General features: G+C 52.5%; 1 protein-coding gene and 1 long non-coding RNA gene across 2 annotated transcripts; both read right to left on the bottom strand.

Annotated features, from left to right (window-relative positions):
- Positions 1–18,555: 18,555 nt before the first annotated feature.
- LOC133626293 (uncharacterized) lies at positions 18,556–26,583 on the bottom strand. Its single transcript, XR_009819390.1, has 3 exons — positions 26,529–26,583; positions 22,795–22,874; positions 18,556–18,846 (listed from the first exon to the last, which is right to left on the bottom strand). It is a non-coding gene; the product is annotated as an uncharacterized LOC133626293 (long non-coding RNA).
- A 17,102-nt stretch (positions 26,584–43,685) lies between these two features.
- Positions 43,686–61,586, bottom strand: LOC133626256 (fas-binding factor 1 homolog). The gene is made up of 26 exons (XM_062003890.1): positions 61,326–61,586; positions 60,486–60,592; positions 55,658–55,662; positions 54,943–55,273; positions 54,467–54,527; positions 53,919–53,969; positions 53,634–53,781; positions 53,293–53,395; positions 52,744–53,070; positions 52,078–52,152; positions 51,705–51,799; positions 50,985–51,043; positions 50,232–50,276; positions 50,006–50,140; positions 49,701–49,801; positions 49,058–49,264; positions 48,488–48,595; positions 48,078–48,205; positions 47,674–47,792; positions 47,435–47,557; positions 46,985–47,092; positions 45,436–45,591; positions 45,121–45,258; positions 44,887–45,019; positions 44,413–44,585; positions 43,686–43,909 (listed from the first exon to the last, which is right to left on the bottom strand). Exons 1-26 carry the CDS (start codon positions 61,584–61,586, stop codon positions 43,745–43,747), a joined length of 3,462 nt encoding a protein of 1,153 aa, XP_061859874.1. The 3' UTR covers positions 43,686–43,744.
- Positions 61,587–69,969: the final 8,383 nt, after the last annotated feature.

The following is a 69,969-nucleotide window of genomic DNA, read 5'->3' as shown; positions in this document are numbered from 1 at the left end:
GCTGCCCTCCTGGCCAACGGCCTCGGCATCAGCGCCGTAGCCTGTGACCATTCCCTCCACACCCCCAGCACAGAGGCTGGGTCAGAGCGGAGACTCTGTGGGCAGGTCCTGTGAGCTCTTGCAGAAGAAGGGAGCTGCAGGGTACTGTGGAGCTCATAAGCTGCATGTTTGACACCCTGGGCCAAGAGTCTGTCAATGTGTGAGAAACTGCCGGGCTTGGGGTGAACTTTGCTCATGAGAATCTCATTCTACTACCAAAACACAGCTCCATGCCAAAGCCACCCACCTCCCAGGTGCCACCAGCCCTCACTGAGCGTGTGCTCTGCATTCTCCTCACCCTACAGCTTGGTAAGCAAAGCCAGAGCATTTCCCAGCACTCCTGATGAAGGTCTGTGTGCCCAGAGTCACTCCAGCCCCACCTGGGAGGGAAAAGGACTCTGCAAAGGGCTTAAGAAAGGGGGCTGTTGGGGAAGACACCCTCGTGAATCAGTCAGGGAAGGTTCCAGCTCAGGCTGCCTCTGACTCGTGGGAGCAGCTGACGGCTGCACCTCTGTCCCCCCACACGGACGCCTCTGGCTCAGAGCTGGTTGTGCCAAGGGCTGGCTGGGGAAGCTCAGCCGGGGACAAAGAGCCAGGAGGCTGCTGGCTCACTGCTGGAGCCAGACACAAGGGAAAACACCCAAAAACTCCTGTAGGTTGCAGTCAGAACAGTTTAATGGAACAACAACAAGGAACAAGGGAAGGAGAAACAGTTCTAACAATGCACAAGGGGATGTACAATAGGGATGGTGAGTGACGCTGTTGCTCATCAGCTGGGACCCAACACAACTGCACACATGTGCTGCACCCCTTCCTACATCCTTCTAGAACATAACCTTTTGCCAGCAGAAACGAGCACAGTGTTTGTTGTCCAGACACAGGTGCTGGAACCTCCCGCCAATCAGGCTCAGCGCTCTGTTCACTTGATGGGAGAGGCCTGGAAGACAAAAATCCCACCCAAGGTCAGCAGCACAGGGAGGCTGAGGACACCTCCAGCCCTGCCATGGGAAGGAACCCAGCTGCCAGAAGCCTCCTGCGCTGCATCAACCAGTTCAGTTGGAGCAGATTGACCCTGATATCCAACCACCGTGAGCAGCTCAGAGCCCCAGGCCCCACTTGCAACGGCTTTGGCCTTCAGCAGGGACCCAATTGGCTGGCAGATACTTCTCAGCCCCAAATGATCCAACATCTTTCTAGTTTAGGATGCTGAAAAGCATCCCCTATCTGCTGCTTCAAGCCCAAAGGGATCTTGCAAAAGGGGCTGGTTCAGCTCCAGCAGCCAAAGCTGCTCAAATGCATTCCCAGCCCTACAACAGAGGCTGCACGTGCCCAGGCCCTGGCCACTTGCCACATCCCTCTGCTGGAACAGCCCTGAGCAGAACACTTGGCTAAAAGCCGTGGCCTTGCCAAGCCACTGAATCCATTTCTAGTCTAATTCAAGGCCCCCAGCCTACATCCTAGACCCTGAACAAAGAGGCATTCCTCTTACCTTTGATTTGACAGACTTGGTAGTCATCAATGTCAGGGAGCGCTGAGAGAGAAATTGTGGCCCCAGACTCTCTCCTCAAGCTGTTAATAACCTGTCCCTGTTTGCCAATCAATTGTGTGACTGTATCCTTGATGAGAGACAAGAAAGCAAGAGTCAAGGAGAGAAATGTAGATCAAACCCCACTGTGCCCTGGGGCTTCTTTTGCCCATCTTCCTGGTTCCTGCAGCTCATTTGCAGGGTGGGTTTGGACAGGCAGCGGGAACGTGACCCTCCTGCACAGGGGAAAGCACCACAACTCATCCCCTGCTCTCAGGGACTGTGAACCCTCAAAGCCTTCTGAAGGCTTTCAAAGCATCACCCTGACAGATCAAGGTGGAAAGTGATGGAGAAAAGGGACTCCAGCAACCATCCCAGGGTGTAGCCCTAACAGCTAAACGCTGAAACCCTCGTTGGCTGGCTCTGTATCTCCCTGGGGTGGCCCTGAGATGGAAGAAGCAGGAGATGGCTGTGTAGGGCAGGGCAGGAGGCACGAGCAGGACAGTGGCTGCTTACCTTGGGCACCTCTATTTCCCACACCAGGACATTGGACTGCCGGGACTTTTTCTTTCGGCGCCGGTTCTGGCGACTCACTGTCTGCCCCTCGAGACCGTCTGTGTCCTCCAAGTTCATGTTAGTTGCACTGAAACCTGCCAGAAAGGCACCATGTCAGCATTCAGACAGCCCACACAAAGCAGCTCCCACACACCAGCCCAGGAGAAGAGATCCTTTGGCAGAGAGATGCCACTGAGCACTTGCTCCGCATTCTGTTGGGATGCTCCTGCCTCAGGTTCCCCGGGATGTCAGAAAGGGTCAAGTCCCATCACACAGAGCCCACTGAAAGCTTCCCTTGATGCCTGGGGACCACCCAGCCCAGCTCTGGGAATGCCACCACAGGAGGCCCGAGTTGAGCAGCAGCCCTTCACACCCAGTGAGCCCTTCCCCAGCACACACCATCTAGGATCTAGGAGCCAAGAGCCAAAGAGCCCAAGGGGGCCGAGCAGCCCTTACCTGGCGCGTGCTCCACTTCGCTGCCCGCCGGCATCCAGCCGCCAGCAAACCTCCTGGCAGCCGTGTGCTGAGCGGCGGGGAAGGGGCTGCGTGTGCCACAGCCGGCAACGGCCCCGCTCGCAGCCCGGGGCTCTGCCTGCGGGGATGGCGGCAGCGCAGCAGCGCTCTGGGCACGGCTCGGCTCCGGCGGGGTCCCGCACACGCTGCTGGCGCTGCCGGCGCTGCTGCCGGCCGCGGGGCTGGGTTGGCAGCTCAGCCTCAGCCCTGCCTGGGACACTGCGCTCTCAGGAAGCGGGAGGGCACAACAGCCAGCAGGGACGGCGGCTGCTGCTTCGGGCCGGGATTCCTCCTCTAGCCCTCGTTCCTCCTGCGCTTCCTCAGCGCCTGTGGCCGCTTCCCCGGGAGCGCTCTGGGCACTGCTCGGCTCCTGCCCGGCTCCTGGCGCTGCCGGCGCTGCTGCCGGCTGCTGCTCTGCGTCGGCGCCTGAGCCTGAGCCCTGTGCGGGGCTGGCTGCAGCGCTGCCGGGACACTCTGTGCTCTGCACAGGGACAGAAACAGCAGAGGGGACGCCGCTGTCCTCTCCACATCCTCCTGTCTCTGCTCCTGCCGTGTCACCCTCAGCAGTGCTGGGCTCAGCAGTTGGTGCTGACACATCCTGAAGGTCGGTCTCTGGGCATTGCTCTGCTGATGACACAGGCAGCTCCTGAGGGACACAGGCTTCCCCTTGGGGCCAGGACTCTTCCTCTGTCCCTCCTCTCTGCTGCGCTTCCTCAGCAGCTGCTGCCGCTTCAGCACCAGCTCTGGCCTGCTCTCTGCGGTAGGAGTAGAGCCACCAGCAGCCCAGCAGTGCCAGCGCTCCAGGCACAACGTAGGGGATCACGCTGGCGAAGCGAAGAGCCATTGCACAGAGCTCAGCAGGATCTAGCAGGAGAAACAGACAGCATGGTCAAGTACTCCCAGGGAAGGGAACAGGCATTGCTTGAGCTATTGCTCTGTGCTCTACACCCTCATGTTTGGGCCCAAAGCATTGCTTTTAGCTTCCAAAGCCTCATTTTGGGGCAAACAGAGGAATTGGCAGACAGCAACACTACCCATAGCCTTGGCCAGGCTCTGGGGGTGGAAGAGCCCAGCATGGAAATGGACTGGCAGGTGCAGAGCAGCCTCTCCTGTCAGCCCTGTCTACATCCTCTTCTCTGTCCTGAGAGGTAAGGTCATCCTTACCTTTGGAAGAGGACGGGAGTTGAGGAGAAGTGGGCAGCAAATGAGAAATGTCTGGAAGAAAGCAGGAAGGCAAGTAGCCAAAGAAGGAGCTGAGTCCTCCCGAGGGCAGCTCAGCCCAACTGGCTCTGGCTGTCCCCTGGGAGGCTTTATAGTCCCTGGCCAGGTGAGGTCACAAACGCCGGCTGGGGTCTGGAACAGCCCCTGTGTGACATCAGCAGCGCACAATGTTCTCTGTCTCCCTTGGTGACGGCCACAGCGCTGCCCCTCCCCTGGGATGGCCTCTGGAATCATCAAAGTGTCAAGGATCAAACCTTTGCACACACACTCACACACTGGTTGTGGAACATTTCCCACAGACACACGCTGGCTGTCAAACAGTGCAGAGAGCAGAGGGGAGGGTGCTGCAGAGACCGGCTCTGCAGGCGCCTTCAGTCACATCTCTCTCAGTTGCTGCAGGTCCAGTTCTCTCCTGACATTTCCATGCACTCTTGACCATCTCTTTATGGTGGTTACAGGTTCAGTTTCTCCATTTCATTGGTAGAGGTTTTTCTGTGGGTTTCTGTTTGTCATTTGGGGGGGAGTTGTGTCAAGTTTTCCCCTCGCTCCTTTGACTGCTGGGCTGCCTTTTGACACATCACACGAGCACTGACTGTCACACCTCATTAGATTCTCCTGGATGGCTGCTCCACCGGGGGGCAACATCTTTTTGCCACAGAAGTTCCCCAAAATCCATTTCTCCACTCAAAACGCCACCCAAACCCCAACTTTCCCTTCAGAATTGCCCCCAACCTCATTTTTTCCCTCAGAACTCCCCCAAACCCTCAATTTTCCCCTCAAAACCCCAACAAAAACCCACCTTCTTCTACACCAACCGACGTGGAGGCTTTGACACCAAAACCAGCTTCAACAGCAATGTGGACAGTGACTCTGACTCAGAAAGAAGCTTCATCACCATCTCGAACCGTGACTCTCCACTTCTGGGGCTCACGGAACCAAACAGCCCCGCAGAACACGAGCCAGAGCTGACGGCACACGGGCACCACATCCACCAGCTCCAGGATGGCCAGGAGCAGCAGCAGCTCCTCACTGAAGCCAGCGTGAACAACCTGGACTTTGATGAAACCTTCATGGCCACTTCTTTCCTGCAACAGGAGTTGGACAAAGAGACAAACGACTGTCTCTACTACTGAGTCAACAGAGAGCATTTGTACGAAGACAAGGATGCCTCTGCCAGCAGCTGAGTGAGTGGAGCACTCTGACATCCCTCTTATCAAAGGCCTGTCACCGTGCAGAGGATGCTCCCCCATGTTGCTGGGACAAGATTTCCCCGAGACAGACACATCCCCAAGGATTTCACAGCTCAATTGTAAGATTAGTCATGGGAAAGATGGAGGGAGAAAAACCAGCCTCTGGTCTCGTGGTGATTGTTTTTGGCAAATTCTATGGCAAAAACATCCGCTCCAGGATGCTCAATGGGTCTCTCGCTCCTGAATCCCACTGCATCAAGAGTGCCATTCCATGCTGGTTTGGACTGATCACAGCAACGTTAACTGACAAGTCAGGATCATATCAGTGACTGTAGTTATTGACTGTCGTGTTTCCTGTTTCTATCGCTGGTATTTGCTGCCGGGAGAGTTCCCGCGCACTGTCAGCCTCTGCTGAGCCTTTAGCAAAGGCGTTAGTGGCGCAAGAGCCTCATTCATGACACCACATGTGGTTCGTGCCCATTGGATATCACCTGTCAGCTTCTGAACGTCTGTTCAATGAGCAATTTCTGGTTTAATTGCCACCTTGTAGGAAAGATCAGTGTTGTGTTCCCCAAAACATTTCCAGAGACCGACTGGTGGCCTGGCTCTGTTTGAGCAAAAGTGCAGCAGTTCTTTGGACCTGCTTAATGAGGCATTTTTGTCCCTTGGCCCTTCATTCTCTCAGCTGGTTATGAGATGGACCCACGTGGTGTGCCAAAGCAGGCTGCAGGGATGTGCCTCACCAAGTTCCCAGCTCCCAGCAGGCTCTCACAGCTGCTCTTCAGCTCCGGTTGGAGGACGAATGGGCCAGGGGAGGGAGAGTGGGCGTGTGTGGTGGTGCAAAGGGAGTCCTGGGCAGCTCGATGGTGTTATAGAATCAGCGCCGCTCTGCTCTGCTCTGGCGAGACCCCATCTGCAGTTCTGCATCCAGCTCTGGGGCCTCTGTCAGAAGAAGGACACGCAGCTGTTAAGAGCGAGCCAGAGGAGGGCATGAAGGTGATGAGAAGCTCCCGTGAAGACAGGCTGAGGCGATTTAGAGTAGATGCAAGGAAGAAATTTGTCTCTGGTCATTGACCCTCCACCCTTGTGCTGACTCCTCTAAACACCTGCTATTTTTCAGGGATGCAATTTGGGTTAGTCAAGGCAGATGATGTCAGCATCACCCTAAACAGGCTGTCATAAATGTCTGTGTGACTCCATGGCAATATTACCAGAGTCAAGTATTAGAAACATTTAGTATCCATTTAGCAACCATCACCACTTGTGGCCACATCATTTCCAGCATCTTCCATTCAAGCCTAAAGCATCTCCACACAACCCAAAGACCTGTTGCACAGTGCTCCAAGGAGACTCAACAAAACAAAGCTTTATTTAAATATTCTAACTGGATATAAATTAGGAACTATTTACAACTAATCTGTCAGGGTTTGGTACCCATGTATGGCAGCAGGCTGCTCCTTGCCGAAGGCCTACGCCCTGCTGTTGGATCCTCCTCAGGATCCAGTTCTCCCACGTGGTGCCTCTTCCTCCGCCACGTGTTCATCTCCTGCTTGCACAGCAGCCTGCTCAGATGGTGCAGTTCCACCAACGTCACCCACTTCATCAACTGCGGAGACATTTTCTGTGCCACTGGATCCTCTGGCTTGCTCGGCCGCTTCTATGTCCACCTTGGTGAAACAAGAGGAAACAGTTCAGTTGCAACTTCACAGGAGGCTGCATCTTCCCAGGAGAGCAATGCCTGCAAGGACTGCAGTGAGCTTTGACACAGAAATAAACAGAGGCTGAACAAAGCTCTGCTGTTAACCTCCAGCATCTCAGGGGGAAACTGTTGCTGCCTAATAGAGCGGGAAGTTCGGGTGCAGCTTCTGCTTTCCTGAGCCAGCTCTTCCCTCGTACTGCCCAGTACCAGGACAAGAGCTTCTTCCTTCCACTCAGGGCACATCTCTCTCTCCCCATGGCAAGCTCTGGCACATATTGAGCGGGCCCAGGCACTGGCAGCCCCCGGCAACAGCATCTTCCCCCAGCACTGGCCACAACACATCAGAAATTCCTCAGACACCCACACTAACACTTTCCCTTTTGAAGGACTGTGGGGCCTTAGGAACTGAAGAGAGGCTGGTGGCAGGGACAGAGGGAGCTGTCAAAGTCAGCCTGAAGCCTTGAGAAACACCCTCAGCTGCAGGCACAAGAGTGATGAGCACCTCTTCAGCCAGGCCTTACAATCAGTTGGGGCTGGGCTTCTGCCCAAGGCTTTGGATGGTCCCAGCTCAGAGCAGGGCAGCATCAGGCTTCGCTGAAGGGGACACGACAACCAGTCCTGCAGCCTCTCGCCGCTGACACGGCAACGCCCGTGCTTGGCTCCTGTGCTCTGCAGCCCAGCAGCAGGAAATAGCTCCAGCCGTGGCTGCCGCACCAGCCTCGCTCTGCAATGGCACCTGCACCAGGAAAGGTCCGGCCTCACCTCAACACGCAGCACGTTGACGATGTCCCATTTGCACAGCGGGCATGTCGCGTGCTCCAGGAGCCAGGGGTCAATGCAGTGCTGGTGGAAGAGGTGCCTGGGGGAGAAGGAACCACAGCTTAGGGCTCAGAGCAGGAAAGCTGTTGATGGAGCAGCTATGAAGGCCCACCTAGAAACAGAGTGTATTCCTTCTAGCATGGATTACCTAATTCCAGTTGAAATGTTTGGAGCTGGGTTATGCTTTTTAGGATCTCTATACAACGTGTGAGAAGCCAGCATTATCATCTTTGCTACACCAGCCTTAAGCTTTCTTATTTGTTAAATCTGTGTACAATCTGTTGCCAGCTGATCATTTGACTACTGCACATATTGACATCTCAGCCTTAGCTTTAAGGTTATCGTCTGCCTTGCAGATGCAGATGATTAAGTAGTACTTCTTTCTGTTAAAGCTGCATCGAAAGATCATCTCACAGAGTTAAGCCCTCAAGATAAACCCTATTGCCACACATTATCCTGTTTATTCCAAGTGGATACTTGGCAGGCTGTGGACTCAAGAAAGCAAATATCCTTCAGCCATTAGAGGTGCAAACATGGGCTTCAGTGAAGACATTTAGTGCCACAGTGGGTCTGAATTAGGGCACAGATTTAAGATGACTCCTTCAGGTCCTGTTGTCTACCAGTTCCCTCAGCCTGAACAGAAACAGCAAGGCAGACAGGCACTGCTCAATAGTAATCAGAACTGTGAGACAAGTACAGAGACCACCACAGCCAATGCTCCCATCCTGCACCCCAGGATGATGCCCAGACTGTCTAGTTCAGCCCACAGGAGCGGTATCTCCTTCCAGCTGCACCAGTTGAACGTCTGGAGTGCAACTTGACATTTCCTTGATGCAGGACTCGGGTTTTTTTAGCATAAAAGAAGTGCTTTCTGCTAAACTACCCAAGTCAGCATGGTTGAACAGGTTTTGCAGGAGCACAACCCTCTTAGTAACCTGTAAGCTGGCAAGAAATGGGCATCGATTGGCCAGTTACCTGCAGTTTACAGGTAACCTCCTGAGACACCTGCAAAGGAAGAAACCTTTCAAAAGCCCTGGCATCCCCAGGAGAGGCACTGCCAACCCCACTTGTCAGCCCCCTCACAGGGGAAGTTATGAACACGGGCCATCAAGGCACACTCCAAGGGTCTGTTTCTACCATTCCTCTTCTGCAAAACTCTCCTTGACAGAGATGCAGATTCTTACAGTGCTTGATTCAAATTCCCACAGCAGAAGGAACAAGCAGGAAGATGCTCACTTCCACACTTTGCGTTGAGGGACAGTTTGAAAGAAACTCACTTGCAGGTCAGGACACGCACGACTTCCTTCGGCTGGAAGGGCTCAAGACACACAATACAGATTTCTCCTTCAGGTCCCAGCTCCTGAAGGGGTGAAACGAATTCACAGCATTAACAGACTTGGAGAGCTTCCTCTGAGCTACGGTCACACATACTGCACGCAAAGGGGTCTGGCTACAGCCAGCTGAGCCTGCTCCTGTATCGAATGGCACAGAAACACACCGTGTGGATTACTCCGAGCCAAGCCCACACTTCAGCAGAGCCACTGAAGGTTTCATCCCATGGTGGGCAAGAACAGCTGCAAACCAGCACTGGGTTATTTGAGACACTTCTGGAGAGGTTTAGAAACTGCTGCCTCCAGCTTTTGTCACAAAAAGAAGCGCCAGGGAAGCTGATGAGACAGACTGGTTTGCCTCGAAGCATCCCTGCCGGCCGATGCCGACCCCTCACCTCAGCGAGCCCAAAGCAGCAGCTAAAAGCAACCGGATTGCTGAGGAGAACGTGCAACTTGGACAGTCCTGCACCCCAGGAAAGGGCCTGGGGTCTGACAGAGAAACCATCTCTGCAGCAGACAGGGACAGGCTCAGAGAGACTTGCACATCCTGCACCAGTGCTAAGGACAACGCTGGGGGTTCTGTGCAGAGTGGGCTGTAACGCCTGGGTGCTGATGGGCTCAGGCCTACCTTGTCCCCTTGCTTCATGGTGCGCAGCTCGAAATGTTCTATGGCCAACTTAGTCATGGCCCGCAGCTGTTGCTGTAATAGAAAGCAGTCCAGGTTAACACAGTCCTTCACCTCCCTAGGAGTGCTTAGGAATCCTTCCCAAGTGCCTGCTGCCAGCAGGGACCAAGTTTAGAACCCAGATGTTATCAAATGAGCAGAGTAAGCACGGCCATGTGAAACCGAGTTTTGGGACGTACTGGTGTGGTTCTTGACTCAGGATGACACATCAACAAGGCCACAGACAACATCACTGGCCATCTGGACTGTTAAGGAGGGTTAATACCCTGAGGAAGTGAACTTGACAGTTCTGTGCTGACTGGAAGGCAGTGAGCCACCTTCCACACCTGCCTTGTTTGTCCACCTTCTTGCACACAGGCCCCACCATGCAGTAAGAAGAAAATACACATTCAGAGAAGAACTAGCAGGTTGTCAACAGTTTAGCTAGCTGGCTCATGAGGAAAAAGCTTCTCTCTTTTAACTCAGAGCTAAGCAGATGTGCCACCAAACGTAGGCCTTCGCTGGGACTGCGAGACAGCTTGACTGGCTCTCAAGAGACGCTCAGCTTTTTAAAGAAACCCGTGGCATAGCTGTACATTCCTGACGTGTGCAATTCCTGCTCAAGCTCCTGCCTCCACCAGTATTTTGCCCTCAAGATACAAAGTCAGGGGTGTAACAAGGAAGGGCACACAAACTCACCTGACTGTCAGACAGGGCCGTTGCAATCCTGCGTCTCTGAAAGTAATAACGAATGTAGTTGTACAGGGCTGACACTTCTATTATGAGAAAAACCACAATGATGATGATGAGGGTGTATTGGAGCATCGAGAGATGATGTGTTTTCTCTGCTTTTATAGCCATGGTCACTCTCAGGCCGCTCTCGATGTGGTGTAAGATCTCTGTCCCTGTCAGGTTGCCAATCATAATGGCAACGATGTTTTCACCACCTGCAAAGGAGAAGAGGAATCTCTGCTCAGTTCCAAGGTGTTGTTTAAAAGCCCTTGTCTTATACATGTCCCAGTTCAAGTGCTACAGGACAGACTGGAAAGTCTCTAACGAGCATTTGCAGATTCAACTTGAGCTCATGGACTGTGTCATCTCCATGGGCTTGTGGAGCTCACAGCTCTGGCTGATTCCCTTGGAGGTGCAGATGGGAACCATGTTCAGAAGGTCTTCTCTCCAGAGCACTCCTCACTCCCTTAGAGGACACACGTGCTCATCATTTCAGACCCAGCACATGGACCATTTCCATTTTCGTGTGCCTTTGAACTGCATTAAAGTGATGATCAATCCTGTCCGGAGTGAGGTCAGTAGGGACTGTGGAATGTGCAGGATCTTAGGGGTGCCGGGCACGCAGCTGTTGGCTTAGGGACGCTTCCTGCACCAGCTCTGCCTCTCTCCCTGCTCTGCTGCTGCTCCTTAACGTTCAGTACTTCCCCAGACACTGAGCAACCAAAGCCAGAGATCATCCACAGACTCCTCCTTCCTCACAGCCTGCCAGGGCAGCCCTGGGCCGAACCTCAGAGCAAGGCTGAGGTCTGAGCACCCCACATAGCGATACTCACCGAGATGCTTCATGGGGAAGACGTCGTTGCCTTTGCCCTGCGCGTTGTAGATCACAACGGCCGCCGCTCCCCGTCTGGCTGCCACCCGGATTTTGTCAGCAAAGCTGCAGCTGCCGCTTGGGATCAGCGCGATCCAGGGCCGGTGGCTGGCGCTGAACTGGGTGTCTGGGGCGCAGGCTTGAAGGCTGCCGGAGGCAGGAATGGCCACGATCCCCAAGGCACTACGGCGAGGAGATCCTGAGCCATAGACGCCACAGTTGCACTGCTGGGTGACACTGGTCTTGCTGGTGCTGTTAAAATAGACCAGCTCTAGAGAGGCACTGAAGACAAATGCTTCTGTGGTCTCAAATAAAGTGCTGGCAACCAGCAGAAGGCAGAAGAAATGGAAGCTTGCTGCTTTCTCCATTGCTGGTTGCTATAAGCACAAATGTAGCGGCCTGGAAGTCTTTTTGTCTGGCAGTGGGTGGTTAGCCCACAACCTGCCGAGGAGTTTGGAACGGCAGTTCCAAGAGGCACTTGACCCTGTGCCACTGAGACCTCCAAGTGTCACTGAGTTGCTCTGGAGCCGGGCCTGGGATTCGAGTGACCTGCCCTCCCATTGTGACGCGTCAGCCTTTGGCCCCTTCACAACCTTCTGCTCCTTCTCCACAAAGCACAGTTCTGCCCCTCCTCTCTCCCGGTACTGCTCAAACTCCAGCTTGGATGATGCTCCACCAGACATGGCTCCAGCCTCCTCCAGCCCTGTTTCAACCTGAAGGTCACTCCAGAGGCCCAGGCCATCTTTCATTTGGCTGTGGAAGCTCGGGGTTCTCACTTCTCAAAGCCATCTGTGGTGCAAATGACCTTGTTCAAAAGGAGAAGAGTGAGGGGAGTAAGGAAGGAAATCTTCCAAAACTCCCCATGTTGCAGACTGACATAACCAAGTCATTCCCCACATTGCTCCTGACAGATTCTTTCAGTCATCCACGCTGTCCCTCACCCCCCTGGCAGCCCTGCACAGGCCGCTCTGTGTGTGTTCATCCCAAGGACTGCAGCTCCTGTCCCCTGTGTGTGCCTCTGGGCTTTCCAGCACAGCCTGTGCCGTGGCCCCTCCTCACACAGTCTCTGCCCGTGTAGGCACACTCACCTGGAGCTGCTGGTGGCTCTCAGTCCTGCCGTTGCCCTCCACGGGTTGCAGGGGCACAGCTGCGCTCTCACTGCGGGTTGCAGAGGGGTGTCTGGCCTGGTGCTTGTCGTCCCTCCGTCTCTGTCTGTGGGATCCATATGGTCGTCTCCATCTTGTCCCACTCCGACATCTCCTCTTTGGCTGAAGATTTTCCTTCTTCAACAGTGCTGGCAGAGGCGCCTGACTGGCCAGACTGGGCTGGAGGAGAGGCCCCCTCAGTGCCAGGACAGTTTCCAGAACTGTTTTAAGGGAGCAGCCCTGCAGCCGCCCGAAGCAATAAGTGGCTGCACAGAACCCCATCACAAGCGTGCATTTACATGGAGGCCCTGTCAGTCACAGAAGCTTTTTATTACAGTCACAGAATGGTCAGGGTTGCAAGGAACCTCTAGAGATCATTCAGTCCAACTCTCTGCTAAAGCAGGCTCACCTCAGTTGAGGTGCACAGAAACGTACCCAGGTGGGTTTGGAAACCTCCAGAGGAGACTCCACACCCTCCCTGGGCAGCTTGTGCTTACATGTGCCTCCCTCATGTTCCAGTGGCACTTCCTGTGTTCCAGCTTGTGCCCATTACCCCTTCTCCTGTCCCTGGGCACTGCAGAAAAATGACTGGCCCCATCCTCTCAACACCTGCCCTTTGGGTATTTATTTCTAAGTGTTGAGAAGATCTCCCCTCAGATTCTTGGAAAATGGAGATGGCTTTCAGAAGTGAAAAGATAATGGAGAGAAGTAATGCAAGACACTGACAGAGATTAATCCCGTTATTTATATTCCTCAGGTTGCAGTGTTACTCTGGTTTTACATCACATGAAATAAAAATGGTTCTTACCTCTCAGATCAATGACTTAAGTTTTATACACTCTGAAGTACCATTAGCTACACACAGTGTATCTTCCTCTTGTTTTCTTTGAAATGAGTGCTGGAACCACAAGAAATGTACCAATGTAAGCTCTGAGAGTTCAGTTCTTTGGTTGGGTATGAGTTGTACAGTTAGGGAATGTGCTCTGACGGTATTTCTTCCCTCAGCAGGGGCAATACACTGCAACAAGAAAGAGGATTCCTATGACATCTTGCAAGGTTCCGTTAACATGGCAAAATCAACATGTTTGGACAGACTCAGACACCAAAAATACTTTGGTTTCATACTGGTGTCAACAGACACCAAGTGATATAAACCAGTGAGTAGTTTCTTTGCAGATAGGATCTTTATCCTGTGCTGGGCTGGCAGGGAAGAGGGAGACAGGCATAGTGGTGCAGCCTGGGATGAACAGTGCAACACTTCAGCAACTGAAGTTGGCATATTAAGTTCAGCATAATTTACAGGGAGAGGGCAAGGGCCTCTATGAAATGACCCTGAGTGTTGGAATTCCAACTCTACCAGAAGAGCTGAATATTCTCTAGCTATACACAGTGCCCGTGCTTCTAACACTGGCACTTCATTCTGCAAGAGTAAAGAAATCTCTTTCCTTCCCGGCTTTTGCCATAAAAATGTCAAACAACACTTTTGTAAAATACCATTAAATACTTTAAAGCCTCAGGTGTGTATTACACATCTCTCACACCATTCTGGCATTTCTTTTAGAGTTAGGAAGCCCTAACGTGGAGGATGAAGTGATTAATGCTACGTGTTTAAAGTGTAGCATGCGGTGCAATGCAGCAACAGCCTTTGCGTGGGATGGATGGAGTGGCCAGAGCAACTGAGCAGAGCACCTCTGTGACAGCCACATCACTCCTGTCCTACAAAGAGGAGGACTTCAAAATTACTTCTGTAAAGAATGGTGTCCCTAAAATTAGACTTCGACCAGAAGTATATCTAAAGATAAACTACTCGCTGACACGGTCAGCACGGCTCAGTTTGGTACATGAAGTGCTGGTGCAAATCTCTCTCACTCCAGAACAATGGCCTCTAATCGTCACATAGCCATGAACAGCAAACTCAGAGCAGAACCATCTTCCAAGCAGCACTGTGCTTTTCTCAGGAGGGGACGTTTTCATTTCCCATCTGTGCAAGGCTACGAGAGGCTGAGGGCCACGGGCTGACATACATTGCTCTAGCACCAACTCTGTGTGGTCACACTAAAGAGGAACGTCCAGTACAGTCACATTTAATTCTCAGCCCCTGTGCACGTCAAGATCCACTTTTGCATTAACACATTTTAAAATTGTAAACCACACTAGAGAGACAGAATAATAGTATCAATGTCTTCAGAATGTTAAGGCTTTTACTTTTTATCTGAAGTTGCCTACAAACTTGTACTAAAATTAACATACTTATAGTTTCTCCTTCAATTACCTCAAGTTAGGGTACAGACTTTAAGTACCTGAAGACAAAGTCCACTGGCCTCAGAGCAGACAAGCGACTTACTAGCTGAAACAGACACTCGGTTACAAACAGGCTGCTAAAACGTGCCTCGTAGTTTTCCACAAAAGGAGAAATCTGTTCCTATGAATTAACTCTGTGGGCTTTGGTCAATAAAGCTACAACTGAATTGGCAAACTTCCATAATGCAATCTTTCCTTCTCAAAGAATTGACCTGAGAGCAGCTTCTTTCACAGACAAGCTGTCAAACAGCAACGCGTCTTAGCTCCCGCTTGAGAATAACTTCCTAAGGGTCCAGTTGCACAAATGATCTGAGGCTGTTCAACATGGGAGGAAAAAGTGGGACTTGGTAAAGAACTCAGAGGAACCAGCTGCTACTTAGCATACAGACAAGAAGTTGTCCAAATCGTAGTCTCTGGCTCCTGTGTAGCAGCAGCTTCCCACAGCTGCTGGGCTCCTTTGTGCGCTCAGAACGCAACTGTTACTGAAGAGGACAGAGGTGATCAACACAAAATCCCCTAGTTGTGTGTCAGACTGTGCATCCGGCCACGCTAAGCAGCAGAGTTTTTCTCTTGCAAAGCCAGAAGCAAGTTCCACTACCAAAGTTTCTTCTACAAAATATTTAATTAATAAATACATGAAGAACCTTTGGGTGCTACACTCACAAAAGCACACTTACAAAAGCACTGCAGTTGACCTTGCTCAGGTAAAAAGAACTGAAAGTGACTTCTTGGATCGCTAAGTCCAGCCCCTGGTACTAAAGGCACCATGGCATTAAATCCCTTTCACAAACATAGTAAGCTTTGAGTCAAAAGAGAGCTAGGCTGCCCCTAGTACCTCCCACCAGAAGGTCACTATGGAACATATCAGCTCTGAGACTCAAGGTTACTCTAATTTCCAGCCTACATTTATATTCCAGCCAGTGAATCCTTTTGCAAACGTTGCCTTTCATATTGGGAAAGCCTGTCTCTCTTCTCAGTTCTCACCCTGATACATCCGCTCCTGTGTGCGTACGTGCGCAGGCAGAGAAAGAGGGATGACAATCATACTCCTTGGTATCCTACCAAAAGACAAGCTTACTGTACTGCCTGTTTGTCCTTCCACACAAGTGACCATCATTGTCATCCATTTCACGACTGACAACAACTCAAGGCAACAATCGTCCTTTTCAGTTACCTGGGCGATCCTTACAACTGCTCTGAGAATCATAACCCGATGTTTGTGCCCGTCAGCTCTAGAACAGAGCAGTGCGTCGAGGGTGTACTCAAACTACAGACATTTCACCTCCCTCCCATCCTTCAACAGAAATTTGAAAAAATAAGTTATTAAATTACACTGGATCTGACACACCAGGTTCCACTGTCTGGTAGATTTTGCTCAGAAAGACTTCCACCGTATCATCACCCAAGTGACAGATGTCCAAGATGCACACAACATGTTTGCCGTCCAGATCCGTCACCGCTTTGACAAGTTCACCTACAAGTTAAGAAAAGGTGTTTTACTGTCCATACAGTGCAAAGGTATAATGACCTGACATTGTTTTCCGTGCAGTAACGTGTCTATGGCCAGCCTTCTTTCACTGAAAACCCTCACTCTAGCTACTAAATACTGGCCTGCTGGGATTTTATGGGGGTTTTTTGGTAGAATTTTCTTAGTAAATTCAATCACTAGAAACAACAGTGTCAGGACTTAGATCCAGAAAAGCTGAAATATGCATTACTTAATCACTACTGATCCTTCGATTTCATAGTGTTATTCAAGGAAAAGTAAAGATGTTACTTCAGTAAAATCAGGTTTGTCTATATAAACGCAATGCTCATACAGCACTTGGCAGGATGATGCACATGAACAGCATTCACCATATCTGGCATGAGGTGCTAGTAATTAGATGTGTAATCGGAAAGAAAATAGCTGAATAGCAGGTAAATACTTCAGTTTATAGGCATTGCAGTGTGCCTTCAGAGCGACGTCAGTGAAATGGATTGACTGACTGACAGTTGCTCAGTAGAGCTCTTTCAAAGCAGACCAAGCCAAGTGCTCAGGCAGTCATACCATCTGCTATGTCAGGAACATTTTGCATCAAGAACTGGTCACTTAGGAGTCTGTGGTTTGGATATTAAAATACTATCTTCAGAGTGTGAGAACAGCTCCGATAAAAACTGCCTCGAAAGTTCAGTATTGTATCTCTACTGAAAGTGGTCACACAGAATTCATGGGTCTTTCCTTGAAGAGGTGAACAATTTCTGACCTAAACCAGAGATTTCCACAGAGGATTAACTCTTGCATTGAAGGACAGAACATGAAATGATCAATAAGTAAGGCCAATGAAAGCCAGTCTCACTTGAAAGTGGAAAGGTGTGGCGAAGCCCTCCATGGCTGGTGGCCTGGTGCTGACAGGCAGAGATGCAACTCATGCAAGACAACAACGTATCATTTTGAATGTCTTCCAGTTGAAATAAGTGGGGATCTTCAGGGCAAAACAGTGGAAGAAACGCAACATCTATTGCTACGTCATGGTTTATACCTGTTGAAAACAATATTTAAGTTAGCACAAAACTTCAGCTTCAGCCCATTAGCAACTTCATCACAGAGTCACAGAATCTCAAGGGCTGGGCCTCGAAAGATCATCCAGTCCAACCCCCTGCCAGAGCAGGACCACCTAGTGTAGGTCACACAGGAACTCATCCAGATGGGTCTGAATGTCTCCAGAGAAGGAGAATCCACAGCCCATCTGAGCAGCCAGTTCCAGTGCTCCCTCACCTCAACAGTGCACCATTGAAAAAAGCCACCCAAAATATTGCAGACTCAACACTGACTTTTATTTACTTTCATTGTAACTGACATCTAAAACCACACTTCTTTCTATGTATATTATACATAAGCACATTCAAATTGATATGCTGTTGTAACACACTATGATTGAAAGCTAATGGTGCTGTTAGCTCAGAAAGTACTAAACCAACATTGGAAGCCATTTCACACTCCTTCTAAACCTTGTCACTACTACAAGGACAGAAGAATTCACTGTAGAACCAGTGTGTATGTAGTGCAATACCTGTGCTTCCTTCATCTTGTATATTTTCAGTGTCAGGATTCCAGTGACTGTAAATATTCAAAAACCTTCCCTGCAAATCTCCCTTAGCAAACAATGGAAACAACTAAGTTATGGGAGCTTAACATAAGGATCTGTAGCTGGGCAATTTCATTCTCCTTTTAGTAGGAAAACAAAATCAAACAGATTAAGATTCCACAGTAACACTAGTAAGCAGATACTTGTATATTTGTATCTTAACAAAGATCAATCAACAGCCCCTTTGTGCCACCCAGAAGCAGCAGAGAGCAGTTGATGAGCAGGGCTAAAGCACAGCCCTTAACTCTAGCATGGAAAAAAAGGCACTTTAGGAGCAACAGTGCTCAAAAAACACCTTGAGACTAAAGCTCCAAAGAAGCATTCATAGTTGTCCCTTTCCCTTTAAGAACACTAACTTGTTTCTGGTGAATACCCATCCAGCAGAAAAGTCAGCTGACAATCAAGTGCAACTGAATAATTCACCTGATTATGGCAGACTGGTTGAACTAGTGAACAGGACCTCCCTCTAACTGCAGTAACCAAAAGCTTAAGGGCTACACATATTCTTCAAATGATACACACAAAATTGTGCTGATATCACAAGTGATGGCAGAAACATTTCATTTGAAGGTATTTGTAATGAGAATTACAGCATTCTGGTAAAAAAACCCATCCTAAATCACAAGTCCAACAAAAATCTAGCATGCCAATCATTTTATTTAAGCTTCAAGAATTACTCAGAATCAACCGATCAGTTCAGAGAAACCCATTCAGTTTCTGATGAACCTTCAAGCTGCTCCCAAGCTAACACGGCAAAAGCTATGATTTTATACTGCTCTTGCTTAACCTTTTTCAGAAGCCCAGCTACCAAATACTTACCCAGAACTGTCACTTCATAAGACCCAAGGCCACTAGCACTTTTAAACTCAGTGATATTTTTCTCTGTTCTGGTTTCTTTTGGCTGGTGCACTGCTGCATGAAGGTTGTACTGTTGCATCAGTAAGTCCTTGTGCAGATAATCAAATTTACGTGGGATGCTTTCTGGGAAAATGTTGCTGTGATGCAAATATTTCATTAACTTGTCTTTCACTTGTGCCCACAGGCCACTCTGCCAGGAATCACAAGTTCCTCCAGTCTCCTCAGTTTCAGGTGTATCACTCATTCCTTCTCGGTCTGTTAGAAACACAGAAAAATATGCAGTTGCTTCTATGCTCACAGAATCACTCACTCCTCTGAGCCGTGAGAAATATTGCAATTAGAAGATTACAGCTATGAAGACGTGGCACAATATTCAAAACATACAACACAACGAATTCCAGCGAGGGCTGAAATGGGAGTGAACTGGTAATAGCAGAGAACAGACTTGTAGTAAAAAGACTTATTTCACCACATGAAGAGCATCATCGTGGCTCATGTTTGCAGAGCACGTGAAATGTCTAATGAGCAGCCAGAAACCATGAAAATGAGTTTAAGATGGCTGTAAGTGAAAGCCCGCTTTTGCATCCCTTGCACAAGAACTACATGCTTATGTTGAGGACTAGACTACATTTTACAGTGTTTTGCTATACAGTCAATGGCAGCTCCATTCTTTCCTGCTTCATAGAACTTGAGGACTTGGGAGAATGGTAGAAGCTTCACATTTTGAAGGTAAATGTTAAACATCATCTTTTTCAGCTTATTAGAAAGCTCACTTCAAAATATTCCCAGAGAAGCCTTGTGTCTCCTCCATTGCCTGTGAAAGAACTTCTCATCAGGTAGCCTTCTGAACTGGGCATATTCTCCACCCCAACATTTCTCTATGAACGCAGGCTAGTTTACTTCTTTTCAGTGCCCTAAGTGCTATGAATGAGTATCAGGATGTTGAAAAATGAAGAAACCAGAATGTACACGGACAAACTTGATACAACATATGCAACAATACTCAACAAGGGAAATAAAAGTCTTAATGCACTGAGTTAGACACGAAAGGACGGTCAATCCAAAGAAAGTTGACACCAATGTGGAAACTGAGCTCTGCATTACATAGAACAGTCTGCAGCGGTTTTTCTCACAGAACTGGAATTCCTCACTGGCATGTGAAAGCTGCTACACCAAGAAACATATTTTTTTCTCACTATTTTCCTTGGAGAATTACGGTATTGTGTGCAAGCCTGAGGACTTTATGTTGTTAGGCAAATATAGTACAAAACAATTCCGAATGGAAGCAGTGGGATTAAACCCCACCCTTTCTCTTTCTTAAACTTCAATTAAGACTTGATTTTTCTCCCTCAATATATAATTGGTGCAGTAATTTGTGTGTCCTGCTTGTACACTCATTATTAACTTAGCATAAACAGATGTGTAATTAGGACAACACAGCAGGAACAGCCCCCACTTGTTATTCCAACAGTAAGATGCTGAAATCTTTAACGATCGGGCCACGCTTTAGAAAAAAATACAGGAAATGTTTGACCTCCTCTAGCCTCCAGAGCCTTTGGCAGCAAAGACTTTCTTCTTGAAACCCATCAAATTCTAGAAATGGCTACGGTGCACATCTAAAGATCTGATTTCCCAAAAAAACAATTGAGATGAACCTTGTTTTGAGTGCAGTTAGCAGAAGGATTAAAAAAAAAATCTACTGTATCATCAGAGTCCAAAGCAAATGTTTCTTTCTTTGTTCATCGGGCCGTCAGTCTGCACTGTTACGGTAAAGCTTCTCTCTTCAAATACTTTCGGTAGTAAATCCAAGTCAGTGCACTTCTGCTTCACAGTTATGTTATCTGACAGCACTGACTGCAACCTTTTACTCCTCCTTTGACACTTCTTGCCAAGGCAGTAAATGGAATAAATGGAGTAAATGGAATTCCAGTGAGTGACCCTTATCCCAACCACGTTCCTCCCTGCACCACGATATTACAACATTTAAAAACTACAGTTTAATGATTTATTTTCCTTTAGATATTGTCTCTTTTTCTGCATCTATACAATGACTATGCAAGAAGTGTTACTTTGACGCAGGCTGCTATGACAGTGAGCTGCTAAGAGACAAAAGCGTCAGCACTGTTAATATACAGTTATAAAGAGAGGAGGGAAACAAAAAATCATGTTCCCATAAATATCTTGTGAAAGCAGGTAAGGGCAGTCTCCTTTGCTGGTATTTAAAATAAAAGAGCTCTACCTGGGTCCATGGTAACCACACTATGAGGCTTAGAGTAAAGCTTTTCCATTTGATGTGCTACCTATGACCTGCATATCAATAAATGGAAAGCCAAGCATATGATACACAATCACTGACACATAATCTCAGAATGCTGAACAAAAGGGTATTTTCAAAATCTCAGGGGTGTTCAAAAAGGAACACAGCTTAGAAAAGAGTTCACTTTGATGCACACATCAGAGTTGGTAGGCTTGTCAAGGCAAATATAAACATGCTGTTGTTACTTGGATAAAACTAGCATCAGCTCAACAGTATTTTATACAAGACTAATAATATTGCCAGGAGGACTGACACTATGTGAGAAAAATATGTGCATATGCTTAGTAGGAACATTTACACACATGCATGTAATTATTGCATAAGTCTATCACATGAAGGACTGATAGATTTATTTTGAGTATCAGCCAACTGAAGTTACACAGGGTTTCATACATACTGAGGAAACATCAGTGCAAATGATGTCTTAATTTAAGAAGAAAAGTATAGCAATATATCTGCTTTTTAGATATAAATATACAAAAAACATCAAAAGACAAGTATCTAATGCAGGATTTCTTTACTGTAGTTAAAAAAAAATGAGGCACTGTACATCTTCAGATCCTTATAAAACCCAGCCTTTTAAACTAGCTCCCTGAAACTGCACATGTGCATCCATTTTATCAGATTACATGATATCCCAAACATTCTAGAGAGAGAAACAGCACAGCACAATAAACACTACAGACACCAGAAATAACGTCAGCTGAGAACACTCAATCTGATTTGTTGTTTTTAAAAGCAACAACAAATTTCACTGAAGATTAACAACCAATGAAGTAATGAATTATCAGACTTGCTCACAGACATGTATTCTTACTGTTGAAGAATGGATCTCTACACAGTACCTGAGGCTGCTCTCTCTTTGGCATAAAATTTCACTTTAAACCATCACTTGTACTAATTCTTGTCCAATTTCAAAGTTTCCTCATCCTTTCAGTCTCTTAATATAGTAAAGATTTGGGAAAATACACTAATTTCTATTGCTTTAAAGCAGCACAATGAAGTAGATCATCAACTGGCTACATTTAGGTCATTCCTAAATAAAGCTGAACTGCTGTCTTGCAAAAATAAAAGGATGGACAACATCATACGCACTACAGCTATACAGAGATGGAAACTGGCAGGTATTAATGTTGGGACAGATTCTAGTAGTAAATGAACTTTTAGATAAAATGACGTGACTCAGAGTATATTCAGTCAGCTTTGAAAAGAGGCAAACATGTCAAAATATTTGCTTAAAATAAAAACCAGACCAAGCTGCATATACTGACAAATCAGACAGCCTTCCTCGTGCACAAACAGACATGAAGAAGCCAACTGCACGGAATGTGAGTTTATTTTTCAATTGCAGAGGGAAGAAAGAAAAAATAATACTAACTTAGAAAAATCCCTAAGCCAAATCTCACTCTTATTACTGGTTTGTATGTTTCATCCATTTCCTCCCCACATCTTATATTTGCCTTTTGAAGTAGGTATTCACATAGCTTTGGGACTACCTTCCCAGAGAGGGACAATTTCATCATACGTAGATCACTGTAGCAAGAAAACTGCCAACAGAAAATGTGAGGTCTTATACTACCAAGGGCTTCTGAGGTACAAAACTAACTTGTATAAAGCAACACTGAGAATTTATTCTCCATACTGGGAAACAGCCCAAGGCTGTCCTTCCCGACACCCTTTACAACACATCAGGGACACAACTGAGCAGAGTATGACATTAGCAAGAGCTTGGTACAGTGGCTCCCCAGAGGCTGATGGAGCCAGACATACAGAAGAGCTGTCTTGACAAAGAGGGGTTATAAAGGTATCTTTGTGGCCTGTTTGGGACCCAAAGAGAAGTAGGCTTAAACCTCCTAAGGTTAGTGTAACAACTATATGCAACATACCTGTGCAGGACTGTAAACTGTCTGGTACAGCCTGTCCAGTTTTATCTTGCCCAAAATCTTCATGTTGAAACTCAGTCAAGCTATAAAAAGAAAGTCACAGCATATATATATTTAAAATCTATTTAACCTCAAACACTATGCAGCAAAAATCCAACTCAGTAGATTTCTAGTGAGAAATGATCCCAGTGTCAGTGAGTGAGCACTACAGTACCTGGTTTCATATCCCGACACTTGTAATACAGCAGCTCGACATAACGAGATTTACTATGCTCAGTAAATCAGTTTCGAAGAGCTCAGGACAAGGACTGCTGTTTCTTTGCCTTGCGAAACAGATAAGAAAATGTCTTACACTCAAAAATCAGCGTGTGTTGCCCTCTACTGGGAACCTAACGGAAACAGCACGTGTAGCACTAAAGGCTGAACATCACAGATGGCCAACAGGTTTGAGAACTGTCTCTGAAACAGTCGCACAGCACGCTGCAGCACTCTCATGACAGCACGGCCAGCAGTCAAGACATGAATGGTTCAGCATGAATGGTGCTGCACCAACACTCCAGAATCCAAAGTGACAGAGAAATTTCAAATATTTGGACATACTGCCCCTGTTTTACCAATTAAGCAAATGAGGTTTGTGTGAAACAGACATTCTTAACCACAACATTTTGAACTCACAGTAAGCAAGTCTTCTCTAACAATCTCTAATGAATGACATTCTCTAATGAATTATGCAGGAGAAAAATCTAACACATTCTGCAGCCACAACATGGTACAGTAAGCTCTTAGGCCCGTTTATTCCTTTCTTCTTTGCTTCATTCCTCTTATTATCAACTCATCATGATGTCTGAACAAGACTGTCTTGCTTGTCTTGCAGCACAAACAACTGAGACACGGGCAAGGATGTCAAGGTACTATCAAAATTCCACAGGACTAAAGTAGTTACTAATGAAATACGGTAACTGCAAATACACAGGAACAACACACTGACAGTGAAAAAGGAATCAAAGACAAACGTGCTGCTTAGTGGGACATCCTGTATTCAGTCATAAGGATTTACAGGTTCAACATTTCCCATTTCATAATAAGACACAGCTTGAAAGCTTCATGTCAGTGATTCAGAACAGCTGGAAATATCTAAAACCTAGTGAAAAGATAAAAGGAAATACATTGTGGTTTTTCAGTATGAAAGTACATTTTATTGTATGCACTATCAGCATGGTGTGGGCTAAGTACTGGAGTGACCTTCTTGTGATCTCCAACTCCAGGCACAAAAGAATCCTCATTTAAGCTGCACAAACTGCAACTTAGCTTTTAGTTGCCTAATTTTGTAAATAAAAACCCCTGCCACATAGGGAACTTCCAAACAGCATGACCCTCCTTGCTTCCCACCACCCACCAAAGCTTCTGAGCAGAGTTGTGCTAAAAATGTTGGCAAATACAAATTTGTTTGTGTTTCTACGTGACTTTGCAAATGTTAAGGTTGAGGGCAACCTTGGAAAGATACATGCAAGGTGTCAGAGCTATGGTTATGCAGTGGCATTTTTACGTTTTCTGATGAAAGGCAGAAGGAAAGTTTCTCTTTCTGAAGTGATAATTCAGTAATTAATTTGTGCTTCCTATTTCTGGATAAAAGAATGTTTCCATGAGAATAGAATCGTAGGATGAGTTCGTTCCCTCTACAAGAACCATCATGGAAAGCAATTACTGTGTATGCATAACACCAAATTAAACATTTACATATCTGCTATATTAATACATTTTTGAGCCATTAGAAGTCAATTTCAAAAGTATTAACAAAAGAAGTTTAATTAAAAATGAATGCCCACAAAACCAATTGTCACTTTCGAGACCCAGATCTCAACACAAGCCGTGAAAATCCATCCCAGCGTTAGGAAAGGCTTGCTCAGAAAGCAGCAGGGCAGGTGAGACACACACCAGCTTCCCTCTTTGCTAGAGCAGAGGATTTAACCAAGTCATACTGCTGACAAGTTGGTATTATAGAAACAGTTTCTTTTCAATTGCCTGCTTGTGGAGGTGAATTGGCTTTGATTTAGTGCTAGTAGAGCCTCTGAAAAATGCAAAAATAACTTGTCACTATCTTCCCCCACTTCTTTCACAGATCTCTTGCTGGGATGGTATCGTCTATCTGCTTGACATTACTCCTCCTGGACTGCTCTGTGCTGGATGTGTGTGCAGTGTAACTTGAGCGAGGTTCGTATTTGTCTATACACACAGTTTTTATGCTTCTGTGCCAGCCAGCGTGCCTGCAAGCCACCTGATATAACCCAAATCCTTCCATTTACTGCAATATGCTGTGGCTGTTGTACACCATAACACACACATTCCTATTTTGCCCATGTCAGCTTTATGAGAACTTGTGCAATGCCAAATGTGCTATTCCCAGCCTGCACTCTGCTGACTCCCCTCTTTGACATAAAGAGCCTTTATTCACTATTTCCAGGTGCACTGGTATTCATTCACCTTTTCAGTCCTTTTACTTTAAAGTAAGTCAATAAAAACAACATTAATCAAAACCGATGGCAGAAGAATAGTTTAGAAATTGGAGAAATTAGCATGTGTCGTGTTTCACACCTACTTCCTAAGCACTGAGACTAAATGTGAAACATCAAATCAAGAAAGAAAACGGTCACAACTTGTAGCTATGGCCAAATGATGCAAGGACTCAGAACACCAAGACAAACACCCTCACCCACTGGTACAACTGGTAAAAGCCTTATTTTATAGGCTGGTTGTGGTATATGCATCTACTGCGGCAAGTAACAGAGAAACCAAACAGCCTTCTGCGATAATTTGACAAGTCTACACAAATTGATGGTTGGTATCTACCAATTCTCCCTGAAAAATTCTGATTCCCGTGAAAAAGGGGTCTGAAGGAAACGTCAGACTCTGGGAAACTTGAAGTCATGCAAATCTCGAGCTGAATTTCCCCATATTATTGGATCCTCATCCTTTAGCTCTGTTCAGAGGGGAGGGAAAAACGACAAAGGGGTGTCAGTAACATGTACTTTGAGAAGGGAAGCTGCAAGGATAGAAGCATACAAACAAGTTACTTTCAAGCAGTGCAGAGTGTGAGCACGACACGCACCAGCGACTCCAATGTAACTGCAGTGCTGAACTAAAAAAGATTAAAATGCTAAGCAAACTCCTGGGGAGTTTTTCACTTCCACATAAAAATATGCCTGTCTGAAATTCCTGATCTTTCCCCATTCACAATAAACGATCAATTAAACTACTTTGCAGTATATTAAATGCTTCTAAGTACATTTCTGTTGAATGTCTCCACTAGTAAGGATATAAATATCAACACTAGCATTACATTACCCAATTCCCTCCTACTTTATTCTTTCTGAAACCCTTAATAATCAGATAAATCAATAGCCTCAGAAATGCAGAAGCTGAGGCTGTCAATAAAAATCCTTACAGTAAGCTTTTACTGCTTAAAAAACTTAAAAATGCAGCCACATGCTGAGAAACTGCACACAGTACTTGACACGGAATAATCTAAGCTAGAACAGATACTTCAAAATACGTCTCTGCTGTTGTTACTTCATCAGTCTATCAATGTACTTAGTGAGAACTGACGTTCTGCTACTTCTAAGCAACACAACAGAAAACAGTGCAATTTTAAGCCATGTCAGGTTAATTTCCTAGTTTTCTTTTGCAGTTTGCAGAGTTCAGTACAACTTCATCGTTAATTACAGAAATACACAAGTTACCTTTTAATTATATAGAGTGAAACAGCTTTCCATAATCCAACACAGACTTTCTCCTCCTTTAGTTGGGGTTCTAGCACTAATGGCATAGAGTGGACAACCAGGTAGCACGGAGAGTAGCAGACTGAGAAAAGTAGAGAACAAAGTAAACATGCCTTAACTTTTTGCTTCACTTTTAAGAAATGGGGAGAAAACATTCTTGCCACCCTCCACCCCCAAGAAAAAACAGAACATTTCTCGGCAAGTGAAAGAAAACAGGATTCCTCCCGTTGTAAAATGTCTCCGGAGGAGGAGGAGGAGAAGGAGAAGGAGAAGGAGAAGGAGAAGGAGAAGGAGAAGGAGAAGGAGAAGGAGAAGCAGGAGAAGCAGGAGAAGGAGGAGAAGCAGGAGAAGGAAGAGGAGGAGGAGGATGGCTCCTGTGGCAAGAAGGGAGGTTTTTCATTCTTTTTTTGTAGCAAAAGCTGCCCTGGAGGAAGAGTGGGGTCCTCTCAGACTAGTAAAATCCTTTCTTGACAGCTAGAAATCCACGGCATGAATCCCACCTCTGCTCTGCCAGGGGGTCAGTGCAGAATGCAGGCTCATGAGAAGTTCAGTCTCCAAGTAATTGCATTTTAGAAAAGGAAGAAACAGCTGCTGCAGAAGGAGGCCTGTGACAGAAACCCACAAGGGCTCCCGTCCCTTTTTCACACAGCCACTCTTGTCAGCACACAGCAGTATCTCTGCAGATCAGAGCAACAGCACAACTTCAGCTTGTTTCACACCTGGGATCTGATCAAAGGCAGAGCGGGAGGAAATCTCCAGCCAACAGCCAGCGGTTACATTTGGCCAGAAGCCTTTGAAACATCAACCAGAGGCAAAAGGAGCTTTCCAAGAGAAGGACTCCCCAGTAAACAGCACTGAACTCTTTGGCAGAAATGCAGACTCCTGGCACACCACCAGATGAAGCAACTTCCAGGGCAGGAACGGCAGGAGAGCACCGTTTTCATATTCGAAAGGAGGGCAGATTGGAAGGGGAAGATCCAGTGACACTGCTGCCTCCCTCCCAAGGACAGATGCTGGCCAGCCTGGCTGCTCTGCCTCTCACACACGCACACACGGCTCCTCTCGCTCACTTTTGGGCCAGTGCAATCGATGCCACACTTACGCATTAGTGGCTGCGATGGCGTATTTCCCATCTCTTGTCAGCATCGCGCCCTCCGTGTTGGGATCACACAGCTCCACCATGAAACTCCTGTGAGCACTCTTGGGCACTCAAACCCCTTGCCTCTGCTGATGCATTATACCTAAAGACCTGTGCAACTAATCCACTTTCCCTCCAAGTGGACTGAAGCTACGTGCAGAAAATAATCACACTGTCCAGTCTTTGTCAGATGATTTTTGGGCTCCAGACTATCTGAAGGAGAAGCCGTTCAAAGCACACGCCACTGAGATGTAGGCAAGCGTCGCTCTTTCCATTTTGCAGCATGACAAGGACCCACAACTTCAGAGTCAGGGCAGGTGGTTTTGCTTGCTGCAATTTGGCTTCAGACACAGAAGCATTCAAAGAGATGCAGCTTCTCACAGGTCAGAGTAAGGAGCAGTTTGGAGCTGCTTTACCTCCTGTTCCCGTCCTTTTCGGAAAGATTTACGTGTGCACATCCCTTGGAGAGCTTTTACCCAAGTCCAGAACTGACAGAACTGAACACACCAGCCTAGAAGAATGTTCACCTTACCTTTGAATGTGGCATTTGTGCTTTTACACCTGCTCATAAACAAAAAGAACTGTTTCCAAGAAATAAAAGCCATCTGAATTAGATCAATACTAGAAACATGGTCTGCATAAATGCACTACATGGACACCTGGGGTCACTGGGCCAGTTCCACTAAATCAGACTCACCAGGAGAGACATCCATGCCCAAAACTGGCAGAAGTCACCAAACAGTGACAGAATTACCAATGCCAGATTTGGGCTTAGTGTTTTCAGACCCACACACCTGAAGCATTCCATCTTAACTTGACTCTATACCGTTCCATGAGGATCCCAGCCTGTGTTCTTCACAGAATACAGAGCCAGAGCTCATGAGTTCCTAGACTCAGCCACCCTAACAGCTTTTCAAGTGACCTGATCCAACCACCCAGGGGCAATCTCTCCTCAAAATGTGGGGCATAGGTTGGGTTTGGTGTTGGCCTGAACCCCCCAGAAGGTGAGGAACAGGACCAAGTGTCCCAGCAGTGGTTCTGCAGTGGTTTGGGGTTACTTTTTCAAAAGCCATTGGGCAGAAAAACCCCAAACTGTTTAAAACAAAACAAAAAGCTACCTGATACAGTGTGAAAATGGCAAAAGCTACACACCAAACAATATGAACTGCAAGAAACAGCAAGCACACAACAACCTGTACAAACATCCCTCCTGCCGGCCACAGAGAGATGTAGAACACAGCAGCAGGTTCAGTTGTGCAAACCCGGAACCGACACGGCCCCAAAACCAGCACAGCCCAGCTGTGCAACACCAGGTCCCACAGCCCCAAAGCCAGCACAGCCCAGCTGTGAAACACCAGGTCCCACAGCCCCAAAGCCAGCACAGCCCAGCTGTGCAACACCAGGTCCCACAGCCCCAAAGCCAGCACAGCCCAGCTGTGCAACACCAGGTCCCACAGGAAACCTTCTGGCAACTTCAAAGGAAACACAGCGCACCGCTGGGCACACACACACACATCAGAGGCTCACCCTACAGCCGTGCAAGTGATGGCAACAGGCAGTTTGGGCTCTGCTGAGCCAAACACACTGTGCTTACAGCAGAGACTGTGTTTTAATGGAAAATACACCAAGTCAATCTTTGGACCATTCATACAAGGCTGGAGTGCTTAGAATTCAGTGCCATGTGCAGAAAAGGTAGGAGATTGTGATTTTCCTTACCACTTCTGCTGTTCTGCTCACTGGCTCAGTTGGATTTCTAGAAGAAGAAATAAAAGGGATCAGAACTTAAAACAAAGCACTTGCCCCCAGCACAAAGCAGGGAAAACAGAGTTTCCAGCCTGAACATCAAAGCCTTGTGTTCTGAGAGCCCAGTGAGTGTGGAAATGTATCTGTGCACATCAACTGCTCTCTCTCGCTGCATTCACTGCAGCTAAAACCCCCCAAAGCCCCATTTCTGCTTTGTCAGCCATTGCTCTGAGACTGACAGGTCGAGAGCAGAACAGTGCAAGAGCAACTCCGCAGGTATTTTGTCTCTGCTGCCTGAGGATCACAAGGGTGAAGGCTGTGCTGCACTTCTGTGCTCTTAAGCAATCAGCCACAACACAGGAAGACAACTTTAGGCGATCTGTATATCCCTGGTCCTGCCAACGGGAACCAGAGACGGGACTTGACTTTCTGAGCAAGAGCAGGGGTCGACTGGACACTTGGAAGTGTGAGTTACTTGAGGGGAAAAATCAGTGAGTGAGATTCCACTCGCTGACTGATCGGTGTCTGCGTGCTGCTGGCCACGAGTGACACGCTGCAACCCATCAGGCTGCTGTCTTGAGAATCAACACGAACAAGCCCAAGGGCATCAGCTGAAAGGTTCCCATTGCTGTGGTTTGAACCCTATGTCTCAGCAGGCCTATAAATGTAACTCTGCTTTGGGTCAGATACATTAAAATCTACCCCATGGTAACAAAAGCCAGGAGCAGCTGCAACCAGAAAGGTACCATCTGAATGCCTCTGCTCTTTAGAGGGACCAGGATAGGCTGGAGCAATGGGCCCAGGGGCTGAAAATGCTGCCCAAAGGGAAAGGCCCTGGGGGGGTTATTTGACAGCCCTCTCAGTGTGCCCAGGTGGCCAATGGCTTCCTGGCTTAGACCAGCCATCGTGGTCAGCAGCACCAGGGCAGGAAGGCCGCACCTCCAATACTGTGCCCAGTTCTGGGCCCCTCACTACAAGAAGGACATTGAGGTGCTGGAGTGTGTCCAGAGATGGACAACAAAGCTGGTGAATGGTCTGGAGAACAAGTCTGATGGGGACAGACTGATGGAGCTGGGCATGTTCAGCCTAGAGAAGAGGAGGCTGAGAGGAGACATGAGCACTCACTCTGTACAACTGCCTGAAGCGGAGCTGTAGTGAGGTAGGAGTTGGTCTCTTCTCTCCAGGAATAAATGACAGGCCATGAGGAAATAGGTGCAAAATTCTTCCAGGGTAAGTTTAGATTGGCCATTAAGGAAGAACCTTTTTCCCTGAGAGGGTTATTAAGCATTGGAACGGGCTGCCCAGGGAGCTGGTGGAGTCCCATCCCTGGAGTCGTTCAAAAGACACACAGAGGAGGTGCTGAGGGACAGGGGGTAGTTTAGTGATGAGCCTGGCAGTGTAAGGTGAGGGGTGTGACTCAATGATCTTCAAGGTCTTTTCTAAGCACAACAATTCTCTGATTCTCTGATTCTAAATGAAAGCACATCACAACCTGTGCAAACATACCTGTTACACACAGAGGTAGAACACAGCACCAAGCTCAGCTTGTAGACCTGAAACCTACATGACCTCCAAACCATCACAGGTCACCTGTCCAGGTGCTACAGGCCATGTCCTGGCATGTTCCTAGGAAATACAGAGCATCACTACGCACAGACACCAAGGGTCACATCAGAGCCGTGCAAGTGATGGCAGCACACAGTTTGTACTGCACTCAATCACACACACTGTGTTTACCACATGTACAAGGTTTTACTGGAAGATAGATTAAGTCAATGTTTGGAAGATTAATACAAGGCTGCAGTGTTCAGAACTAACTGCAGTGTGTACAAAAACAGTGGGAGATGGTGTCTTTACTTACAGCTTTTGATGTACCATTCACTGGCTCAGCTGGACCTCTAGAAGAAGAAACAAAAGTCCTCTCCCTTTCAGGCAGCATTTCCATACCAGGAGAGGGGCTCCTGACCAGGGACTGCTGGAAAGCACTGCCACAGCTGCTGGAGTCATGTGCCCAAAGTTCACAAGCAGAGACACGTCAATTCAGGGGGTTTTGCTTGCAGATGGCTACCAGAATGCTGTTGGTCTGAGACACACTCTGACTCCTCAGTCTATGGATTGAGAACAAACATTAGAAAGACACAGCAAAAGCACAAGCCAAGGACATGTACTAATTGTGGGGGAGACACACCTCTTTAAGGGGGCTGGAAAACATGACCATGCCAACAATGCTCGTGTGGCTGAGACAGAACTGGACTGTACAAATATATCCATGGCAGCAACACTCCTGGAGCCAGGAGTGCAGTGGAATAGCTGTCACTGTTACCAAGACACCTGATTCTCTCCCCTCCATAAAGCTCAGGGATACAGAATTCAACCTGGAGCATAGAGTCAGCTTAGGAGAAAAACAGACTTGGAAAGAGAACTCATTGGATTTGCTGATGTGATAAACTGCTTCCTGAGCTTCACGTTGGGGAAGGATTAACTATCCCTTCATCCCACCCCACACCACAGGCATTGCCCTGCAGGGTATTGCTCTTTTTCTCCAGCCTGGAATGGACATTGTCTTTAGGAAAAGAAGAGCAGTTGCTTACAAATGAAGTTGTTGCTGGCATGTTTTTGCTCTTTCCTCTATCACTTGGACACAAAACCCCCACTTGGAGGTTTCAGAATGCAAGAAATAGTCAAACACGGAGAATCAGACTCTTCTGAGTTGGGAACAAATCAGATGTTTACACTACACTGGGTGTTTGTCTTTGCTCTAAAAGCCGTAACAGCAAACACAGAGAATAAGGAACCTCTCAGCGTAGAGGAAACAGCATCTGCAACTTGGGTCTCAGAAAAACAACCCCAAGAGCCAAGCCCAAGACAAGCATCTTAAAAATTGCCATTGTTGCAGTTGGAACCCCGTGTCCCAGCAGGCCTAAAAGCAAGTCTGCTTTGGGACAGGTTCATTAACATCTGCCCCATGCCGACACAAATGCACAGCAGCTTTGACAGGAAAGATACAGCCTGAAAGCCCTGTAAGCTCATAGAACAGGTGACCACCCTGAAACCTCCACAAGGAGCACAATGCTGTAATGACACTTCCTTCTGTGATGCTGGTGGCTTTCACTCCTCCCACAGGGATTCTTCTCCCAGCCCCGAGGAGTTGGTGGGTCCCAGCCGGCAGCCGGCGCCGGGGCCCGTCAGGGTGCAGCAGCCGCAGAAACGCTCCTGAGCCTCGGGGCTGGCACCAGCTGGGGCTTGGCTGGGGACACCAGGCAGGGGTGGCCCTGACACCCTGCCCATGTACCTGGCCGTGGCACCTGGGAACCTGCTCCTCTGCCCAGCCCTCTCATGGGATGGCAAAAGCAGCTCCATCAGCCCTGGCATGGTCCTGAGACATCTCTTGATGGGTGAGTCTGGAACCATCAGGCCTGGAAAGAGGAGAGCTTGCCCAGAACCCAGCTGCTTTCAGTTTTTGGAAGGCAGGGTGGGTTTTTGAGCTGCCTGGTGCTGCCACTGCTGGGGAGCACCCAGGAATCAGCCTGTAGCTGCTGTGGAGTGAGGGCAGCAGGAGTGAGCGGGGCTGTGTGCAGCTATTTAACAGGTTTAGCCTTTAAAGGTGTCCCCCCTGGGAAGCCTGCTTCCTTCTTCCTGCCAGGTGGTATTTAGAACATAGACAGTTGATTTTTAAAAGCAAAACCATCACGCAAAAGCAAAGCCTGGCTGGGTGATTTCCCTTCCCCAGTGCTGGCCACTGGACAAGGTGCTGGTCGGCAGCACTCTCAGGGTGCAGGGCTGGGCCCAGGACAGGCCTTTTGCAGGCACCACATTTCTGGAGGCTCCTGCTAATGCAGTTCCTGGGCACTGCTCAAGGAATGAGAGCAGTTGTCCATAATTGCTAGCTTTGGTCTCTCCCCATCGGTTCTGGCTCCCTGCCCTCATCTGTTACTTCCTCCCTCTCTGTCTTTACCTCACCACTGGTTTTTCTTTCTCTTCCTCTGTAGGACTCCTTGTCTGTATTTTCTAACCCCTCCCTGCCTGTCCTACATCCTGTTGCTATTTTTTCTCCTCTCCTGCTCCCTGTCCTTTGCCTTTTTTAATCACCATGTTGTGATTCCTGGCCTTATTTTCCCTCTCTCCCCCACAGCCTGTCCCCACTTTCCTGCCCATCTCTCTTGCTCAGCTGGCTGCAGCTTCTCTCTTCTCTCTGGGCCTCCATCCTGCTCCTCACCCCCTTTTAGCTCTTCCTCTGACTCTCTCAGGCCATCGCTGTTCCACCCTCCTGCGCCTCCTTCTGCTGATCCACATCCCTCTGTTCCTCGCTCTCTCTGGATGCTTTCCTGTCCTTCTCTTCTCTGTCCCTGCCTTCTGTCCCTGTCTCTCCCTTTGTCTCTCCTTTCCCTTGTCTCTCTGTCCTAATCCCTTTTCCATTTCTCTGGCACTCCACTCTCCTGGTGCCTTTTCTGTCTCTCTGTCCCCCTGTCCCACTCCCTGCCTGTGTCTGTGTATCCTCCCCATCCTCCTTTCTGCCCTTCCAATCCTCTCTCTGTCCCTCTCTGCTGCTGCTTGTTGCTCTTTTTCCTCCTGCACTCCCTGTCTCCTTAAGCTCCATCCCTTTCCTGCTCTGTCCCTCTGCCCTGCTCCTGCCCCGTATTTTCCTCCTCCTCCTCCTTTGGCTCCTCCTGGGGCTGGGCCTGTGCAGCCCTGGGGAGGCGGCCATGGGGCTGCAGGGTCAGGGGGGCCTGGCCAGGGGCCGGTGTCCCTGCAGGGTCAGGCAGCAGGAAGGAGGCCCCGGGGCACGTGGGAGCTGTAGGCCTGGGGCACTGGCTACCGGCCAGCTGTGTTGGCTCCTGGGCCATGTGGGAGCTGTAGGCCTGGGGCACAGGCTGTTGGCTCCTGGGCCATGTGGGAGCTGTAGGCCTGGGCAGGGGCTGCCAGCCGTCCCTTGTTCTGGAGAGCTGCAAAGCACACACACCTCTGATGGCCTAAAGTGCCCCTCCCCAAAGGGCCTGGTCCCACTTCTACCAGGTTCCTGTCTTTACTTAGCAGAAACTGAGGAAACTTCATGGTGTTTTCAGCTTCTTTTCACTCTTAGGGTTTGAAAGGTCGTAGGCAACACACCATGGCTGCAGGAACAAATCAATAACTAATCACCCAAATTCCAGACAAAGCTTTTAGAACTAGAACGCAATTAGTGCAATGTGCCTGTCCCTCCACTGCCCTGGTCTCAGTTGGTCACACACATGTACCCACTGCTTAAGGAGTGGCTTCCACCACTGGAAAGAACTCTTAGGACTAAACCACTGTAATAATCAGTCACTCGGTGGCTTCCTCTGGAAAATAACTCTGTATTGCACACTGCTGCCACATATCAATAACCACAGAACCCAGCAGCTTGCAGCACATCAGCATTTGAGCCCTAACATAATGCAGCCCACTAGAAAACAAACTCAAACAGCCTGTGCAAGCATCCCCAGAAATCCATCCTATCAGGCACTTTTGACTTGGTAGATTCTGACCTGCTTAACTGTGAGAACTCACCTCTTCTTTATTGAGCCAAAGAGCGAGCCAGGATGGCTGCTACAGTGAGTAGAAGCTGCTGATTTGTAGCTGGCCCAGCACCTGTGGGGAGAAGGGAGATGGAGCGAAAGCCCTGCCAGAGTGAGCAGCACCACACACTGCTGCTGTCAGGGCAGGGACTGAGATGCTGGGGCGGCTGCGGGGGCTCTGGCAGCTGGGGCACCCGGGGCCTGTGCCCAGGGCCTCTGTCTCCATCTCCTGCCCCTCCCCAGCTCTCGGGTCACCAAGGGGCTGCCCCAGCCAGGCCCAGCTCCAGCCTGGAGCTCCCATCACCAGCCCCGGGTGGGCAGCAGGCAGGAGACACCCCCAGAGCTGCCCAAGGGCCTGGCTGGCCCCAGCCCTCACCTCAGCCAGGCCACAGCTGCAGCACAGCCTGTGCCTCACAGCACCGACACGGCTGTGGGCAGCTGAGGGGGCAGCGACAGCTCCCAGAGCGCCCAGCAATGAACAGGGACGGCTGGCAGCCCCTGCCCAGGGGCTACAGCTCCCACATGGCCCAGGAGCCAACATGGCTGGCCGGTAGCCAGTGCCCCAGGCCTACAGCTCCCACGTGCCCCGGGGCCTCCTTCCTGCTGCCTGACCCTGCAGGGACACCAGCCCCTGGCCAGGCCCTCCTGACCCTGCAGCCCCATGGCCGCCTCCCCAGGGCTGCACAGGCCCAGCCCCAGGAGGAGCCAAAGGAGGAGCAGGAGGAAAATACGGGGGAGGAGCAGGGCAGAGGGACAGAGCAGGAAAGGGATGGAGCTTAAGGAGACAGGGAGTGCAGGAGGAAAAAGAGCAACAAGCAGCAGCAGAGAGGGACAGAGAGAGGATTGGAAGGGCAGAAAGGAGGATGGGGGGGATACACAGACACAGGCAGGGAGAGGGACAGGGGGCAGAGAGACAGAAAAGGCAGCAGGAGAGTGGAGTGACAGAGAAATGGGACAGGGATTAGGACAGAAGGGAAAAGGGAAAGGAGAGAGAAAGGCAGGGACAGAAGACAGGGTGCAGAGAAGAGAAGGGAAAGCATCTGGAGAGAGCGAGGAACAGAGGGATGTGGATCAGCAGAAGGAGGCGCAGGAGGGCAGAACATCGATGGGCTGAGAGAGTCAGAGGAAGAGCTAAAAGGGGGTGAGGAGCAGGATGGAGGCCCAGAGAGAAGTTCCAGCCAGCTGAGCAAGAGAGACAGGCAGGAAAGTGGGGACAGGCTGTGGGGGAGAGGGAAAATAAGGCCAGGAAACACAACATGGTGATTAAAAAAGGCAAAGGACAGGGAGCAGGAGAGGAGAAAGGAAAAATAGCAACAGGGTGTAGGACAGGCAGGGAGGGGTTAGAAAATACAGACAAGGAGTCCTACAGAGGAAGAGAAAGAAAAACCAGTGGTGAGGTGAAGACAGAGAGGGAGGAAGTAACAGATGAGGGCAGGGAGCCAGAACCGATGGGGAGAGACCAAAGCTAGCAATTATGGACAACTGCTCTCATTCCTTGAGCAGTGCCCAGGAACTGCATTAGCAGGAGCCTCCAGAAATGTGGTGCCTGCAAAAGGCCTGTCCTGGGCCCAGCCCTGCACCCTGAGAGTGCTGCCGACCAGCACCTTGTCCAGTGGCCAGCCCTGGGGAAGGGAAATCACCCAGCTGTTTCTTTGGGCTTTTTGTGATGGTTTTGCTTTTAAAAAGCAACTGTTTCAGCTGTAAATACCACCTGCAAGGAAAAGGGAAGCAGGCTTCCCACGTGGGACACCTTTAATGCCTGAACCAGGTACCAGACTTGAGAGCTTTCCCATTCACAGGCCCCAGATCCCTGTCCTCTGTTGCTATTTCATACCAGCAGGTGTGGACTTAGACGAGGAGTTGAGTGATGAATGGGGAGAGAATGGCAAGCCAAGGGCTGAACGTGTTTAATAGTGCCAGGAGCCACTTGTGTGTTGTGCAGACGCCTGTGAGCAGGAGCCCTTTGCAATCAGCCTGGGAAGGGCCGAGGGAGCGAGCCTTAGGGGGCCAGTCAGTTGTGTTTGGGCTGTAAATGGTGGGACCAAGCAGCCAAAGCAGCTGAAAGCATTTCCAGCCAGGCCACAGTGCCCACAGTGGGATCGTCGCTTCGTCTCTCCGTAAGGGATGGGAGCTGTGTTGTTTCTTTTCCCAGGGGCAGGCTGGGTGCAGCGATGCCCCGAGCAGCCGGCGCTGACAGAAAGGAACGACGCTGCCGATGCTGCCCTGGGCTCGGGCACTTCAGTCCTGGTGCCGGTGCCAAAGCCGTTCCCCAGCTGCACACAGCCCCGCTCACTGCTGCTGCCCACGCTCCTGCCTGCGGCTACAGGCAGCCGCCCTGGCTCTTCAGTGCTCCCCAGGAACGGCAGCACCAGGCAGCTCAGAAACGCCACCCTGCCTGCCAAAGGCTGACAGCAGCTTCATGCTGGGCAATCTTTCCTCTTCTCAGGCCTCAGTGCTGCTCCCTCCCAGGAGAGACTCGGGGCTTCAGGCTCAGCCCCACAGCAGGAGAGTGCCAGGGCTGCAAAGCTGCACAGCAGAACGGGGAATCAGGCTCTGCCTTTGCTTTCCAGGCTGTCTCCTCAACACAGCCCTTGAGACAGATGCTGTGCCTCAAGCACATGTCACGCCCAGCCACTTGAGCAGTACTGTGCCTGTTTCTTCTCCAGCAAGTGGAAGACAGGAGGGACAATAGAATATGTCAGAGCAAGCTCCTAGAGACAACATGTGGAGATTGAGAACTAAATGTTCTTTCAAGCTGGGGCAAATACTTTTAATGGTAACACAAGAAGGAGCCGTGTTTGAACTCTGAAACAATGCCGGGGAAAAGTGTTTCTGTGATAGAACAAAATGTAATGATATAGAATAGACAGAAAATCAAACGTGACAAGATGCTTCTGTGATGGCAGCAGGTCCCACACTGATGGAGAGCTGCAGGTCAGGCTGTGGCTTCTCTTCTCTTCTCTTCTCTTCTCTTCTCTTCTCTTCTCTTCTCTTCTCTTCTCTTCTCTTCTCTTCCTCTCCTCTCTCCCCTCCCCTCCCCTCCCCTCCCCTCCCCTCCCCTCCCCTCCCCTCTCCTCTCCCCCTCCTCCCCTCACCTAATCTTCCTACTCTACTTCACTCCCCTTGTCTCCTCTCCTTCTCTTCCCCTTATACCTTCCCTTCCCTTCCCTTCCCTTCCCTTCCCTTCCCATCCTGTCCTCTTCTTCCCTTTCTCTCCCATCTCCTATCCCAATACCCATCCTCTCCTCTCCTTTCTCCTCTTTTCTCCACCTCTCCTCTCCCCTCCCCTAATTCCCCTCCTCTCCTCCCCCAATTCCCATCTTCTCTTCTCCTCTTCTCCACTCCCCTGATCCTCTCTTCTCCTCCCCTTTTATCCCACCTTCTCCCCCAATCCCCATCCTCTCCTCTCCTCTCCTCTCCTCTCCTCTCCTAATCCCCTTCTGACTTGTCTTCTCTCTTCTTCTCTCTTCCCTCTTCTCTCTTCTTCTCTCTTCCCTCTTCTCTCTTCCCTCTTCTCTCTTCTTCTCTCTTCTCTCTTTTCTCTTCCTTCTTCTCTCTTCTCTCTTCTTCTCTCTTCTCTCCTCTCTCTTCTCTCCTCTCTCCTCTCTCTTCTGTCTCTCCTGCCCACAGCCCCTTGCAGTGCCAGGGACAGCTCACCCTCTCCCCGCCAAGCCCAGCACACAGGGTGACACCCACTCAGTGCCTGTGCCGTGGAGCCTTTGCCGCCCAGCTGCTGACAGGGGCCTCCTTTGGCTTCCTGCTGCGGGACAGGGCGCGCGCCTGGCGCTTGGCCAGCGCCCAGCTCATGTACTTGCACCTGCCAGAGCCGCATTTGCAGCTGAAGGATTTGCCTTTGACGGCCCAGAAATCCTCCTTGTAGTCGAAGCTGCGGGAGAGACGGAGCTGGGCTCAGGGCAGAGCAGCAGCACGGGGCAGCCAAAGGGATGGGGCAGCCAGAGCTGCAGGATGGGGGGGCGGCAGCCCGCGGCGCCGCCACCGTTTGGGGCTTGGCAAAGCTTCAGGGGATGGCGAGTGCCGGCGGGGGCACGGCCCCGGGAACACAGCGCTGGAGCCCAGCAGCTCGCAGCAGCCCAGCGCTCGTCCCTCTGCTCTCCATCCTCCCTGCGGCCCAGGGCCGGCACCTACCCAAGCTGCTCTCCAGCTCTGATGTCCCTCGTGCTGAAGAAGACCAGCCTGGGGAAGCGCACGTCCTGATGGGATGTGAAGACCCTGGCAGCGAAGACGTTGGGCTCGCAGTGATGGTTGATGAAGCGGCCGATGTTGCCATAGAAACGCGCATCGATGCAGTACACGTCTCCTTCCTGAAGTGAAGCCGTTGCTTCTAAGCTTTAGGTGGCACTTCCCAAAGTGACATTTCTGCTGTGAGACAGCCCGCACAGGGCAGCACAGGCCAGCTCCCAGCACAACAGGCCTCGGCTCCCAGTGGCCAGGCTGAGCAGTGGCCGGTGGATCGTGCCTGCCCACGGCGAGGTGGAGCTCAGGGTCCACTTCAGCTCCGCGCTGCCAGGACAATTCGAGGAGACGCTGCATTTTTAGACCCAGGGGACAAAGGGCTTGCACCAGCTGCAGTGCAGGGGCACCTGCCTGTACCCCACCGTCAGCCAGGACCCACGGAAAGGCTGTCCCGTGGGAGCCCCCCACGCTGCTCCCCCGGAGCTCAGAGCCTGCTGCCTGGGGCAGCTCGTGCTGCTTGAGCGCCCGACGCCTCTTCCCAGGCTTGGGGCTGGCAACCGGGGCTGCTGCTGTGACGACCGAGCAGGGCTGTGGCTTTGTGAGCAAGAGTTCTGCTTGGAGCATCTCACAGTGTTTCCTCATTGCAGCAGGAGCAAGGCAGATGATGCCATCATCTCCAAGCAGTTTGTCATGAACACGGGCATCTTCCACTTTGGTGTGCAGCTGTGTGGGAAGTCGAGGGATCGGTACGTGCTCCCGGCTCTGGGCGAGCATCCTGATGGCCCCTGTGAGCAGTGAGATGTTGGGAGGGGATCTGCAGGGCCTCGTGCTTTCAGGGACACACCTGGGGATGTGCTGTCCCCGAGGCACAATTGAGGGCAAGCCCAGGTAGAGACCTGAGAGATACTCGGGGTGAAGGGCCAGGGGTGTGTGAACTTGAGCAGATGACAGGCACGGGAGACTTGGAGGAGCTGGGGAAGGATGGAGCTGATCTCCCTGCGTGGTGGGGCCTCGGTGGCCGGAGCCAGGTGCTGCTTCCAGCCTGGAGGTGACTTGGAGCACCTCGTGCCTCCCATGCACATCTCAGCCTCACCACCTATGACTTGAACTCTGTGGTGCTTCTGCCAAGTGCTTTGAGCTCTGCAGGTAGATTAAAGGAGCAGTTACTCTGCTGATGGCTTGGTAAACCAACCCTTCATCTGTTATCTTCATAGGACTTTGATGTCACCTGCCAGTATGGGCAGGGGGGTAAGGTGCAGAGGAATGAAAACAGGGATTACATGTCCCTGTTCCTCTCTGTTGGATAAAGTCTGCCTAAAGCAGTTGCCTTTGGAGCTGCTGATGGATTTCCATTCCCAGTGTTGGTTGGGTGGGTTTTTTTAACATTAGCACTTTAGGTCTATTCTTGGGGGGAGCTCTGGAGAGTTGCTGCTGTTGTGAGATCCCAAGGGAATGAAATCAACCCAGCAAAAAACCCTACAGCAGATCTTTAGCCAGGCAGAGGAATGGTCTTGGGGTTCTGTTTGCTTTTTTTTCCCCTTTAGCTCCAAAATCTGTTCCACGGCTGAAGGAAGGGTGAGAAGGGAGAAGGTACAAGTTGGGCTGCTTGTTAGACTGTGGCTTCCAGCGCAGCCTCCCGCTGCCAGGCCGGGGTACCTTCCTCAGCCAGGGATGAAGGCAGCGGTGTCCTCTGCAGCCATTCCCTTGTTTGTGGCAGGTACGAGGCCCTGACCCATCCTGGCAACCACCAGCAGCTCTCCATCCTCAATGCCACCCCCCTGGAAGCTGAGCTGAGCTTCTCCTTTGAGCACGATCCACCTGGGGTCACCTTCCCCTTCGGCCCTCCCAGCATGACGCTGAAACCCAAGGAGAAGGAGGTAGGGCTGGGTGGGGAGAAGTACCCAGGAACCGTTCCTCCTGCTCACTGGATGCTCTCGTGTCTCTGTTTGTGCGGGGACAAGGCCAGGAGCGGAGTTTTTGGGCCTACCCTGCTGCAGCTGGGCTCATCTGCCACACAACCCGGAGCCTGCGCTGCCAGGGGGTGAAGGTGCAGCTGGAGATCAGCCCCAAGCAGCTGCATTGCAACAGGCTGCTGTACAGTCAGTCACCCACAGGATCTGCCAGGGCCAGCTTCTCCTGCTGGCCGTGTGGCCGCTCAGGTTGGCAGCTGGGTTGGTGTCCCTTTCTCCCAGCAGCTCCCAGTCTCTTGCTGGCCGTTCCTGGTTGGCTCAGGTGTCCTGTGGCACCCCAAGCTCTGCAGCCCCCAGCGATGCTGCGTGCTGGGCGTGTTGAGGGATTTGTGTCCCGTCTGCTGCTCAGAGAGCAGCCCAGTGGCTCCTCCTGATCTCCTTGCTGCTGGATACGCTTGTAGCACCCAGCTGTCCCCCAGGACTGCCCTTCTGAGACTCGTGACCAAGAGAAGGCGTTTCACTGTGGCTCCAGGCGCCGGGATAGGGCTGCTCCCAGCTGCAGGCAGTTGCAAGGCTGGTGTGACCGTCGAGCAGCCAGCGCTGAGCCTCCTCCGCTCTCTGCAGGACAGAAAGCAAGAGCCTGGTCCTGCAGAACCGCAGCCTGACTCCTTGGGCTGGGAAACCTCAACGAGGACTTCTCTGTCTCGCAAGATCGGGGCGTCCTCGAGCTCAGCGTGTGGCTGCATTTCAAGGCCACCAAGGTGCTCAGGCTGAAGGACAAGATCTGCCTGGAGGTGAGGGGCCTGGAGAGGGCTCAGGCCTGTGTTCTTAGGGAGGGAGGCTGGGAGGGAGACGGAGCCTGCCCAGGGCAAAGGGATGAGCCTGCCTCAGATTGCTTCCTGCCTGCACGGTCGAGGCCAGGCTCTGAGCCGCCGGGGTCTCGCACCCAGGGATTATGTTTTGGGAAGCAAGTGTCTACTGCAGTGGTCTTGTAGCTTGAGCTGAATGGGAGGAGTGTGCCGTGGAGGCGGGAGGAGATGTGCCTGATGGGCCCATGGGTGCTGTGATCCCAGCTGCTGCTGCCTCAGCCTGGGTTCTACAGACACGTGGTGCATCCCCGAGCACCTGCGTCACCCCGAGACCCAGCGCTGTGGCCGCCAGCTGTCTCCTAAGGTTTCACAAACGAGTCCCATTGTCTGACTCGTTTCTTTCTGGGGTGCCTTGTTGCCACAGGACTTGCCTTTCACGGCCCAGGACGGTGTTCCAGGCAGTAGCATGAGGCACAGGATCTGTTTCCAGCCATGCAGTGGTCGCTTCCACCACGGTGAGCACTTAGTGCTTGCCTCAGCGTGTGGGAGTGTGCTAGAGTCCATCTGCCAGGTCTCTCTGCACTGGTATTTGAGCCATTGTCCTTCAGAGCACAGAGACTTCAACCGCTTGGCTTGTTTGAGGGCAGCATATCTCGCATCCATGGACAACCTGTGCAACAGCCCATCTAGAGCTGCATCTCTTCCTTGGTGGCCTGAGGCATCGTGGGCCCCCCGAGCTACAAACATTCACATTTCCATTGCCAGTCCCAACACACCTGGGCCACTGCCACCCTGGCTCCTGTTTGTGCTCATGTTCTTCAGGGGCCTGGTTCCTGGGTACATGGCATCTCGGTGGCACACCATCACAGCCAGCTTCTCCAGGTGGGCAGCGATGCCTGGCCTCAATGAGGCAGTCCAGATGGGGTGGCCCTGGCATTGCCAGTTGTTCTGTCTCCATGGTTGCAGCCACCCCACAGAGCATTTGCCACCAGCCACGAGTCACTACAAACTATTGGCCATTTTTCTCATTGGGGGATGTCTAAAGCCAGCTGGGAGGCTTCCACCTGTGTCAGCTGACTCCAATGCCCCTCTCCTTCTGCAGCTTGTGCCACGTGTCACAGGGGACGCCCCACAGCCACCTTCCAGCTCCGATGCTGTCCCACAGCACAACAGGAGCCATCGGTGAGCGACACACTTTGCTTCTCATCTGCTGAGAGCTTAGTACATGGTGGGGCCTCTTCAGCATCTGCCAGCTCCTTCTCAGGCAGTAGTCCAGAGCTCTTGCCCTCTGGCCAGTTGGTGATCACGTGCAGGATGCTGGGGTGACTGCGGTTTCCTACAGGAGCTCACTGAGTGCTCAACACAACCCCCTCACTCCATGTGGCGTCAGTCGCCTGATGTGTGGAGGAGACCCTCCCTTTGGACACCCAGCCCAGCACTGGCAGTTGGGTGCTGAGAACAGTCCTGCTTCCATGCCAATTCCTTCTGAGGGAGCTCAAACTCCTTCATCTGCTGCCAGTCTCCCCTTCTTGGTGGGAGTGCACCGGGCCTCGGATCCTCTGCATCCCTGACTCAAGAACCCCAGGGCTCAGCCTCCAGCCTCCCCACGTGCTTCTAGCCAGAGGCTCCAGGTAGGGCCATTCTCTCCAGCTGCAGTGCAGAGCATGTTTGTCACATCTGGTCCTGTTCAGACTGGCCCAAGGGACACCACCTGAGCAGCCTCTCGTTTAATTTGTTGAAAGCCTTGTCGTTGTTCAGGGCCCCATTTGACATCATTTTTCTTCCAGGTGACTCGACAGAGAGGATTTACAGCAGTTGGGAATGTGCAGCCTCCAAAAGCCCACAATGCCTAAGAAAGCTTGGGTTTCTTTGTCACCAATTGGTGGAGACGTGGCTGCAGTTTTGCTGGTGTGAGATGTGCTGACCACCATCCTCGTGACCGAGCTGATGTGTGATAGGATGATTTTGTCAGACTCTCCAGGTAGAACTCCTCATTCTCTAAGAAACCATGGTCCTGAGAAGAAAGGGATGATGGGACAGATTATCAGAGTGCAACACAAACAGAGTCACAGTCCAGGGTGTCACTGGGTGAGGAAAGTACCCCGAATCCTACAGAAGCAGCCTGAAAGAGCAGCCCAGCCTGGAGAAAGCCCCAGCAGGGAAGCAGGGGGCTGAAGGGAGGGGACTGGCACATCACAAAGCCAGAGTCCAGCAGAGATGGCTTCTCCCAGTCAGGGATGGTGTGAGGAGAGGGATGAACCATCAGGTCCTGCATGTTATTAATGAACCTGAGACAAGCTGTGAAGGTTCACCCCTCCTTGCTTCTGGCATCACTCTTCTAGGTGTGACAGGTCCTCTAGGTCCTCTTCTGGAAGCCCACCCAGCCCAACAGCTCAGTAATGGTCTGAGGAGACACCCCATGCTGTGGCTGCCGGCCTCAAAGCGCGCTTTAGCCAGCCCTGTTCCCATCCAGCCGGTTCCAAGCCCCTTCTCCAGCCCCAGCCTCCTCCCCCTCACCTGCTGGGCCCTGAACTTCAGCAGCAGCAGCGTGGCGTCAATGAGCTCGGTGCCGCTGGCTGTGGCCAGGGTGTCCCTGCCAGCCCCAGGGCTGTGCTGAGGGAGCACCCTGACAGGAGCTGGAGGCTCTGCAACAAGACCCCAGCTCTGTGGTGCCGCTGTCGTCAGGGGAACTGCAGACAGAGACAACAGCATTCCTTTTCCAGCTGCCTGCATGTCCCCACAGCAAGGTCCTCCCCAACCACCCACTGCAAACGGGCTTTAATCCAGCTGCCTCTCCCCTTCTGCCCCCTCTACACCCTCCTGGCACTGCCCTGCCTTCAGAGGACAAGGGGCCAACTCACAGCTGAGGTTTATCATCAGGGGAACTAACTCAGCCCTCAGCAACATGCCAAGCCTCCTGAAAAGTGGAATACAAGTGCAGCTCCCCCCCCAGCATGTCCCTTCCCATTGGCAACAGGCAGAAAGCCTTACACAGTGTGCTGGAGAGGCCGTTCACAGGGGCACCGAGGTCCTGGTCTGCAGTCAGCAGCATCATGGAGTTGTTGGGCAGCTCCTCACATTGCTCTTCTAGCTGTCTCCTCTTCAGAGCCGTGCTCAGCCACTCCTGCCCCATCCCCAGGAGAAAGAGAGAGAGAAGCTGTTGGCAAAGGTTGAGGCCCTCAACACGGTGGCTTCAGGCCAAGAAGGAAAGGCGAGGGGGTGTACCTCCTGCAGGTGCTGTTCCTGCTGCCTCAGCTGCTTCAAGCGCTGCTGCATGGCCTGCAGCCTCCTTGGGTGCTCACACTCCCCCCTGCAAGCCTTCTGCAGCACTTGCTGCCCCCTCTTGTCCTTCTGGGATGAGAGCTGCAAGGTAGAGAGGCTGGGGAGGCTGGGGACAGGGTCCCTTGCTGCTATGGGGCAGGGCTCCTTTCTGCATCCCCTCATTCCCCTTCCAGGACAGCACTAGGACTCCTCCTGGCTTGGGGAGGGCTGTGACCCCTCCCAGCTCTGCTGCCAGACTCAGGCAGATGCTGTGCTCACCTTGGCCCTGCTCTGCACCTTCTCCTCCTGCTGCCGGACGCGCTGCGCAGCCACCTTCACCCTCTCCTTCTCCAGCCTCAGCTTCTGCCAGGCCTTATCCTGCAGCTCTCTGGCCTTCTCCAGCTGCTCCTCCTTGGCTTTCAGCTCTGCCAGCTCCTGGGATGGGTACGGGGGAAACCAATGCACTACCTGCCCTGTCCTGTTCACTGTTGTGAGTCTTTCCCAAGTGATGGGAGAGATCTGCCCCCGTTGAGCTTCTCGTGTGTGCCAGTGTGGGGTGCAGAGCAACACCTCCAGGTACTTAAGCAGTGCCCTCATCCATCACCCCTTGGGGCCCAGGGCTGGCAGAGCTGGGATTGTACACACACACACTCCCTTCCCTGGGAAGGACAGAGCCCCTCAACCACGTTGCACACCCTCAAACATGCTCAAAGCAAAACAATTTGTCAGCAGTGGAAATACTCAGGCTGAATGCTTCTTTTCCACTGTGGCAGCTCTGCCACCTTGTCTATGCCACAGATCCCCTCTGCACAGCCCTAGGAGGGAGCAGAGCTGGCTCTGGCCACGTCCCCATGGCAGGGGGATGTGGAGGAATGGTTAAGGGAGAATGGACATGGATCCCGGGGTATCATGTTAGACCTGATGGGGCAAGGCAATCTGAGTTCTAGTTATATGAATTTAATGCACAATCAAGACCAGAGTCAGAGCCATGGTTAAAACAGTTGCTGTCACGTAGTCAGCGCAGACAGCAGGCCGCTTTCTGCTCCCTCAAGGTCAGGCTGTTTTCAGCTAACGAGCTAACAGCTCAAGGTGGAAAACAACTACGGGGGAAAAACAAGATGGGAAAATGTGAGGGAGCTTGCTTATGGCAGAAACTGCAAGTAGGATGAACATGAGAATGTAATCTATTAGCTGCTGTTGCTGAGCTAGCTTTGAAGCTGCTGTGTATGTATATAAGTTAGAGCCTGCTCTCAATAAAGTGAAGATTTCTGCTGTCACTCACATTGAGTAGGACTGATTTCTTCCCACCCAGCTGAGAATCGGACCCTGGGTTGATCGCCACATGAAGTAGGCTTGGAGCTGGTTTTTCAGGCTTCGAGCCTGGTTTCAGACTTCGAGTCTGGTTCATTTTTCAGGCTTCGAGCCTGGTTTCAGGCTTCCAGCCTGGTTTTCAGACTTTGAGTCTGGTTTTTAGGCCAAGGGCGGAAAACTTCGTGGCAGGGGGAGGCTTTGCTTACACCCACCGTGGGGGTTTCCTCTCATGACGGAGGTGGCTGTGCCTGGTCTGGCTGCCCCAACTCCTCACAGGCAGAGGGGAGAGACAGAGGAACCCACGCTTCTGTCAGCATCTAAAGCAGGCTGGTGGAGGCTGCTCCTGGGGCAGCCTGATTCTCACCACCCCAAGGGACATCTCTGTCTGAAACACCTGAAGGAGCGTAGAGCCTGCCCCGTGGGCATGGGAAGGGGCTGCGCTGCAGTACTTTGGCCAGGCTGCTGACGGTGCCCTCTCCCTGGGAGCCCATGTGCCCGTGTCCAGTTCCATCCTCACCCTGCTCTGCTGCTGCTGGGCACGAAGTTCAGCCCACTCAGTCACCAGCTTCTGGTACTCCTCTGAGCACTTCTGCACCACCAACTGCTGCTCCGCCAGAAAAGTGCTCTGCAGAATGTCACAAGAGAGGGAGAGGCAAAGCACTGAGTCCCCTTTGCTGATGGATTTTTCTCCTTCAGCCCATCTCTGCCACCAAACATTAGGCAACACCCAGAAGCTGGTTCAAGCCCCCAGTGCTTGGGGTGAGCCCTGCTTGGAGAGCTCAGCCCCAAGCTTCCAGCTGCCAGGGGACCGCTCTGATTGTGAGTCACTGCGCCTGGGGGTGGGATTGAGGGAGCAAAGTGCTGCAGCCCAGAACCCGGCTCCTTCCTCCACCACACAGCGCACTGCAGCCCCGCTCACACTCAGGGCACACGTGAACAGCACCTGGAGCTGTCTGTCCCACCTCACCTTGGCCCTCTCCAGCTCTGCTCGCTCCTTGGAGAGCTGCTGGCTCAGGACTTGCTGCCGCTCCTCCAGCGAGCGCTGCAGAGATCCCACTTGGCACTGCTCCGCCAGCGCCCTGCAGCGCTCCTGGGTTTGGACAGGGAGGAGAGACAGGGGCTGTTCCAGGCTCCTGGGACAACATATACCTATCCCAAACCCAGACAGGAGGGCTGACTCGGGCAAAAGAGACAGCCTGGGCTCACCTGCTCCAGCTGCTGAGACTGCTCGCTCAGCCTGGCCTCCACTTTAGCAATCACGTCCTGGTGTCGTCTCTGTTCCTCCTCCATGTCCTTCTGCTGCTGCAACATCCTGTCTTGGAGCACTGTGCAGAGGGAGCAGCCGAGCCATGAGCAGCACGAGGTGGGAAGCCCTCTCTGCCCATACCATACTCACAGCGGAAGACCTGCATGCATTTGTGCTGCTCCCCTTCTGCACACCCCCAGGACCCCACTTCGTAACGCAGACACCCCGAGGTGTTCAGTGGCCGAGGCAGGCCAGGCTTTGCCAGCCTCGGCTCCCTGTCCCTGCCTGACTCAGGGCACCTTCTCCCCATTTCCTGGGTGCCTCCAGAGCCATTCCAGCACTGACAGATGGCTGACAAACGTACCCCTGAGCTGCTGTGCCCACGTGGCCAGCTCCTGGGAGGTGCTGTGGTGCTTGGCCTCCACCTTGTGCCAGAGCTCGTGCAGATCACTGGAGAACTTCTCCATCCGCTCGATGACGCCGTTCAGAGACCTGCGGAGGAGAGCGAGGAGAAAGTCAACCCTGTGGCACACGCTTCACCTCACTGCGATGGAGGGGGAGATGTGGTGGGCCAAAGGCCAGGCAGTCCTGCCCTGCCCCTCTGTGGGTCACAGCAGAGTGGTGGGAAGACAGAGCTGCTGCTTAGGAGAGTACTGACAGAGAGCAAAGTGCTCAGCAGCCCTGCGAGAGGCAGCAGGGGGAAGAGGGGATGGGCTCTGTTGCCACAGCCTGAGGCTGGTTCCGCGGGGAACACCACGGCCAGGGGGCTGGTACCTGGTGTGTGACGTGGCGCTGGTCACCGCATCCACCTCCTGATCCTTCAGCCGCTGCAGCCGCCGCAGCTGCTCGTCGTAGTCCTGGCGCAGCTCCTGGATGGACGTCCTGCGGGACACGGGTGAGGAGCCCACCACGGGCTGTCTCAAAGCCGTGCTCCCCGTGACAGGCACTGTGCAAGAGGCCTGGTCATGGAGCTGAGTGGTGCCAGGAGCTGAGCTGGCGTGGTGGGCTGTCACAGGGCACGCCCCTGACAGGCATCCACATTTGGCACAGACCACATGCAGGGCTTAAGGGTTTCTCCACCAAAACCTGGCTTCTCATTGACCCAAACTACATGCGACACCAGTGGCTCACTGGACTGAGTAAAAAGGTAAAACATTCACTCTGAAATGGTACCTCCAGCCACATCTCCCTGTGCCAACCTACAAAGCAAATCCCCATTCCAAAAGCCACTGAGCCACCCACAGCCCAGTGCCTCTCGAGCCTCCTTTCACCGCAGCCCCAGGCTGTTCCCTGGTTCCTTTGCCAAGAGCAGGGCTACTAACCCCACGTGCGTGCTGCTCTCACCTCTGCAGCTCTTGCAGCCGCTTCACCTCCAGCGTGTGCTGCTGCTCCAGTGCTGCCAGCTGCTGCTGGTGCTGTGCCCGCAGCTCTGCCTGCGCCTGCTCCGCGTCCTGGCTCTGCGACAGCAGCTGAGCCCTCAGCTGCTCCAGCTCCTGCCGCAGCCTCTCCTCCTGCCGCCTGTGGCTCTCCTCCAACACCTTCATTTGCCGCCTGCTCGTAGAGGTCACACCAAGGGAGAAGTGTTGCTCTCATGGCAATACCTGGAGCTCTCCACCCAAAGTGCACGTGGGGATTCAGTGTTGCTGTGCACATGGGAAACATTCGGCCTCTCCACAGTCAGAGCCTCAAACCCTCCTGTTGCTGCTCAGTGCATTGCACTGGCTGGGGACATGCTGGCAAAGAGTTCCTCCAAACCTGTTCCTCCTCCTCACCACCCACCAGACAGTGTTGGTCAGAGTGGACTCCAACCTTGGTTGTTCACCTGTGGGGCTGCTCTCTGTCCCCACCAGGTCCACCCCGACGTGCCTCTGTTTCCTGTCCACCCCAAGGATGGACTGGGGAAGCAGCCCAGCCCTCCCTACCTCAGAGGAGATGGCTGCAGGCAAGGATCTGACAGAGGAGGGGAGCACAGGCAAGAGCCTGGTACCTGTAGGGGCTCTCGAGAAGATCCAGGTTCTTCTGGTGCTGCTGCTGGAGACTCTCCAGCAACAGCCTCTGCTGCGTCCGCTCCACCTCCAGCATCTGGACCTGCCGGGCACCCGGGGAGAAGGTCCTTGTGCTGCTCCAGGGACACAGCTCCCACAGCAGCACTCACTCAGTGGCCATGGCTACTTCTGGACAGAGAGGTTTCTCCTCTCTCCCCTGTCACTCTGATGCCATTGGAGTGGACATGAGCCCTTCTCCTCCCGCTGTGTCACCCGTGGCCCCCTTCCAGCAGGTGACGGGGCTCACCTGGCTCTCCAGCTCTGCCACACGGGCCTGGGCGCTGACCAGAGCTGCCCGGCAGCCTGATGCATCCTCATAGAGCTGGGCAGTGCCATGCCCCGGCCTCCTCTCATGCAGCAAGCCCAGGCCTGAGGACTCTGCCTGTGGGGATGGAGAGGGAAGATCAAGGCCCTTCAGGATCCGTGGCTTTGTGGGGTGGCCATCAGCCCACACAGGAAGGCGTGTGTCTCACCTGCAGCTGTGGGGCAGCCTGGAGACGTGTCCTGGGCGTGGGAACCTGCAGAGACACAGGGCTGCTGTCAGGCAGCTCAAGTCCTGAGGGAACATTCTTCCTAGCCTGGGAGTGGTAATTCATACCCAGCTTACTGAGGCCCTTCCTCTACCCTTCCCCAGCCCAACCCTGTTGCTGGCCTGGCTCCCTTCTGATGCTCAGCAGCCCCTATCCCAGACAAAATGATGTTGGGCTCCTCTTGCTGTGGGGGTAGATTCAAGGAGAAGGCCGGCAGCTCTCGGGGAGACAGCAGCTGTCCTGCCATGAAGGCAGGGCAAGGAGGCCCAGGGAGATGTGAAAAAGGGGCTTCAAAGACAAAGCAAGAGCTGCCCTCTCTGCCAAAGGCTCTGATGGCCCTCCAGTGCTCTAGAAACCATCTCCGAGTATCCTCACTACCATGCTGAGGAAGCCAATTCCTCTATCAACTGCAATCTCTTGCTGTTAATATGACGTATATGTGCCTGGAGAAGTCTGTACATGCTGCTCAGGCAATGCAGCAGTGTCAATTGCTGTGATTTACAAAGCATCCACAGCACACGTGCTTTGGTTTGATAAATACTACTTGTGGTATCCCAGAGCTCTCCCAACACTTTCCCTCCATGAACCCAGGCTCCCATGGATGCACAGAGCTGGATGACAAGGAGTTGGCAGCAGAGGGCCATCAGCACAAGCCTGATCCTGCATCTCACAGGGCCACAGGCCCAGCAGACCTACCTGAGCAAGTGGGACAGGGCCCTGCACCTCCTGCTCTCCTGGCAATAAGGCTGTAGAGGCTGAAAATGGAACAAGTCTGCCATTCAGACATGGCAACAGCAATCATCCCCTCCCAGAAGGACAAAGGTCTGGCTCTCCTGGGCAGAGTGAGAAGGGTCCTGCTCTGCTCTGGTGGGTGGTGATGGGGACAGAGGGTCAGGCAGGCCTGTCCATTCCTGCACCCCCACAATGCTGGCACTCTGCCCTGCAGAGAAAGGCTGAGGGCAAAGCATGGCTCCTCCTCCATCTCCATCACCTAGGGAGGAGGCTGAATCCTAAAAGAGTTGCTTTCAGTAGGCTCTGAACTGGTGCACAGCTTCAGCCCAGACACAGCACTAGTGGGACCAGCACGTGGGCAGGAAGAGGGAAGGGGGAAGAGAGAAAGGACAGCATGAACTCATGCCCACCAAGAGAAACCAAGTCTTTTGCAGCGCTCTGAAAGTCCAAAGGCAGCCCTGCAGAGTTCAGTGTGCCCCAGCACCGTGTCTCCACCACACCACAAAAGGGGGATGGTGGGATCCTGCAGCGTGGCAACCTGCTCCCACACCGGCTGCTCAAAGCCTGGGCAGCAACTCCATGGCCAAGAGTAATGCTGTGCCTCCTGATTTGTTCTTGTTTTGCAGGGCAGGGGGAGCCTCTCTGCATCCTGCTGCCCAAGCTGCACAATCCCAGGAAACGCACCCAGGGCGCTGGTGTCTCCGGAGGGATCCTCCTTCTCAGCCTCCGACGCCTGAGTTGAGGCTCCTTTCGTGGTGCTGAGCCAGGGCACCGGCTGCCTGCAGGGGCAGAGACACAAGTGATGCACAGCAGGGAGAGGCACACAGATATTGCTCTGCTTGCCATTGAAGTTGAAAGCTTGGCTTTCCTAGTGCTCCAACAGACAAGAACCCAACCCACCTGCCGAGCTGCCCTCCCTCCTAGCTACAGAGGTCTCAGGCCCAAAGGGATCGCTGCTGGCTCCCAGCCCCCCCCACTCCCCCACTGCACACACGCAGCTGCTTTCTGCAGGACATCTGTCCCACGGAGGGTGCCCGAGAGCTGACAGAGGCCTTACCCAGAGCTGTCTGCACTGGCTGTGTCCTGCAGGGCAGCTGCCTGCTGTGGGGCTCCTGTGGAGGCGGCTGGATGGCTGCAGGCAGAAACACCAGATGTGGAAGAGCTCAGGGAAGGCAAGATCCTGTCCCCAACACCAATTCCTGCCTTGCAGCTGAAAGTCTCTGTCTCAAAACCTCCATCACTGCTGTTCCTACTCGTTTCATCCCCGCTCGCCCCAGACAGCAGCAGCCCCAGCTAACACAGCCCTGCACATGACACATGGCTCTCTGCATTTCCCTTCTGAGCCCCATTCCAACAGCACAAGGCTCAACCTGTGCCGGTGTAAACTCAGCAGGAGGAGGCGGTGTATCTGGAACTAGGAGGAATGAAGGGGAATGCAGACAGCAACAAGGAACACAGCGTGTGCTGTGAGGCTGTGCTCATCCAGGACAGCTCTGCAAGACCTGGGACAGTGGGTGCGATTCTGGCCACAACAGCAAGGTGAGCCTGGAGGGCTGCAGGCTGGATCAAGTAGGAGAAAACCCTGCGCTAATACTCCACCCCAAGACAAACTAGCGCTTAAAACTAAGGGCCTCAATCTGAGACGAGGCTTTGGGAGAGGTGCTGCTGGAGCAGCTACACGTGGAGCAAACGGCAGCAGCGTGGCCATCAACTGTGCCTTTACCTGACAGCAGGACGGGGATGCAGCCTTTCCCCTGGGGCCTCCGAGGCCTCGGCATTCCTCTCCTGGGCCTTGGCCTGCGCTTGGGCTTTCTTGCGAGCCAAGGCAGCGATCAGCCAGTCCTCCTCCTCCAGCGGGGCCGCTTTAGCCGCTGCCTCCTCTGCAGCCGGGACGTGGCTGGCGGGGCCAGGCCGTGCGGCCGGGGCAGGGCTGGGGCGGCTCACGGCAGGGCTGCCCTTCGCTGCAGGCAGCGGCTCCCACTCACACCAATCCTCATCCTTCAAGCCCAGCCAGTCGGCTCCAGCCCCCCTGCCCCGCACCGTGCGCCTGCTGCCTGCAGGAGCAGCTTTGGGGTGCAGCTCTGCTTTCACTTGGCTGCTCGTGTCTCTTGAAAACCTGCCGCAAGGAGAAGCAGTTCCATCTGTGCCCGAGGGGCCCCGGGAACCCTGCCCCTGGGAGGGAGCCCTGCCTGCAAGGGGACCCCAGGGCCCCTGCCTGCCCTGTCGCAGGGGCATTGTGCCTGGAGCTAGGGACACACACGCAGCACCACACCTGACAGACCGCCTCCTCGCCACTGGGCTCTTGGGTGTGGAGGCCACCGAGGACTTGTACACGCCAGACACATCATCTTTCCTCTTCCAGTCCTCTTCCTTCTCTGTTCAAACAAGCAGCCTTGACTCAATGCCCAGAGGAGCATCTGGGTGCAAAGACGCCAGCCCCCCTGCTCCTCTGCAGCTACATGTGGCGCCAGACATTCCTCCCCACAGCCTTGTGGCTGCCATACCTCTAATGCAACCCCTTTGGCTCTCCTTCCACTTTTTGTTCCCAGATGAAGACATCCCCTGCTCATTCCCAATCAAGTTGTGAAGACAAAAGTAAAATCTCCCTCTAACCTTTCTCAGGAGCTAACAGCTTCCCTGGGGCTTTAGCTCGTCCTTCTCCCAAGGAACCCCATTCCTCAGGACCTTTCACAGTTGTCTTCTCTGCTGCAGAACTGGGCTTTGATATCCCCAGGAGATCAGCTTCCAGGTCATCCATATCCTGGGAAGCAAGGGGACAAGGATGGGAGCAGGGTGAGCACTGCTAAGGCCTCAGTGTCACTGCTCCCTTTGGAAGCTGATGCTGGAGGCCACGGCTGGAGGCACGGTGTGGGGAGAGGGAGGCATTTCCACACTCACCTTCAGGTTCTGCAGCAGATTCTCTGCGTCTGTGGCAGAGGCCCTGGGTCCCTGTGTGCCAGGAAGGGTAGAGATCAGAGATGAGCAGACTTTGGAAACTTCCCCCCCCTCACTCCAGCCCCTGCTTTTCCTCGGTTTATGAGGAAGAAGAGCACATGACCACCTTTGGGTGCCCTTCTCACTCAAAACCTCCCTGTGCCTTGCTTCTGTTGCTGAGATTCTGCTGCCTCAGGGACAAGCATCAGGAAAACTCAAAGGCATTGATTTGGGCAAGTGTTCTTCTTACAACACTTTCCCTGAAGCGCACCCAGGAAGGCTGCAGCAGCACGTAATTCCTGGCACCTGGAAGCCTTTCTCCCCCCATCCACCCACTCCCCTGTCCCATCTTCCCCACTCCACAGCGATGCCACAGAGGGGTTACCTCTGTGGCACAGGCCATCTCCCATATCCCACTACTGACTTGGACACAGGGAGATCAGGGGCAATCTTAGCCCAGCCCAGTCCCAGCCCTTGACACACTTGGGCTCTCTCCTGAAATCTGGACTCACCCCTGCAGCTTTGCTGTCCTCTGCAGAGAGCTTGCTGAAGAAATCATCCCCTAGAACAGAGCTGTGACACAAGCCTGAGTGTTAGCAGCACCACACGTCAGCTCAGCAAGAGTGTCCTAAGGACAGCCAGGCCAGGCAGTGGGAAATGGAGAGAGCACACGGCCACACCACAGCAGCCGCATCACAAAACATACAATGAGGCTCAAATAGCACTGGGATAAAAGACTGCAGTGCTGGGACTACTGCATTTAAGCAAGGAGCCGTTCAAAGCGAGATTTACAGCAGATGTAGCGGGTTGGCGGCACCCAGCTCTTGCTACACAGCTTCAGGTGCTGGGCTCCCAGGGCTCCACCCCAAGACAAACTAGTGCTTAAAACTAATGGCTTCAATCTGAGACGAGGCTTTGGGAGAGGTGCTGCTGGAGCAGCTACACGTGGAGCAAACGGGAGCAGCGTGGCCATCAACTGTGCCTTTACCTGACAGCAGGACGGGGATGCAGCCTTTCCCCTGGGGCCTCCGAGGCCTCGGCATTCCTCTCCTGGGCCTTGGCCTGCGCTTGGGCTTTCTTGCGAGCCAAGGCAGCGATCAGCCAGTCCTCCTCCTCCAGCCGGGCCGCTTTAGCCGCTGCCTCCTCTGCAGCCGGGACGTGGCTGGCGGGGCCAGGCCGTGCGGCCGGGGCAGGGCTGGGGCGGCTCACGGCAGGGCTGCCCTTCGCTGCAGGCAGCGGCTCCCACTCACACCAATCCTCATCCTTCAAGCCCAGCCAGTCGGCTCCAGCCCCCCTGCCCCGCACCGTGCGCCTGCTGCCTGCAGGAGCAGCTTTGGGGTGCAGCTCTGCTTTCACTTGGCTGCTCGTGTCGCTGGAAAACCTGCCGCAAGGAGAAGCAGTTCCATCTGTGCCCGAGGGGCCCCGGGAACCCTGCCCCTGGGAGGGAGCCCTGCCTGCAAGGGGACCCCAGGGCCCCTGCCTGCCCTGTCGGAGGGGCAGATCTACAGATTGGGTACAGGGAAGCACATGAGTGTACGTGCTTCTCAGACTTTCCCTGGGTGTTTTAGCCTACAGAGAAAGACAAATTCCCACATTAGAATATCAACCAGGTCTCATCTGGACTTCCCCAAAACATATTTAAGCCACAGGCAGCTTTCTCCTGAACAGCCAATGAGCAACACTGAAGCCCTCTTCCTACTCACACTGTCTGGGAAACAGCATATGAAACCAGGGGCACCACAGACATACTGGCAACTTCAGAAACACCAGTGTGCACAGCCTCTCCTGACTGACAGCTGGGCAAAAGCCTCCAGCCCTTGGCATCACTTATGCCTCCAAACAGAGGTACCAGAGGTTGCTCTCATGGCCAGTGACACTTTCCTGCAACCGATCTCCCTCTCCTGCTCAGGGCCCCTCTGCAGCCTGCCAGCCTGGCTCCAAGGCACTCCAAACAAAGCTTCAGCTGAATCTTCAAAACCACCCCACACTCCCCAAAGCAGTCTCGAGCTCCTGCAGTGGTTTGCATGGCAAACATTACACTGACATTAAGCTCTGCAAAATACCCTGAGAGGCAGCAAGCGCCACCCGCACTGCCCCACGGGTGCTGACCCAAGCAGAGCCCATGGGGCTCCCGCTCTGCCCAAAGCCTGGTGATCACCTGGGGGAGGAGGCAAGCAGAAGAGGAAGGAGGGAAGAAAACCTCATCTCCTTGGGTCTGGAGCACCCACGGGATCCCAAATAAGTGGGACAACTGAACAACACAAGGAGGGAATGAACAATTCTAAAGACTGCAAAGGAGCAATGCTCAGTGTCACTGCTCATTGCCTGCAGCCTAATGCTCAGCCCAGTGCCCAGCCCCATGTCCAGCCCAGTGCCCAGCCCAGTGCTCACCTGATGCTGACTCGAGCTCAGATGGAGATCAGATGAGCCTCAGATGATCCTTGGCCTGGAGCTCAGATGGACCTCAACCCGGAGCTCAGAGGGAACTAAGCCTGGAGCTGAGCCCAGAGCTCACGGGGAGCTCAGAGGGACCTCAGCCCAGATCTCAGACTGAGCTCAGACGGACCTCAGCCCGGAGCTCAGATGGACCTCAGCCTGGAGCTCAAAGGAAGCTCAGACAGACCTCAGCCCAGAGCTCAGAGGGAGCTCAGCCAGGAGCTCAGAGGGAGCTCAGAGGGACCTCAGCCTGGAGCTCAGACAGACCTCAGCCCAGAGCTTATGGGGAGCTCAGCCAGGAGCTCAGGGGGAGCTCAGAGGGACCTCAGCAGAGATCTCCAACTGAGCTCAGACGGACCTCAAGCCGGAGCTCAGACGTACCTCAGCCTGGAGCTCAAACGAAGCTCAGACAGACCTCAGCCCAGAGCTCACAGGGAGCTCAGCCAGGAGCTCAGGGGGAGCTCAGACGGACCTCAGCCCGGAGCTCAGCCCGGAGCTCAGAGAGAGCTCAGCCTGGAGCTCAGACAGACCTCAGCCTGGAGCTCAGACAGACCTCAGCCCGGAGCTCAGCCCAGAGCTCAGAGGGAACTCAGCCCGGAGCTCAGGGGGAGCTCAGACGGACCTCAGCCCGGAGCTCAGAGAGAGCTCAGCCAGACCTCAGCCCGGAGCTCAGCCCAGAGCTCAGACAGACCTCAGCCTGGAGCTCAGACAGACCTCAGCCCGGAGCTCAGGGGGAGCTCAGCCCGGAGCTCAGACGAAGTTCAGTAGAAGCTCAGTCGCAGCTCGCTGGGAGCTCAGACGAAGCTCGGCCGGGGCTCAGCCGCGGCTCGCCGGGAGCTCGGACGAAGCTCGGCCGGACTCACCCGCCGCTCGCCGCCACCGGCTCCAACGGCCGTTCCCGCGCGCCCGGGCGCCGGCGTGTGACGTCACCGCGACGCCGGCCGGGCTGGCTCCGCCCCCTTGCGGCGGCTGGGCCGAGTTAACCCCATCGCCGACAAACCCAAGCCACGCTCCCACCTTTGTCCCGCACCAGCTGCGTCTGCCCGCTTCACACACGCGCTGCTTATGCCCGTTTCCCTGCCACTGAGATCTAGACACATAGATACGCACAGACACCGTCCCCTCAGGCCGTGGCCAGTCCTCTGCCCTGGCTGCTGGGTTGATTTAGCCCATGGCTTCAGGGCTCCGTCTGTCACAGCCGTCTCTCAGGTTTCTGCTCCGATGACATCAACCCGCTGCTTCGGTTCCTCTGCCCTCAGCTCGCTGCATCTCCTGCATCGGGTCACCCCGTTCTGAAGAGCGCACTCGGGGCAAAGGATGCCCAGAAAACACACGAGGCAGAACAGCAGAGTCACGGGAACACCAAGGCAGGAGGCGCTTGTTGAATCGGAGCCACACGGCCACAACTGGACACCCTCAGAGATCAATTGCTCTTGCACCAGCACCTCCTGCTCCCACGAGGGGGGCAAGGATACAAGGATGAAGCCAGTGAGCACGGCCCCTCCTGACTGACAGCTGGGCAAACGCCTCCAGTCCCTGGCATCACTTAGGCCTCCAAACAGAGGCACCGGAACATCCTAGTTGGCTTTCCCAGGCCTGCCTTCGTAGCTTATCACAGCACAGCAGTGTCCCAGCCTTCCCCTGCTCCAACAAGGCCGTTTACAGATTCTGCCGGCCTCCACGTCAGGATGCAGAGGCATCTGACACTGCTGATCACAGCCACGCCAAGCTCTTCCCTGCAGGGAGAGGAGGAGTTCCCGATCTGCTCTTTTGGTCAGTGACTTCCCTGCAACATGTTTTCCTCAGGGCCCCTCTGCAGCCTGCCAGGCTGGCTCCGACCTCTCCACTGCTCTCTTCTATATCCTGTGGCTGGAAATGAGACACGAGCACCAGAGCTGAGGTGAGCTTCTCCTCCTGCAGCACCCTGGTAGCCAACTATTTCCCCACATCACCCTCGAGTCTGGCACTTTTATAACAGAAATAGAAAAGGAAGTCACAGGTTCCTAGAATAGCAGGGGCTGGAAGGGCCCTGCAGAGCTGCTCCAGCCCCAGCCCCTTCTCCAGCAGCTTCCCCTGGCTCAGGGGGCACAGGAACGTGTCCAGGTGCGGTTGGAAACCTCCCGAGAAGGAGCCTCCACACCCTCCCTGGGCAGCCTGGGCCAGGGCTCCCTCCCCTCAGCACCAAAGGAGTTTCTGCTCCTGTGCCAGTGGAACTTGCTGTGTTCCAGCTTGTACCCATTGCCCCTTGTCCTGTCACTGGGCACTACAGAAAAAAGTGTTGCCCCATTCTCCTGACATCCACCTTTTAAATACTTGTGAGTGTTGATGAAGTGCCCCCTCAGCCTTCCCTTCTCCAGACTGAACAGTCCCAGGTCCCGCTGCCTTTCGTCCTCACACACGTGTTCCATCCCCTCAGCATCTTGGGAGCCCTGCATTGGCCTCTCTCCAGCAGTTCCCTCTCTCTCTTGAGCCGGGGAGCTCAGAAGTGGACACAGGGCTCCAAATGAGGCCTTACCAGGGCAGAGGAGAGGAGGAGGAGACCCTCCCTCGACCATCCTTCCTCTTCTCAAGGCATCATATTTTGCTTATACCTTGAATCCCTTCTTTCCTTGCCCACACCAGCCATGGATCACAAGATCTTGCTTTGCCAGGAAGGATCCCTGCAACCAGCAACTCTGCCTGTACCCTTTACCCCCACCAAGAGCAGTGGCACAAAGGTCCAATTTTCCCTAGTACTCATCAGAGGGGATCTTTCCCTCCCAAACACAGTGACAGAAACAACAGTGTCCTGCTCTCCCACCGCTTGGGCTTCCAGAGCAACCGGCACCTGCACTCAGCTATGAGCAGGACCAATCTCACATGGCTTGGGGCTGGAGAACCACACAGCAAACCCTCAGGAGAAAGCAGAAAGGCAGGAAATAACCCAGACACAAGACTCGGCATCCTCGGGGGGTCTAAAATCTGCTGCCTCCACTCCTGTTGCTGGCAGCTTCCTTGCAGCAGCTCTTCACTGTCCTCTAAGTTCTCCTGTACCTCAAAGGCTAGAGAAGATAAACTGCTTCCCAAGGTTTCCCTTCAGGTAGGTTCCTGTTCCCAGCACAAGGTCTTATCCAAATCACTTGCAATGGGGGATGCTGAGACAATGCAGAATGTGTTTGCTCCCCAAAGAGCATGAAATGGAGCATGTTTGTCGCTGTCAAACACGGTTAATACAGCTATAAATCACCTTTCACTTTGTGTGAAATCACCTGTAAAGGATGGGCAAACCCTGAGGCTCAGCACCACGGAGGCTGCCAAGTGCCCCGGCAGACCACGGGGCCCTGTCCCAGAGCTCTCTGATGGGCACTTTTGCCTCAGGGGGCTTGCAAAGACGGTCCTCCCAACAGTCCCAGCAAGGTGTGAGCTCTGGGGGAGCTTTCCCACCATCAACCAGTGCTCACCTGGGCTCAAGGAACACAAGACTCCAGTGTCTCACAAAAGTTGGCTCCTTCCTCTCTGCATCCCTCTTGTCATCAAACTGACACCCACTGCAGCACAACGGGATCCAATCTGCCTGCAGCACGAGCGACTTCTGGCACAAGGCTGAGACTGCTCAAGAGAACCAGAAGGAAGCAGAGAAACCTGAGTCCACCTTTCACAGCAAGGACTATTTTCCCCTTCCTAAGGCCTTGTCTTTATTTTTCCCTCACCAGTCCTGCCATCAGCCCTTTTCTCATGTGGCACAAGCTTTTGTCAGCTGAAGCACACACCAGCTCTCAGCAGGCTCCTCGCTGTGTCCAGTGCTGCACTTTGGTCACAGCCCAGCCCAAGCCCACCACTGGCAGGAAGGAGGAGAGGTGGCCCTTTGGAAACTGGCTACAGCTCAAGCACCAAAACCCAGGTCGATAACAAATATCATGATGTTCCCTTTAGCAAAAGGCTCAGGGCCGTGCCTGAGTGTTGAGCACAACATGGGCTGCTCTCCCAGCCCTGCTGCTCTCCTGGCTGGCTGGCCACAACTGGCTCTGGTTTGGAGCTGGAGGCAGAACCCTGCACAGGCAGCTCGGGGCTGGGGGCATGAGGAGAGGGGCTCAGCTGTGAGGAAAGTGCTGGTACCTGGCAGTGATGGGCAGCTCACACACCTCCTCACCAACACCATCCACGTCCAGCGCCAGCGCCAGCGCCAGCTCGTACGTCCTTACTGTGGTGGAACACAGGGAGACCTGGAGGGAGAGGAGAGAAGAGCATTAAAAGCTTCATCACTCCTAGAAGCCATTGTCCTCTGTTGGTCTGTGCACAGAGCACAGCCTCTGGGAGCAATGAGAGTCTTTTGACAAGATCTGGTCTGTTAAATACACTTTGCAGGGATCAGGGCATCTGTAAGCTAAATCCAAGCACCTTTAGACTCATGCTCTACTCAGCACAGCCTTAGAATTAATTTCTAAGTCCCGACTACAACAGAGGGAACCTGCTGACTTCAACAGAAGGTGTTCAGCTTTACCAGGGGAAAGCTGAGGGCAAAACATGGCCCAGCAGATGCTGTGCCAGAGCTTTTCCAGTCCCCACTGGAGATCACCACATGGAGTACAACTCCTTCTGCTGCACAGGAGAGGAAGAATAGGACAGGGAGGAAGAGCAAACAGCTTTAGGCAATGACATGTCTCTTTTTAACAGCTCTTTCCTCACTCTTCCTCTGCCTACTTTCAATCAAAGACATTGCTCTAAGCAGCTCCCAAATGGCTTCTGTGCTTCACCATATGGTTCGTGATCATCATTGATCTTGGAAACAAAGCAGTGCTCCTTCAGAAAAGTCCCAGGATAACCCAGCTAACAAAAGCCTAACACTAGGGCAGATCTCTCACCGCATTCTGCTCAGAGCTGCCAGCCCTAAAGCCCTCTCATGCATCAGTGAAGTTTCAGCTCCACCTGCCCAAGCACGTCTGGCTCTCCCCATACCTGGAGAGCCAGGGATCCCTGGGGGAAGATGGTCCCTCTACGAGGCCTGATGGAGAACTCGGTTGGCTTGACACGGCCTTGGGCTCCTTTTCTACAGGATGGGTGAGTGTTGTCTGAGATCTGAGCAAGACTGGAAGTGCTGAGCTCTCCTGAGCCATCCCTGGGAATGCAGAGGCTGAAGGTCACGGGCACCGAGGAGATGTTGGTGAGGCGACACACCAAGGTGCGAGGGCAGCCTGGGGAAAGGACACCAGCATGCATTTGTGCACCACTTATGCTGTGACTCCTGCTGTGAACACCCTGACACGACAAAACTGGGCTTGGAGTTTAACTACAGCCTCTGAATTACAGCTCATTGAGAAGCTGAGCAAGGATCTGATGGTCAAAATTCCCTTTCACACTGACCACAGACATAGCTGCTTTGGAAATGCCCCACTCTCAACAGTGCTGAGCACCAGAAGTTTCTCTCCAATTGAGAGGAGCTCTCTTACCTGCCCCTAAAGCAACACCAATTATTTCTCACTTAGAAGTATGCACCCAGACAGAGCATTCATTCTGAAAGTGCAATCCACAAAATCAGCAGGCACCGTGTCTCACATCACCTGACACACAGGGACACCACAGCCACGCTGCACACTGGCTCTGCTCACTGCCCACAAAGCTTCACATCACTAGAGCTTTGACACTTGCTCTTCAGAATGGGAAAGCAAGGAGACAACTACACCAGGTGGTGGTGTTCTGCAGAGAGAGGACATCAGCCCACAGCCTGCGCTGGAGTGGACATCTGGCTGGGCTGGCCAGCTCTGCCAGGAGCCATCTCCCATGGGCTGCTCACTCAGCGTTGTGTGGGGGCAGATTTCTTCAAAAGGAACTGCAGCAGTGGCAGAGGGGTGATGTGGGGAGGGGAGGAAGTGGCTCAGGAGAGACCATGAGTTTTCTGTCCACCAGCAGTATGAAAATGATTTCACTTTTAAACTGCAGATCATCTTAGTACAAAGCCTTTTGGGAGACTGAGATGGAGACCCAGGGCCTGCAGCTCAATGGAGATGCTCGGGGTGCTCAGTCACTGGCTCTGCCAGCAGAGCTTCTGGGGAGGAAGGAGAAGGAGCCCACGTCTCTTAAGAACATCAGTGCCTGGTGCAGAGCTGTGCCTTGGGCACGTTACCTGGCCAGTGACAACGAGGAGGCCTCACGGCACTAATTAATATCTCACACCAAAGGTCAGGGAGGGAAATGCTGTGGTTGCCTTTCAGCAGGAACATCTGCCCACAGCTCTACAGGCTGGTGGGTGGCTTCAACTCCCTTCTCCTGCAGTCCTGAGCCCTTCTGGGACAAACCTTTCCCAGGCCCAGAATGACTTTCCCAGTCATTCTGCTGCCAAGGACTGGCAGGGTAGGGATGCACAGGCTGTGAGGGACACTCAAACCCACTGACTTTCTGTTCCTTGGGTCCTGTTTGATCCCGTGATGGCAAAGCTCTGCTGAAGCAGCCACCAGCCCTGGGTTGAACAGTCTGAGGCTGCTCTGGAGGAACACACAAGTGACACAGGAGCTTGCAGTCAAGGGCTCCATTTTGGGAACACACAGAGCCCTCAAGCTGTGGGGCCAAGCCCAGGGCACACTCACCAAAGGAGACATCACAGGGGTGTCAAGGGGAGGGAAGGTACATTGAAATGAAACGTGGGTCTGATGACACGGCCCCTGTGTGGACAAAGACAGAGGAGGCATTGCAAAGAGTTCAGCCCATGAGCAGACCCCAGCATCCTGCAGCAGACCTGTGTTCATCTGCTGTCCCATTTCCTGACCAAAGAACTCCAAAGAAAACACCAAAGAAATAAGCACCCAGGACTTGCTAAGGTTGGCTTCCAAGCAAAGAGAGAATCATCACCTGTGGTTTGGGCATCTGCGACTGCCCAGTTAAAAAGCACCAGCCTTCAGGAGTTTCCATTCAATGCTGAGTTTTCATCCTTGGAGCTGAATTTGTTCCCAAGAATGTCAGGCAGCAAATCCCTGCTGCTGCTGAAGTTCCCTCTCCAAGAACCAACTCCCAAGACTTCAACTTCCCAGGCTTCAACTGCCAAGCCCTAACAGCTTCTTCGGGAGGGAGCAAAGGGAGCAGACATGCTTTCCGGCACAGCACTTGCCAGGAGACCATGGGAAACTCCCTCCAAACCAGCCACGACTGGAGACCACCCTGGGAAAGGACGAGCCTCGCCAGGCCCGTGGGGAAATGACTGCCACTTCTGCTGAAGGCACTGTATCTGTGCCCAAGCCAGTTAAAACCTGGATGACTGCTCAGAAGGCTCAGACAAGGAGCCAGCCCGGAGCTCTGTGTACCACAGCTGAGAACAATACAGCCTGCAGGAAAAGGGGGGGAAAGGCAGCAGTTTTGGCAACCACTGTGCTTTACAGTAGTGTGAAAGAATGCCCTTGTGAAGGGACATCAGGGTCCTTGCAGAGCAGGAAGGACAACATAAAGTGGGAGAGGTACCCCTTGTGTTCCAGCAGCCAGCTCACCTCCATTCAAAACAACTGGGAGAAATCCCAGGGCCCAAAACCTCTGCAAGAGGGAGGCTCAACTTGACCCGGGGAGTGGACATCTCAAAGGCATCTGAGAAGAAACAGCTGGAGTTGTGGGGCTGAAGAAAGAGAGATAAGGGTTGGATGGAGATCCCTGAAACCAAGCCAAGATGGAAAGGCAGGAGTCAACTCAGAGAAGAGTGGGATGCAACAGGAATTGTTGCTGAGGGACAGCTGCTCAAGAGCAGATGGTACATCACACAGGCAGCTCAGCAGCCACCATCCAGGAAGAGAGGAGTTACAGGGAGGAGGAAGACGGACTAGAAAGGAACATCAATTCAAGAAAGGAACATCAAGAGATCATTTCCCAATCAGATTCTCCCAATCTGATGAAGTGTACTTCTGCCAAATCATGTATTATCATCTATTATCACATTTCCAACTTCTACAACAAATTCGTAGCTTCTACTCACTGTAGCAGCCATTCTGGCTCTTGTTTATGCCTCAGTAAAGTAGAGGTGAGTTACCACAATTAAAGCAAGGAAGTAAGATTCTGTCAAGTCAGAATTCTCTCCTAGAGAATCTAGGAGAGAATTCTCTCTTAGAGCGCTTTCTAACTCGGCTCTTTCCTCACTCCTGTCCTCTCCCACCAGCTTGCTCTTGGTACAGGCCTCATTCAAGCAAATCTCTCCCCTTCTGAAATTCACAAGGTCTCAATCTTCCTCTTCACAGTGGAACAAGGTTGCTGCATTCTTCACCAGAAGGTGAAGAATGGAAAATCCCTCTCGTCTTTCTTGGGAAATCTAAAAATAATTGCCTTTTTTAGGTAAAGGTGCAGAGCTTCAGTAGCACTTTCCTCTGGTGTACACTGGTTCTCCATAGGCAAAGCAGGGAGACACGGTGCCTTAGAACTTAATTAAGCTCAGCAGGAGCCTCAAGTGGCACCTAAATGCCTCTCACTGCTTCAGCTAAATACTCTGCAGAGATAGACCTGGGAGTGCTGGCTGGTAATAAATTGAACATGAGTCAGCAACGTGCCCTCGTGGGCAAGAAGCCAATGGCATCCTGGGTGCATCAAGCAGAGTGTGGGCAGCAGGTCAAGGGAGGTTCTGCTCCCCCTCTGCTCTGGAGTCCTGTGTCCAGTTCTGGGCTCCTCAGCTCCAGGGAACTTCTGTAGAGAGGCCAGTACAGGGCCACCAAGATGATCAGGGAACTGGAGCATCTTCCTCACGAGGAAAGGCTGCAGGACCTGGGGCTGTTCAGTCTGGAGAAGAGACTGAGGGGAGACCTTATTAACATTTACAATTATCTAAAGGATGGGTGTCAGGGGGTTGGGACATCCCTTTTCTCTGTTGTAGCTAGCAACAGGACAAGGGGTGATGGGATGAAGCTACAACACAAAGAGTTTCATTGAAACAAAAGAAAAAACTCTTACTGGGAGGTGAGGGAGCCCTGGCCCAGGCTGCCCAGGGAGGGTGTGGAGGCTCCGTCCTTGGAGGGCTTCAAGACCCCCCTGGACACGTTCCTGTGTGACCTGATCTAGGTGGGAGCTGCTTCTGCAGGGGGTTGGACTGGGTGATCTCTAAAGGCCCCTTCCAACCCTACCATTCTGTGATTTTATTCTATGATTCTATGAAATCTCTGAACTCTGGTACCTGGTTCAGGCATTAAAGGTGTCCCACCTGGGAAGCCTGCTTCCCTTTTCCTTGCAGGTGCTATTTAGAGCACACACAGTTGCTTTTTAAAAGCAAAACCATCACAAAAAAACCCAAAGAAACAGTTGATTTCCCTTCCCCAGGGCTGGCCACTGGACAAGGTGCTGGTCGGCAGCACTCTCAGGGTGCAGGGCTGGGCCCAGGACAGGCCTTTTGCAGGCACCACACTTCTGGAGGCTCCTGCTAATGCAGTTCCTGGGCAGTGCTCAGGGAATGAGAGCACTTGTCCATAATTGCTAGTTTTGGTCCCTCCCCATCACTCGGTCTGGCTCCCTGCCCTCATCTTTCACCTCCTCCCTCTCTGTCTTTACCCCATCACTGGTTTTTCTTTCTCTTTCTCTGTAGGACTCCTTGTCTGTATTTTCTAACCCCTCCCTGCCTGTCCTACACCCTGTTGCTATTTTTTCTCCTCTCCTGCTCCCTGCCCTTTGCCTTTTTCTATCACCATGTTGTGATTTCTGGCCTTATTTTCCCTCTCTCCCCCACAGCCTGTCCCCACTTTCCTGCCCGTCTCTCTTGCTCAGCTGGCTGGAACTTCTCTCTTCTCTCCAGGCCTCCATCCTGCTCCTCACCCCCTTGAAAGGGCTCTTCCTCTGACTCTCTCAGGCCATCACTGTTCCACCCTCCTGTGCCTCCTTCTGCTGATCCACATCCCTCTGTTCTTTGCTCTCTATGGATGCTTTCCCTCCCCTCCCCTCCCCTCCCCTCCCCTCCCCTCCTCTCCCTTTCTCTCTCCTTCCCTATTCCCTTCTGTCCTAATCCCTGTCCCATTTCTCTGTCACTCCACTCTCCTGGTGCCTTTTCTGTCTCTCTGCCCCCCTGTCCCACTCCCTGCCTGTGTCTGTGTATCCCCCCCATCCTCCTTTCTGCCCTTCCAATCCTCTCTCTGTCCCTCTCTGCTGCTGCTTGTTGCTCTTTTTCCTCCTGCACTCGCTGTCTCCTTAAGCTCCATCCCTTTCCTGCTCTGTCCCTCTGCCCTGCTCCTGCCCCGTATTTTCCTCCTCCTCCTCCTTTGGCTCCTCCTGGGGCTGGGCCTGTGCAGCCCTGGGGAGGCGGCCATGGGGCTGCAGGGTCAGGAGGGCCTGGCCAGGGACTGGTGTCCCTGCAGGGTCAGGCAGCAGGAAGGAGGCCCCGGGGCACGTGGGAGCTGTAGGCCTGGGACAACGGCTACCGGCCAGCCGTGTTGGCTCCTGGGCCATGTGGGAGCTGTAGCCCTGGGCAGGGGCTGCCAGCCGTCCCTGTTCATTGCTGGGCGCTCTGGGAGCTGTCGCTGCCCCCTCAGCTGCCCACAGCCGTGTCGGTGCTGTGAGGCACAGGCTGTGCTGCAGCTGTGGCCTGGCTGAGGTGAGGGCTGGGGCCAGCCAGGCCCTTGGGCAGCTCTGGGGGTGTCTCCTGCCTGCTGCCCACCCGGGGCTGGTGATGGGAGCTCCAGGCTGGAGCTGGGCCTGGCTGGGGCAGCCCCTTGGTGACCCGAGAGCTGGGGAGGGGCAGGAGATGGAGACAAGGCCCTGGGCACAGGCCCCGGGTGCCCCAGCTGCCAGAGCCCCCGCAGCCGACCCAGCATCTCAGTCTGACAGCAGCAGTGTGTGGTGCTGCTCACTCTGGCAGGGCTTTCACTCCATTTCCCTTCTCCCCACAGGTGCTGGTCCAGAGGTTTCGCAGGCACAGCCCGGCCGGGAGCTCGCCGTCCTGGCTGTGCCGCTGTTTTGGCAGCCGCCGCGGGGCAAGTTCACACACCCAGGTAGGGACCCTGGCTGTGATGCCAACCTGATGTCCTTCAGGAGTGAAAAACACAGTGTAGTGTTGGCTGGGGGTTGTTGTTGTTGTATCTCTGGGATTGATGTGACCTTGCAGAGGCAGCTGTTGGGATTTCAGCAGACATTTCCAGTTAAACCTGTGCTGACTGCTGCCCTGACGTGCAGCTGGAACCCACTGCTGAGCTGCTTGATGAAGTGCACTTCTGCCCTGTCGTATATTATCATATATAATCATATTTTCAACTTCACAGCAAATCAGTAGCTCCTACTCACTGTAGCAGCCATTCCGGCTCTTTTTTATGGCTCAGTAATGGAGAGGGGAGTTTCCACAATTAAAACAAGAAGGTAAGATTCTACCAAGTCAAAGTGCCTGGTGTATTCAATGGGTGGACTTCTTGGGATGCTTGCACAGTCTGTTTGAGTTTGTCTCTGACTGGGACGTGTAGTCTTGGAGAAAGGAGCAGGGCTCAGAAGTGTGCTACCACCTGAACTCACTTGGATCATTGGTGCTGCAGGGCCCAGGTTGTGGTTTTGGGGTCAGTCTAGTTCCTGTGTGTGTGAGCCAATATCCAGGCCTCACAAGGTAGTAGTGGTGAGGCACAGCAGAACTGGAGCTCTTAGCCAGGCTGGTAATTTGTCTGCAGGGCCAAGTCCAAACTATGAAGGTGTAAATATAGAGCACTGTGTGGAGAATTACTGCAAATCATTTGCCTTCCAAACCCCATGACTGAGCCCCTGTCTGAACTCTTTTTTGGGTTACAGTTGGTGTGTGTCCTTTTGTGATTGCCTCTCTCTCCATTTCTCTGCAAACCTGTGGTTCCCCTGAGAGTGCCCTGGTGGTGAAACACTCCTGGCCTGGCAAAGATGTAGCTCAACACCTTCATGCAGCTCCAAGTCAGCAGCAGCCTTGGTTTTGCAGCCTTTAGCAGAAAGGAATGTTTGCTACTGCCTTTGGGAATGCTGCTCTCAGAGATAATTGAGAGAAGCAAGAATGGGCTTGTTCTGTAGAAGTGTGGACTGGCCAATTTGACCTGCCAAGAGGGAATTGATGCTGCAGATGGGCGCAGACTTTGTGGTCCTTAGGAGAACAACAGCTTGGATTTAATTTGTTGACAGGGTAACTTGTATATTGGAACAGGCACATGAAGGATCTGAGCTAACACATGCATTTGTCAGGATTGCAGGAGAAGCGTGGTGAGTCCTGAACTTTTGGAGTGATTTCTTCAGGCTGCACAAATGCACAGCAGAGCTTTGGCAGGGTGGTGAGTAAACCTTTAGTACTGACTTGGTTCCTTTTTCTGATCTTTAGGCCAGGGAATCATCTGTGTGAATCCAATCAATCAATTGGCTCTGTAGCATTCCTGGTAAGTTTGTTGTCCTGAAAGCAGATCAGAGGCAGACAAGTGGGGATCCCCATCTGAAACGAGTCTGAAAGCCTCAGTGCCCGAGTCTGCAAAGTCTCCCAAGAAAGGGTCTAAGCTTTCAAATGTAGAGGAAATGGTTGAAGCGTTCAGCCAGAAATCTGAGTCTTTGCCCTTGAAGCCACTTTAGAATGGAAGGAAATCTGAAATGTTTTATCCAAGGGTTCCCTCTGATCAGAGGGAAAACTGAAGCTGGCAGCTGTGTGAAAGGTATGGTGGGTGAGAAAATGCTTTAGAAATCCAGATTTCTCTAGAGCAGCAAATCTTTGTCTCCTGTCAGCTGGCCTTTGCCTGGTGGGGTCAGTGCTGGTGAGGTCAAGAGCACGCAGCTGCCTCAGGGAGCTCGTGAAGTTTCAGGGCCCACAGGAGTAAGCTGAATTTTGCCAAACCCAGCAAAGGGTGTTGAGGTGCTGTGGGAATTGGCCATTGCTCTGTGTCTGTCTCTTGGCAAAGGTGAGGGGATGCCAGTGAGATGTCACCTTTGTCTGTGTCTCAGGAAATGCTGATGGATGGAGGTGGTCTGAAAGGCAGCAGCCTGGGAGCCGCTGCTGCTGCCTGTGCTCGCTGAGCATTTCTGCAGAGCAGGCTCCTGCCTGAACCACCTGCATGTGGACTCTGATCTGCGCTTGCCCAACTGGCCTGTGGGTTCCTAAAAGCCGCTGTGGAACAGAACTAGTTGGAGGAGGTGGAAAGAAGGAGATAATTGCAGAGTTTCTGCTCATGGCTGTGTTAATGACAACAGATGGGGGAGAACTAAGGTTACAAGGCCATAGTTTGAAATTCCCAACTGAACTTCTCCCTGATCTGTGCTGTGAGCATTAAGTAAAGAGTAAGTGAGGAGCTCTGTCATTCAGAACTGCCCCAAGCACTCTGCTGGCCTCATTTGGAAGAACGTGGCCCCGTTGAAGAACCCAGAAGTAGGGTAACTGTGCTTTCAAAGGAAAAAATTCCCTGTGTCTAAACCAGAATGCATCAGTGGATGCATCAGCACTCAACTGATAGGATGTGTGAATAGCCTGAAATCCAGATTTAGATGCATTTCAGGGGATTCTTTTCAAAGAGACAAATTCAAAGCTCATCAAATTTGTGTCTGCCAGTTTGTGAATGAGGCAGCTTTTGATCAAAGGCCCCAGTGATGTGGAAGGCTGATTTCCAAAGGCTTCCTTTGCTGTCTTTGGGTGTCATTTTGAACAAACTCAGTAATCCTGGGGTTTCCTCCAAACAATAATTCA

The sequence above is a fragment of the Colius striatus genome, chromosome 10, assembly GCF_028858725.1.
Source record: "Colius striatus isolate bColStr4 chromosome 10, bColStr4.1.hap1, whole genome shotgun sequence".
NCBI lineage: Eukaryota > Metazoa > Chordata > Aves > Coliiformes > Coliidae > Colius > Colius striatus.
Note: the sequence above shows the minus strand (reverse complement) of the source record. Positions and strands in the feature narration are given on the sequence as shown.

What these genes read in the sequence shown, in the direction of transcription:
- LOC133626256 (XM_062003890.1), bottom strand. Translation starts at nt 61,586, where the DNA reads ATGCATGCTGGTGTCCTTTCCCCAGGCTGCCCTCGCACCTTGGTGTGT. An exon ending in CGGAGACACCAGCGCCCTGG is followed by an intron (nt 51,044 to 51,704) that starts GTGCGTTTCCTG and finishes TTCCATTTTCAG; the next exon opens with CCTCTACAGCCTTATTGCCA. An exon ending in AGGCTGCCCCACAGCTGCAG is followed by an intron (nt 50,141 to 50,231) that starts GTGAGACACACG and finishes CCATCCCCACAG; the next exon opens with GCAGAGTCCTCAGGCCTGGG.